Below are 72089 nucleotides of genomic sequence, written 5' to 3'. Positions count from 1 at the left end.
AATTTAAGCAACCACAATTCTTATGCAAGCTTGTATCCATTCAAAATGATAAGTTTAGTACACAAAGATGATTATGTATTTCTCCACTATATGGAATATGGGGCTCACTTGTCTTTTTATAACTTTGGACAATTTTTTAGTGCAAAATATGCCACCAACAATTAAATAAAAGTTAGTCACAATATGCTCTTTTCCCATGCAACACGTGGAAGTGTTTTACAACACTTATCCATTAATTAATTAATACTACACTCCACATATAACCAATGTATACATAATTAATTTCTTGATCTCAATTCACTTAAATAGTAGTCATTTTAACACACTTTATATGATCATTATCATGATCATGTGATATATCACTAGTCCATAGCCTCTTTATGCACAACCCAAAATATTATTTCCAACCATCGTCGTCCCACTTTTGAGTCTTAACATTTTGGGACTTCATAAGGTCCAATATATCTGGGACTGAGCTTTCCTTTCTTGCCAAATCTCATCACACCTTTCATAGATAAAACCTTTAAGAACACTCAATGATCAACTTGAAACTCTAAGTCTCTGCGCTGCATATCTGTATAGGACTTCTGACGACCTTGAGTCGTTCTCAATCACTCTTGAATCAACTTATCTTTCTCCATAGCCTGATAGACCAAATCTGGTCCCAACAACTCTACTTCACTAACCTCAAACCAACCAATAGGTGATCTACACCTTCGCCCATATAGAGCTTCAAACGGTGCCATCTTGATGCTAGCATGATAACTGTTATTATAAGCAAATTCAATGAGAGGCAAGTGATCATCCCAATCACCTTTAAAATCTAAGACACATGCTCTCAACATGTCCTCAAGAGTCTAAATAGTATGCTCTGCCTGGCCATTTGTCTGAGGGTGAAAAGTTGTGCTGAGGTTCACCTTGGTGCCCAATCCCTTCTGAAAGGATTTCCAGAAGTTCGTTGTGAACTGAGCACCACGATCTGAAATAATAGACACTGGGGTCCCATGCAATCTGACAATTTCATGAATATACAACTGGGCATAGTCTTCTGCTGAATTTGTGGTCTTGACTTGCAAAAAGTGTCCTGATTTAGTAAGTAAGTCCACAATTACCCAAATAGAGTCATGTCTTTGCGATGAGCGAGGGAGACCTGTTATAAAGTACATATTTGTCATCTCCCATTTCCAAACAGGAATGTCAATATTCTGAGCCGACCCACCAGGCCTCTGGTGTTCTGCTTTCACTTGCTGGAAATTCGGACACTTAGCCACAAAATTTGCTACATTCTTTTTCATATCAGTCCACCAATAGATTTTTTTAAGGTCATGATACATCTTCATGGAACCTGAATGAATGGAATACCTGGAATTGTGAGCTTCTAACATAGTCCGCTCTCTAAGCTCATTAACATCTGGGACACATAATCTGCCTTAGTACCTCAAGGTACCATCATCTCCCCCTTGTTCAAAAGTCATTGTCTTATGCTTGTGAATCCCCTCTTTCAGCTATAACAAGTAAGGATCACTAAACTGTTTCTCCTTTACTTCAACTACTAAGGAGGAATGAGCTCTGTTCTGAACAACAATTCCATCATCTTCGGAGTCCAAGAGTCGAACTCCTAGATTAGCTAAGGGGTGAACTTCTTTAGTCATAGTCCTCTTATTTGCCTCAATGTGAGCTAAACTTCCCATGGAACGCCGACTGAGTGCATCGGCTACTACATTCGCCTTCCCTGAATGATAGAGAATATCTATATCATAATCCTTAAGCAATTCGAGACATCTTTTCTGCCTAAGATTCAGCTCTCTTTGCTTGAAAATATATTGCAGGCTTTTATGATCGGTGAAAATATTAACATGCACTCCATATAAATAATGACGCCATATCTTAAGTGCAAAAATCATGGCTGCCAGTTCTAGATCATGAGTCAGATAATTCTTTTCGTGAGTCTTAAGCTGATGAGATGCATAAGCTACAACCTTACCATGCTGCATTAAGACACATCCGAGACCAATTTCTAAAGCACCACAATAAACTACGAACCCTTCGGTTCCCTCTGGTAGCGTCAAATCTGGAGCAGACGTAAACCTCTTCAAAACTTTGTTCACATGCATCTGACCACTGAAACTTAACTTTTTCTGAGTCAACTAGTTAACGGAGCGAAAATAGAGGAAAATCCCTCCACAAAATGTCTATAATAGACTGCCAGACCCAAGAAACTTCATATATCAAAAATCGAGGTGGGTCTGGGCCAGTTCTTTACGACATCTATTTTTTTAGAGTCAACCTTCACACCCTCACCTGAAATGACATAGCCTAGAAACGCCATTGACTTAAGCCAAAATTCACACTTCAAAAGTTCGCATAGAGCTCACGGGAATACACCAAAATATCATCAATAAACACATTGATGAAAAGATCGAGCTAAGGCTTGAAGAATCTGTTCATGAGGTCCATGAAAGCGGCTGGTGCATTTGTCAACCCAAAAGACATGACAAGAAATTCGAAGTGACCACAACGGGTTCTGAAAGCGGTCTTCGGAATATCAACTTCCTTAACCTTTAACTGATGGTATCCTGATCTGAGGTCAATCTTGGAATAAAACTGGGCACCCTGAAGTTGGTCAAACAAATCATCCATTCTGGGAAGAGGGTATCTGTTCTTGATGGTGACCTTGCCTAATTGACGGTAATCAATGCACATGCGTAAGGAACCATCTTTCTTTCGGATGAACAAGACTGGCGCACCCCAAGGTGAGACACTTGGCCTAATAAATCCCTTGTCAAGGAGATCTTTCAACCGGGCCTTTACCTCTTTTAACTCTGCTGGAGCCATTCTGTATGGCAGAATAGATATCGGCTCAGTGCCGAGAAGTAGATTAATTTCAAAGTCTATCTCCCTGTCAGGAGGAACTCCAAGAAGATCATCTGGAAACTCATTAACGACTGGTACGGACTGGAGGGTTGGGTATATTTATCCCTGACTCGAACTAAGTTATAGATATATCCCTTGGAAATCATCTTTCTGGCTTTAAGATAGGAAATAAATCTACCCCTGGGTACTACTGAATTACCCTTCCATTCTATGACTGGTTCATTAGGAAATTCAAATCTCACTATTTTGGTTTTAGCCCACTGTGGCATAACATGAAACTAACCAATCCATATCCATGATTACATCAAAGTCTACCATTTCTAATTCTGCCAAATCAGCCATGGTTCTGCTGTGATAGACTAAACCTGGGAAACTCTTATAGATGCGTCTAGCTATAATTGATTTCCCAACTGGTGTGGATAATTCAAAGGGTTCATGTAACTTTTCTGGTTCTATCCTAAATTACTTAGCAATGAATGGGGTTGCATAAGATAAGGTGGATCCTGGGAAAATAAGGGTATAAACTTCGAAAGTGAAGACTGTTAGTGTACTTTTGACAACATCTGCACGTGCCTCTGTATCTTGACGACCTGCTAAAGCATACAAGTGGTTTCGACCTCCACCTGCATTACCAGACTTAGCTGCACCATGCCCTTACTGGGCTTGAGAGTTTCGAGGAGCTGCTGAATTTGTGGACCGAGCCACATTACCTCTATTGCCTTGTCTCGCTGATATACAGTCTCTCTGAAAATGGCCCGCTGGCTACACCCGTAACATGTATCCATACCCATACAATACTTCTCTGGGTGTCTCTTACCACACTTGTTACAAATCGGATAACCATAAATCTACTGACCCACAGTAGCCTGAAAATAGGAGTAAGTTGGCCTGAATTCTGTCTTTTCTGATCATTCTTGAACTTTGGCGCTGGGACATTGGCTGCAGATGGAGCGGGTCCTGATGATCAGTTTTGAAGAATTTCCTGCCACCACCTCCTCCATGACTGAAGTTACCTGCAGACTTAGCTCTTTTATTGAATTCCCAGTCCTTCTCCTTCTGAAGAGCTTCTTCTTCCTTCATTCGGTTCTCAAGACCCTGAACAAAGGCAACCATCTTGGTGATAGTCATCATCCCATTCTGAGCAACAATATTTGTATCACCATACAAGTCAGGTATAAGGCCTAACACAAATCTCCTAACTATGGCCCTCATATCAGGAAGCATATACTGAGCAAAATAAGACAAAGATACAAACTTGAGATAATACTCATTCACACTCAGGTATAAGGCCCAAGACAAATCTCCTAACTATGGCCCTCAAATTCACAGGCCTTCGCCTCTCTGACCTTAATCGGCTGGAAGTGGTCAATGAAAGCATCGAAAAACTCATCCCAAGTTGTTGGAGATGCATCCTCCCCGCGGGACTGCTCCCATGTCTCATACCAAATATGAGAAACATCCTGTAACTGATAAACTGTCACGACCCAACCAGATGGCCATGACGGGTACCCGGAGCTAACCTACTGAACACCTCTTAACATATCCTCATAATCACATCTAGGTGAGCCACATGGCTAACTCATAATTTCCATGCGCCAAATAACACGAATCTTCATAGGAAGTAGGCGCCTTTATATAAACATCACTAACAGTGCCTATATATACACAAGCCGGCAAGGATATCAAAATGATATACAAAATATGAGCCGACAAGGCTGAGGGATATCTCTATACTCATCTATCTACAAACCTCTACGGAGATTATGTAATATCATAAAGATGGGACAGGACCCCGCCATGCCCATATATGTACACAAAACAATAATACCAACTATTGCAGCTCCGAATCAAATGGAGCACTGCTATGCAATCTCTGATAAAGCAGCCTAGGGGTCGAGTCTGTCTCCCTGTCTACTCGCGTGCATGAACGCAGCGTCCATAAATAAAAGAACGTCAGTACAGATAATGTACTGAGTATGTAAAGTATGAGTAGACCATGATAAAAGCATGAAGGATAGCTTAAGATAGGAGGGCCATTTATACCTCTTGAGACGTTCATCATGCTTACTTAACCTTTTTCTAAAGAAAACTTTCCATACATATACGTATACATATAATGATATCATACCCGACCATTTAGGTTCGGTGTTATCCATACTCGGCCATAACAAGGCTCGGTGTTGTCCGTACCCAACTGCAGTAGTATCCGCGCAATAGATATCATACCCGGCCATATAGGCTCGGTGTCACAACAGAGCTTTATATATATATATATATATATTTACACATAGGAATACATAGGTAAAAGCAACGTCTTTATTATCATCATCACTACATCTTTCCTTAGAGGATCAACTATCGTAGGATGGGATCAATGATATCATAAAAGTATCAAGAACTATGAGCTTTAGCATTTTTAGGAATGGAGTCATCATGGAAGACATTATGAATTTCATGTATAGGTTCACAACAATGGAATCATGCCTTAAGAAAGAAAGGTTAGCCTTACATACCTTTACATCTTCTTAACGATTTAACGTTCTCTTCCAAAGTCCGAAAAATCTACATTCAAGAGGATTCGTGCCAAGGTTAGGTCTCAAAGACACTCTTAAGTTCAAACTAGTATAATTTGTGAGCTAGCAAAAATTGGGTAGCATTTCCCCTATTTCATCTACGTCTACCAAATTCCAAAACAACTCCCAATCAACAATAACATCATCCACAATACCATAATTAAGAGACTTCATTCAAGTTATGCTTCATTCAATCCCCAAAACTCCTTTTCATAATCAACCCATAACAATAATTTCAACACAACTCCATATACACTTGTATACAATGCTTCCTCATCATTATTATTACCAGTCATAACAAGAATTACATTCATAACATGCCAAAAACTATAAATTAATTCAATTTATAGCTCAAAATATCCTCAAACTAATATTTGAGCTCCCTTTTCATTTTTCCTTCTTCAACCAAGTTGTATAACAATCAAAAACCTTAACTACATGCAATAGATGTGAAAACGTACCTTAATCACACAAGAAAAAGCCTTGGATCAATTTACTCCACTAGAGTGAAACCTCCAACTTTAACACCAAAGGAATCCTTGAACTCTACAAACCCTAGTAAGCTTTCTAGCACTTGAATCTCTTGATCCTCTTGGGTTTGACCTCGATAGCATATGAACTTGAGGGGAGGGTTTTGGAGAGCCTTAGGGTCTGAAATGGGGAAATAATGAATCCAAATGGGGAAAAACAAAATATAAAGATTCATTTAAAATCCCGCCGACATACTTTGACGGCTACTTTTGACGGACCGCCAAAAATTCTGCGGTCCGTCAAATGGACCGTCAAGTAGCCCAGCCAACCAAACCTCTCTGTGACCGTTTCACGGTGGATGACCCACCATTTGACGGGATGTCAAATATTTTGCGGTTCGTCAAATTGGGTGTCAAAATGCCCTTCCAATAAACTTGCTCTCTTTGATTCGTTTTAACCTCTAGTCCTTCCAATTCTTACTAAGCATAAACTTAACCCTTCACATACATAACATAAACATGATTAGTGTCATGTAACCTCAAAGGTAATCCTATTCCAAGACTAGAACGGCTAACACACGACAAATCTTATCATTCGAAACTACTAGGTGTAACATAAGCTTCCAACTCTGCTACCTCTGTCTCAGTAGCATGCATAACACGAAAGAATTTCTGAATTCGATCGATGAAATTTTGAGGATCGTCTCCCTTAATAAACCCTGTGAACACTGGAGGCTTTATGCTAAAAAATTCCTTGGTCTTAGAACTATTCTGCCCTCCATTAGCACCTGTGCTAGGAGCTGTTTCTTGATGTTGAGCTTGATTAGCAACAATTTGGGTGAGCAGCTGAATAGCTCCCCTAACATCCATGTATGAAGCATTGGGCTATGTAGTAACAGTGGGACGGACCTCCACAGGCCTCTCTGTAGCTGGGGGTGCAGTATCTGATGCAACCCTCTGAGTCTGAGGCTCCACTTCTGCAGTAACATTAGCGGTAGCCCCCTGGCTGGTAGCTGTAGTCCTCTTGGTGTACTTTCTTTTTGCAGGCATTGTATGATTACGTAATACACATAATTTAGAAGAATTCCTAAAAGCATAGCTCTAACTGCACGTTCTAGAGTATGAAAGAAGTGAGACAATCCTAAATGTCTTGGTGGTCAACTGTTTGTATGTGTGGGGGCCACAAATACATAAAAGTGACCCCACTCAACACGGTTTCATAGACTTTCTAAGACACTTGAACCTAGGCTCTGATACTAAGCTTTGCCAATACCCGAACCCCTACTGGGGCGTAATACGACACTCGATTCCTTGCTGCATGTGACCGAACGAACCACATGGCTTGCTGAATCAACTTGGGGCATGAGTTGATGCGGAATATAATATAAAACACAGATGATCTAAGTAAGCATGCAATCTCATAATAGTAATGAAAATACTGGTTAAAAACATGATGCGGAAATAGTCTGAATAAACATGATACATACTGAGCCAACAATGGCTATACGACTCTAAGCATCTGACATAACATAACTGACTAGTCTATGAAACCTCTGACATGAGTCTGACTGCTAAACTGTTACCGGGACAAGGCCCCTGGCATACCTTAACAATATGACTGAAATAAACATAAATAAAGATAGCACCCCGAATAGAATAGGGCTCACCAAAAGCTGATATGAGTAAGTCCTAACGTACTGATCCGTCGTCCTGTAAATATGCATCGTGAAATGCAGGCCCCCGGGCAAATAAAGGGAATGTCAGTACACTTGAATTGTATTGGTATGTAAAGAAACTGAATGAAATAAAGCATGGCACATGAAATAATAGAACTGAAACTGAAAGCTGAGCATGAACGTGAGTATATATATAACATCAGTAAAACATTTTAAGTGGGAGAGCCTTAGTATAACCGACATGTAACCACCACGTGAGTATGTGGCGTCTGATCTCTGGCCAACTAGCTAAACCATCATGTACCTTGCCGGGGTACAAGACCTAAACATGAACATGAATGGATCCAATAACCCACAATGGGTAAACATGAAAGTATCATCCAAACTGGGCGGAGCGATCCTTATCCTACGATAGGAAACGTAGTTTCAGGCTGTCTGAGCCTTCTCGGTAATCTGTACTACTCCCAAAAAATGAACATGGATATAGTTGTCTTAGAAGCCCATGAATTTCATGAACATGACTTGTAACATGGTTTATAATTATAGTTTAACATGAACATAGATTTATCCTACGATGGTAAACGTAGTTTCAGGCTGTCTGAGCCTTTTCGGTAATCTGTACTACTGTCAGACCCCAACCTCGGTGAGGCGTGATTGGCACCCGGCACCTTACAGGAACCGAGAGAACCAAATTGTAACTCGCATCATCTATGTCTCCAATGGCAAATTAAGGCCAAGAAGGCCAACTATGAATATAATAGCATGCATACGTATATGTACAATGGGCCTATGACGTCAACATGTCCACTAATAAAACATAACTAATCTGTACACAGGAATCTGTCTGCAAAGCCTCTATGAGCATGACTGAAGTACATAAGTCGGGACAGGGCCCCCCACATAACCTTAAGACAAAATTCATATACAACCCATACTCGACAATGCTCCAGGAAGAAGTTGAGCCAACCAATCAAAATCGGTACGGAAGATCCTCGTCCCGTCTGTCTACACCTGCGGGCATGAATGCAACGTCCATAAGAAAGGACGTCAGTACGAATAATGTACCGAGTATATAAGGCGTACATGTAATATAATCAACATATGCTGCAAAGAAAGAGGATAAGAATCAACTTGGCACTTCTGATTTACCGATGAGAATCTAGTACGCATGTCTCTTAATACTCTCATATCTTTAACTGCATCTATGCACAATACTATATCTCTAACTTAATTACTGTCCTAGTGCTAACTGCCCAACCGGCCGTAGCACGGTGGTAATAACTTCCTGTCTGATTATCACCCGACGGTATAGCTCAACTGCCTGATTGATCAGTGGTAACTGCTGACCGACCGTAGCTCGGTGGTAATACATATCTGCCCGACTGGTCGTAGTCGTAATTATAATCGACATCATAACCAAGCGTCTACAAGAAATCTCTATGCCTTCCCATGGTCATCACTTAACCCGTGGGGTCTACATAATCACATAAGACTTATAAACACAGCTTAGGCCAGTAGTACTTCTTCCCGCTTGACTAGACAACAACCAAATCCTAAGATACAACATGAATCTCTCCTCGAACATTAAATACCTCATTATAGATCCTCTACTAGCACTCTATTCATGTCTTATAAAACATTCCTTAATAACCTGTTCCTGAACTCGTTGGATTATTATTATGGAACCATCATCATGAATACGTCTCACCTTGAAGGAACAAAATCATAAGGTGAGACCAACATCAAGTAATAACATCAATAGCCATAAAACAAGCTCAATGGATATCACAAGAACATCGGGAACTGTAAGCTTTGGTACTTTTAGAAGCCGGGTTATTGAAGATATCATATATAGGTTCACAACAAAGGAATCATGCCTTATGAAAAAAAGTTTAGCCTTAACATACCTAGAGGCTTACTTTCCGGCTTCTGAACCTACCTCCCGTCTTGTAATCTATTTACGATTGCTCGTAGTCTCGTAATATACATATAAAATCATTCATACTATTGTTAGGCTCACCATCATATACTTATCCCAAGCCTTTAATTTAAATCCATTTAGAATCTGCCGAAACTCGGGCAACATCTCCCCTGTTTATATGCCTAGCCGAAATCACAATCCAGCAACCAATAACAACAACACAATACCAACATCAACAACAATATTATCAATACCAATATATTCCATAAACATCCCACCCGATGTCTTATCCAAGTTCCCAACCCATAAATTCATTATTCGATCATTTAATAACTTTTCCTCCGTAAATAAGGTTAATTCAATACTTACAAGGGAAGATTCACACCTTTCACCCGCTAGACCTGCAATATCTTCAATTACCACCTTGAATCCAAGCCCAGTTACACCGTAGTACGATATAATAATCACAACTATATGTTGTCCGGACCTAAATCCGGAGATTTCACTTAATTCGTGGTAAAATTAAGTGGACAAAAGTTGGGGGAAGGTTCAATAATGTTTGGGGACTTATAAGGGGTGTTTGGTCTAAAAATAAGGGGGTAAGCCCCCTTTTATAATTGTCTAGAGTCGGTTTGCACCAACCTAGAAAGTACTCAGCGCGTTTGCGCTGGGTAGTGGCTCGTTCGTGTCACCTCCTGGCGCGTTCGCGCAGAGTAATTTCCTAGCTTGCCAGCCAGAATTGTAACGTTCATATCTCCTTACTCCGATGCTGTATCGATGAGCGGTTTGTTGTATTGGAAACTATACTTCATAAACTTCAATTTAGGCTTTTGCTTTGCCTCCAAACTTCTCATATACTAAAAGATATTCTTCCTCCAAATTGAATTTTGGCCCTTCATAATTTCTCCAAAGTTCCAACAAACTTAGTTTCCTTAAATCACTTGTCCTCCAATCCTTCCATAGCTTATTATATGAACTCAAACCCTCACAATCATAAGATAAACACATATAATCTCACATACCTCCTGAAAGGTAACTCAAATCTCAACATACGAAACTACGGGGTGTAACAACTACTCCCAGAACATGAACATGGATATAGTTGGCTTAAAAGCCTATGAATTTCATGAACATGACTTGTAACATGGTTTATAATTATAGTTTAACATGAACATAGATACATAATATAATTTGCATGACGACATGGAGACATGTAGGATTTTCATGAAAATAAGCATAATAGTTCATATCTTGCATGTACAAAACTCATGGAATGCAAAGTATGGGTTTTCATAAATTACGGACAGGTTATCAATAACCAAAATAGAATATCAAGAATACAAGAACAAATTATCAATACAAACATGGTATATCATGGTACATGAGCTTAGGGTTATTTTAATCATGTCTAGAACCCTACTTTTGGTAAAATTTCATATAATCATGGAAGAACGTGGCATGGAGAAGAACAATGATATTTCCACATGTAGATAGAAACCCTACATACCTATTAATACTCCAAAACTTGTAGAAAAGGTCTGGACTTGAAGAAGAATTCCAAAAGCTTTAAATCTTGAATCCTTTAGATGGTTTTCTTGACAACCCTAGGTTAGGGATAATAAATTCTTATTTAGGAATCATGGATACATGTTAGAATTCACTAAAAAGGCTTGGAATGGACGTACCTTGACGTAGTAAGGTGAGGAGAGGAGAAACCTTCGCTCTAGGGCTTGGAGAGAATGAAAAATATGGAAAAAGGATTGGAAACACGTTTATATACTGTTCAGTCGTCAGGCCAATATACGGGACCTTTTACGACCCGTAAAAGATTTACGGTCCGTGAAAGGTGACCGTAAATTGGTTATAGAAACTTGGTAATTCTCCTCCATATTTACGGTACAAAAGTATGGTCCGTAAAAATTATACGGATTGTAAAATCCTACCGTAAATTCATTACAGTGAGCTCGATTTTTGGGGTCCATCTAAGGTCCGTTTTACGGTCCGTAAACCCTGATGTAAAAACTGCGATCACTGAACTGAAATGAATTTTAATCCTAACACTCCCCGTATTGGTTTTCTAAGTCCTGAATCATGAATGTAGCTTAGTTTAAAGATACGAGGTGTTCCACCTATGAACGATGTTGCGAGGGTTTTCAACCCGAGGCTTCTCCCTAACATCTACGGTGAGTTTCTACTTAAATCAGTATGTCAATTGCATCAAGTTAACATTATTTTAATACCAAATCATCATTAAAATCGTTAGATTGTGAAAAATCTATTCAAGACCTTTGAGGTTAAGCTTTGAATTTCTTTAAAAAGGTAAGACCTTTACTTTTCTAATGGATTATATGGACTTGTTATTGGGGGTTTAGACATTGAATGGTCTTGAGAACCATGAAATCGAATTGATTGAGATACACACCATCATAGGCATAACCCTAGTTTATTTTCCTGTACATTTCACTCCGACCAGCCCGCTTCAATAGGCGTTTTCAATTTATTTAACCGTTGGATCGAGCTCAAATTGATTGAGTATTCAAAACGTAATTGTCATTAATATGAATGGTGGAATTTGATTTAAAGGTCTGGAGCAGTGCATATCGAGCAATTAACAGTACCAACAAATTTGGTGAATACCTATAGACTATGGATCATACAAACTTCAATTGGGTTTAGAGTGATTGTTTGAAGCATGGAGCTTACATTAGAAATAGCTTAGTAGGATTTAAGGTAAGACCTTTTAAAAATCCTTTTTGACTATAAAGGAGATTTGAACAAGGATTTATACGCGTGCGCGACAAGCTCGAATCGAGCCTTCTTATTTTGGACTTTGCGAACCCTAGTTTTGACCCACCACGCCTAATTCTGGGAAAACCTTCTTGTGGTGTCCAGGATCGCCACAATAAAAACATCCTCTACAACCCTGCTCTAGTGGGAAGGACCAGAATAGTTCGAGTTCCCTCCACAACTTGAGAGTCTATAAGATGAACCATGGGGAGCTTGTCCCAAACTGTACGTAGCTACTACAGAATGGCCACCCTCAGATGTCTGCAATACTAATTGAACAAGCTTGTTGGACTAGTGGAGATAACCCTCCAGAGTATACCCTACCCTAGATAGAGTACCACTATAACTGCCAGAACTACGTGTTCTCTTGCCCACACTCTCCTTATAGTCCTAGCATTGAATCAACTCAATATCCTTAGCGGTATCTACTACACACTGCAAAGAAAATCTAGTAACAGCCACCTGAGTCGCACCCAAACTAATAGGATAAATAAACACATTGAAGAACATCCTCATGCTCATAGCCTCAGTATAAAGTATCATCTAGTCATGGAGAACTGAGGCATATAACCTCATCTCATAATCAAAAACAATCATGCCATCAATGTCGCAATCACTGGAACTATTTTCTCATATCCTCCCACTTACTACGAGGAACAAACTTATCTAGAAACACTTACGAAAACTGAGTCTAAGTAAGAGGAGGTGACTTAGTTGGTTTGCTTTCAATATAGGCCCTCCACTACTGCTTGGTTGGCCCAATCATCATCTGAAAAGCGGTATAATTGACTCTGTTGGATTCTACTAATCTCAAGTTGTGCAACTACTCATGATAACTGATCAGAAACTCATAAGAATCATCACTCTGATCCCTATTAGACTACGGAGGATTCATCCCTCCTGGATCTACCAAATATCTTATGCTCCTCCACTGACATAGTAGGTCTAGCCAATGGATACCAGGTAATGGTACACCCTTGAACTGGGAGCAACAGTAGCAGTTAGTTGAGCCTCTCGAGTCTGGGATCCTGGAGCCATCATTAAGTCGGGAGTCTAACCTCCAACCCTAGTCCAAGAGCCAATGGGAGTTCCAAGCAAGATGTTGTCCCGATCCATACCCTCAAGAAATCCTAACATACTAACCAAAGTGTCCTGAAGCACAGGAGCAGCAATGAAACCAGGTGGTGCCTCTGCTGGACCAAACTCATATGTCGGATTCGGCTTATCCTCATGAACAACCTTTAGCTCAGGTGAAATGGCTCTAGCACGATCCTGAATTGCTGCTGTACTCGGCCTCTAGCAAGTGCTGTGACATGAGCTCTACCATACTTCACCCCTTGCCTTTACCGCATGCAACGACCCTAGTAGCATACTAATTGTACCAACAATCCCACAACATGCTACAGCTATAACAACAATATTGTCAACCAATCGAGAGCGATGAGCTCTTGAGGCTATAGTTCAATGGTGTACTCCACACCCGACCTCCTTTTAACAACACACAAGCTCATCACGAGCTACCAGACCCCTCCAATCTCCATACCATCAAAACAACCCAAAAATAAATAAAAACAACAAATAAAATCTGAACTCACGGCCTCCGATCACTGTCCTGTCAGTTCCAACTAAAAACACGTCTAGAACGCTCAAACGAGCTTATAAAGAGAAATAAGGGCAGCGTCTTACCTTGTTGTCCCAACCTTGCAACTCCTCTAATTGTTATCTTTTAAAGATCCTTCCAACCAACTAAGATCAAGGAACATTAATACAACACCATATGACAATGGAGAAGGGGAATTCAAGTTCAATTATGAAGTTACTTACCTTAACATGGACTGTATATAGAGAGAAACCCCTTGGAAACCCTAAGGAGAAGAGTTCACTTCAAATACTTGAGTTATAGAGGGATTTTCCTTTGCTACCTTAGTTAGTGAAGAAAATACTTAGAACCCTAAATATAACAAAGTGATGGCTGCCTTGTATTTGTTTGTGTGTGTGTGTGTGTGTGTGTGAGAGAGAGAGAGAGAGAGAGAGAAAGAGAGAGAGAGAATTACCCCAAGCTATGGAGGAGAAAGGAGGGTGTATAGCAGCTGTGAAAACTTGGAGAAAAATGAAGAAGAGGCGAGCAGGGAAAATGTCTATGGCTGGTCTTGCTACTGGAGAGAGCATAGAGAGAGAGAGAGAGAGGATAAGAATGAGAAAATAAAATCATATCTTGACCTTATAAGGCCCTAAGACGTCCCCTCTCCCTTCCTTTTAATTTTGTCCACACTCTTTAAGTAGGTGCATCACCTACTTGTCACCTACTTAAACAAGAAGGTTATTAATTCCCTCTAAACATATGTGTCAACCTCGTTTAACAAGTAGGACGTGAAACAAATATGAGGAAGTAGGTAGGTCTAACAAGTAGGACGTGCAAATAAGTAGGACGTATAAGCAAGTGGGACGTTTAAGCAAGTAGGATGTGTAAGAAAGTAGGCGAGGCTCGTAAGTGAAAACATAGGTGATACACATAGGTGAAGCTATACCTTTGTCTGATGTCTCATTCGTTTATAGATCCCATATACCTTAATTATACTTAACATTTACATACACTTGGACCCTTAGACAACAACTATAACCTTATTCTTCCATATTCAAGTAAATTTGTCGACTTCAACTTAGTCGTACACATGTTGAGAAGTACGGGGTGATACATCCTGTTGCCTAAGCTTCATTTCAGCATCTCTATTTGTCGAGCAGGGATGCTTGTTCTTTTCCTCAGACACTGTTAGCCCTGCAGGGTTTATATGTATGCGTATAGTTATTTCATTTCTTTAACTCTATAAGTTATATCTCTCGAAATTCAAACGTAATAGTTGTTTACTATTTCTAATTGCAAAAGGCATACAATGAGCATCAGATGGGATATGCCGCAAAATTAAAATGGTCTGTATAAAATTTGCATTTCCCAGGCTGTATGACATTCAACATTTTACTTAGGGCTCATTTGTTTTCATTAATATTAAGACATCTGAATTTGAATGCACATTTGAATTATTGTCATGACCCAACTCGTGGCTCGCGAGGTCACCCACACTAACCCCCTTTGTGGGCGAACCCTTCCCTTAAACTATCTCATTTTAGTTAACATTCATCAAGCGGAAATAAGAAAAAAATATACTAACAATCTCAAAATATATAAATATCAATAGTGCAGAAGTACTAATACATATATAACCCCAAATCTAGTCTCAAACTAGTACAAGAGCCACTATTAAATGCATAGTCTGAATAGGAAACATAAATCTCAAGTCTAATAATACTGTCTCAGAATTAAAAAAAGACATGTATATAAAGAAGAGTCTCCGGGCTGCGGATCTGGAAAATGTCTCACACTAGAATCTCTATCAGAAAACCTCGAGATCACTCGTGAGGACGGGAACTGGAACCAACAGCAAACTCTACACTTAAGAAAAAGTGCAACAAGTGTAGTATGAGTACAAACGTACGTACTCGTAGGTATCATAGGCCGACAACGATTAGTTCACATATATAAATAAAAAGAAATACACAAGTAGAGCAGACAAGCAGTCAAGAACAGGTCATAAACATATCAAGGGTAAGATCAGATGATGAGCATAAATCGCCAAGTCAACAGTCAAGAACAAATGAATGTATGTGAATGTAATGCGATGCAATGCAATGCAATTGCTGTGAGCCGCCACACAGGCTCTTCTCCACCGTACACACATGCTAAGGGAAATGCTTCAATAGCCATGACCCATGGGGGACCCGCGAAGTTCATGTACACACTCTCCCTCACTCTGGTATATGACCTCGGATCACGAGCACAATTTTTTCCTCCGGTAAAGACCTCAGATCACACCTCTCATCTCTATTTTTACTCTCTCCGGCAAAGACCTTAGAGGCTACACTCTCTCACTTATTATCATTTCATAACCACAATCATATCATATCTAGGATGAAATGGAATGCAATGTCATGCGTGGAATCAGCCTCAATAACTTCACAAACAGTAAATCAACAGATATTTGCCATAGAACGCATATCAATCCATCCATCAATATTACCCTTTCTTTCTAAATGAAAAGTGAGATATCAAGAAACAGAGATGATTACAAACAATCAAAAGTCTATCAAACATGGAGACAAGCCCACATAACAGCTGATGATACCAACCTAATTGAAATCACCTCCACACCATGTCCGAAGGCCTATCATGTTTTTCTCGTCAATATCTAACATCTACATATGATTAGCTAATCAGAGTCTAACCAAGGGTAAGATGTAACCTACCTCGAAGGCTGAACGGGTGCCATGGACCTCAAGCCACAACCTTTCCTTTCCGAATAGCCTCGGATCAATCAAAGTCTACCAACTAATTATTCTACGTTGGATTACGAGGCTAATGATACCCATAATGCCATAATACCATTAAAAATTATACAAGGCTAATGATACCCATAATGCCATAATACCATTCAAAATAAATAAAAACTTCCTTTAAAAGGTGATCCGGGCCCAAAAGGGCAAAATAGGAAATTTATAGGAAAATTAGGCCACCTAAGGTCTAGGGAGTCCAAATACCCATTATCATCACCAACTAGTCTCAAATTAGCATCAATTTCATTATTCCCTCAAAACACCCAATTTATAAGAAACCCTTATTTTCCATAATCAAATTCTTAAGGAAAAGAGCATTCAAGCTTAGGAACTAGTTACCCAATGATTAGAAGATTAGAGTCTAGGAAATTTCCCAACAAAACATCGATTTAGATGAAAGAAGGTTCAATAATGAATCTAGGGTTCATTACCCAAAACCCCAACTTAAAACATGGTTCTCTAACATGATTATTCCCAAATTAATGGTAACATAAACAAAATAAGAAGATAGGAAACTTACCCAATGGAAGAATCCTCAAAAAGCTTCCCAAAATTGCCTATCAAAACCTTCTAAGTCTCCAATTTAGTGAATGAAAAGAAATGATTTGAATTTGGGGATTTAAGGTATCTGATTCCAGCGATCTCGCATCTGCGGACCCATTTCCCGCAGAAGCGGCCTCGCATCTGCGGAGAAATGTCTGCAAATGCGGCCTCACTTGACAATTCACAATCTCGCATCTGCAGACCAAGTCCTACATAGGCGGGCCTGTAGATGCTACCCCAAGTCCGGGTATGCGGCACAGCAGAAACTAGAAAATTCTGGTTTTTCACCAAGTTCAACCCGAAAACCGACATTCATTCGAGACATCCCGAATACAAACCAAACATGCAACCCACTATAAAAACACGCTACGAACACACCCGTGCCCTCGGAATTCCCAAAAGAGGTCATTGTAACCCGGTCAAACCCCAAAACTAAGTTTCTAACCCAAAGATCAAAACGCCCCCGAGTGCCTCGGGAATTGAGCCGAACATCATACCAAGTTATAATAGACCCTCCGGAACTAATGGAACCGATGAAAATCCCAAAAAGACTTGTTTACCTGAAAGTCAACTATTGGTCAACTCTTTTTCACTTATTTAACTTAAAGGCTTCTAAATTCCTCAAATCCCGTCAAGACTCACCTGACTACCTTGGGAACCATGCCACCCATCCTCGAGGGTAAAAATCACTCTAATAGATCTAGGGGAAGGATCAATGGGGGTAAAAGGGTCAAAAGAGCCTAAACGACCTAACGGGTCGTTACAATTATTAAGATGTTGTTTCTATATCTGAACATTGAATGATTAAGATTGTTTGTTTTTCAACATCTAAATGTGGATAATGTATTTATTCAAACATAATAATTATACAATTCAAATAAAAAAGTAACTAAATATTATAAAATAAATATAGATCTAAAATAAAATAAAACTACTATTTGATAATAAAAATGAAGCATTTGTGTTTGCTAGTGATGATGGAGATGCTCTGTGGTGGTGGTAGTCGTGATACTTGTAATGGTGGAGGTGGTTGGCAATGGTGGTAGTGGTTGATAGAGGTGGTGGTTGTGATGGCAAAGGTGGTTAATGATAGTGGGGGTATGGTAGGATGGGGGGAGGGGTAGTGGGATATAGGTGGTGGGTAGTGTAACACTTCGCAAATTCGAGTAAGGCATAAATGAGTATTAATAAGACATTTTATCAATATGAATTCCCATCGGGATGAATTTGGGTGGAAATAGTTATTTTGAAATCAAGTCGGATAGTGAGGTGCATAAGATTCGATAGATCGACTAAGTTTTCGATAAGTCTGTCTTCCAGCCTCTTCCAGTTGGGAGCACGCTGAGCGAGGCGCAAAGCAAGGGGTGAGCTCGCCCTGGAGCTCGCTCAGCGAGGCCATGAGCGAGGGGTGAGCTTGCCCTAGAACATGTACACGAACCAGTTTCATCCATCTGGTTCGTCTGCCTCTGAATCTCTGCACTGTCTGAGATGGAACGTGTTCTCAAACCTGTTTCATCATCCTCTTCACGCTCATACTTTTGGCTTCTTCTTGAGTCCGCTTTTGGTATGGATTATGGAACATGTTGACAGACCTGTTTCATTGATCATGTGCTGCTCTGTGTCTATCTGCTTCACATGCGTTTATTCATTGCTAGAATAAATCATGCTTTCAATCTTGACTCACTCTTTGACTTCTGATTTTGTTCTGGCTCTGTGATGGAACATGTTTGCAGAATTGGTTCTTCTGTTAACATGATTCACATGCTTAGTCTGCAAACTCTTTAACTGAACAATTTCTTCCTTCTGAACATTGTCTTCTGAGTCTGAGTCACTTCAACCTCTCCTCACTGCTGGGTATTCATCCACTGCACCTGATTCCTCTACTGTACTTGATGACTCCTTTGATATAGACCATGTTTTGCATACTCGTTCTATTTCTTCACTAAACTGCTCCTAGAACTGAGTCTGGGTTCATCTCCTTCTTTGCTCGTCATATGTCGAGCCTCTATGTTGACTGTTCTCTCTGATCTGATTTCTACACTGCACTTGTCTTTGCACACATATTCCATTGTTCATGTGTCTTCATTTTCCTTTGCTGCTTTATTGCAATGGAACATGTCCTTGGGCCTGTTCTTACCATCCTGTGTTGACTGCTTCTTTAGAAATTTTATATTGTTTGTCCGAAACTTCTAATTCACTAGCTTCCCTCAAATGCTTGCCCACACCTTATATCAACACAGTATGTTATCACTGTGCTTTCTTTCTTGGAGCTTTCACCCTGCCTTTAAGCCGGTTTACTTGTTCAGGTCCGTGCTTTGCCAATCATTGCCACATGTGGCTAGACCTAGTTTATTCACTGTTCTTTCTTACTTGTTTTAGGTCTTTACTTTGTCAATTATCAAAATTTCACATATAGCCTTATGCCAACACCATCAATAAAATCCATACTTATTTGTGATCATATAACATCTGGTATTGGAAAAGGTTGTAATAACCCAGGGTAAGCTGCCAGGTCAGATTTGTTCTTTCGACAAATGTCACATTTCAACACAATGTCCTTGACATCAGATCTGATGCCTTTCCAGTAGACCAAGGTCAATAATCTCTTCAGTGTTGCTTCAGTGCAAGAATGACCACCTTAAGGAGACGAAGGCTAGAGAGAAATAATTTCCTTCCTCAAGGATAAACTTCTTCCCACAACCAATTTGCCTTTCCTCCTCAGTTTTTGTTGATGCCAAGTATACTGTTTGTGAGAACTAGCCTGTGTTTGCAACTGTTGAATCAGAGATTTCAACTCAACATCTGAATCCCAACTATTACATCAATATTATTGTTAAAAAGAACCAATGACATCAATTCAGCACCAGTCACTCTTGAAAGTGCTCAGCAACTTTATTCTCTACCCTTGCTTGTACTCAATTGTATAGTCAAATGGCATCAATTTTGTAAGCCAAGACAATTGAGAATTTGTGTGTAACTTTTTCTCCATCAAAAACTTCAAAGCCTTTTGGCCAATTCTGATAATGAACTTTTGACCAAGCAAATACTGAGACCACTTAGTTACAGCTTGGACAATAGCCAAATAACTCTCTGTCATAGACAGACACTGCAACATGTCTTGGTGACAAGTCTTTGCTGATAAATGCAATAGGATGTCCCTCTTGCATCAAAACAGCTCATATCCCATAGCCACTTGCATCAGTTTCTACAATGAAAATCTTGTTTGCATCTGGTAATGCTAGAATAGGAACTTGAGTAAGAATCACCTTCAATTTTTCAAATGCAACAGTTGCAGCATCTGACCGTTTCAATTTATCCTTCTTTAACAAATCAGTTAATGGCTTGCTAATGACTCCAAATCCTTGTTTGAATCTTCTGTAATAACCAGCTAACCCCAAAAAACTTTTTAACTGCTTAATAGCAGTGGGAATTGGTCATTTCCTAACTGCTTCAATCTTTTGAGGGTCAGTGGATACCCCTTCTTGAGTAATGAAGTGACCCAAATACTCTACCCTTTGGACCCTAGAGAAACACTTACTTTCCTTTGCAAAAAGCTGATGTTTTTGCATTTCTCTAAATACAGATTTAAGATGGACAGAATGATCATCCATTGAATGACTATATATCAATATATTATCAAAGAACGCTACTACCAATTTCCTGAAAAAATTGTGAAAAATAGTATTCATGAAACCGTGGAATGTAGCAGGAGCATTTGAAAGGCCAAAGGGCATGACCAAATATTCAAAATATCCTGAATGAGTTCTGAAAGTTATTTTTGGTACATCTTCTACTGTCATTCTTAGTTGATGATAACCTGATCTAAGATCAATCTTAGAAAAGATTTTTGAACCTCCCAACTCATCAAGTAAGTCTTCTACAATAGGGATTGGAAATTTATTCTTCACTTTAAATTTATGCAGGTCTCTATAATCTACACACATCTTCCAAGACCCATCTTTTTTCCGTACTAACACAACAAGGGAAGCAAAGGAACTGCAACTAGGCTGAATAATTCCTCAATCCAACATCTGCTGAACCATTTCTTCAATAATGTCCTTCTTAACAGAAGGATATTTGTATGGTCTCTTATTGACAGGTTCAGTATCACTTTTCAACACAATTCTGAGGTCAAAAACACCTCTAAATTGGGGCAGTTGTTTTGGTTCCTCAAACAATTGTTTAAACTCAAGTAATAAGTCTAACAATCTAGCATCAGTAGTGGAACCAGTTTAGACTCTAGATCATACCATTGCAATTCAGTAATCATAGATGACAACTTGTATCATGCATAATTCATACTGATTACCTAACACTTTGGCTAGTTTCCTAGCTCCTTGTGAGGTGATTTGATTCCCAGATCCTGTAAGACAGTGCTTCCTCCCCTTATACCAAAAATCCATGGTGAGTATCCTGAAGTTCATCTTGATGTCCCCTAATGTCAACAACTGCTGCACTCCCAACACTATACTACAAAATTGTCACGACCCAAACCGATGAGTCGTGACGAGTGTCTGACCTCTAGCGACCAAACATCCCTAAACTCGTATCTGAAGCATACTGAACATCAAAGGCCTATAAATGGCATAAACTGATCTCATAAAAGGGAAACATCAGAATTCTATACAATCTGCATATATATCCACAACATGCGAAAGAACAGTGCAAGCCAGCTAGGCTGCTACATATACTGTACACAAAAAAATAGAAGCCGACAAGGCTACATCGTCTGACTACTACATACAATTGTCTACAGACCTCTACTGGAATAAAAGCTATAGAAAGGACGGGACAGGGCCCCGTCATACCCATATGCATACACATCTAAAAAGGGCGGCATACCAAAACTAACTATAGCTCTGGATCAAATGGAGCGTACTGACCACTGCTAGATCTAGAGATCCTACTGAGCTGGACCACCTGTCTGTCTCCCTGTACCTACGGGCATGAACACAACCCCCCGAGCAACGGAGAGTCAGTACTAATATTGTACTGAGTATGTAAGGCATAAGAACAACATAGATACATAAGAATCATGGATAAGATCTGAACTCATAAACTGAAATGACTGACTGCATGTACTTGTATGAACTGGTATCTGCCTAAATCTGCATAAATCTGTATAACTGACAATGCCTCTGTGGGCACATAATATGCATGCTCATGCCTATCAATGATGGTCATGCATCTATATATGTGTGCGTATATAACGCCTGATATATGTTCGTATATAACGCCTGTAAAGCCTCTATGGCATCTCATCATATCATATCGGCTCCTCTGCGGCCATAATCAATATCATCATCATAGTGGTAATGCGTGTATAACGCCTATATCTCTTCTCATACTTTACATATATCTAATATTCGCGTATATAATGCTTTCTTGTCACGGGTCAATGTACATAAATATATAATGAATGTAATGCATGAATAAACTGTATGCACAGAGCTGGCTACATAAGACTGGACCCATGAACAGAAGGATCACTCATAAACGGGGTACACGAACATCTAAGACTGAAGTACTTCTAATGCTTCTAAGAGCAGAGTAATATGGAAGCTCGCATACTCGCTTGTTGGATCATATCATAGGATCATGCCAAAAGAAGGAAAAATGGCCTTAACATACCTTGAAGTATACTCAATCGTCCAACTTCTACCTCTCGAACTTGCAAGTCTACAATTAAGATAACATAGACCTTCGTTAGACTATTTACGTCACTTACTAACCTCTTTTAGATGTATATAGAGCTTAACGATTTGTAGACAATATTTTCCTCATAAGCTTTGTTATATCCCGTATTTTTGAACGTCAGATTATTTGCTGAGGTGGGACCCACACATCAATTTTTTTTGGGACATCTAAAAAAATTCATATGAATCACATATGAGAAGTTAAACACGACTCAAGAAGGACCCTTGGGCCAAATCAAAGTGGAAGTCCTCCAAACGAATATTTTTAAGAAAACGTTTTCGGGTGATCTGACTTCAAGGGGCAAAAACGGTATTATAAGTTTGGAATTTGGAAGAGTACCAAGATATAGAAGTTGTAGATAATTGAATTATCTTTCCAACCATATGTCGTGGGTCCCCAGGTGACGTCGGTACAAGGAGATATGGACGTTCTAAGGTCGAAAGGTCAGTGGGCTAGGCCCAACCGGGTTGGCCCAAAAAAATCAAAAAATAATAATAAGGCCCAAATTTGTGAGGGATGGCCGGCCAACATGGCCCAAGCCCATGATTTTATTAATTATCCATGTGAATAATTAATATAAAGGATCAATTAATGAGTCATATCTCATTAGAAACTTCAAGAACACTTGAGAAAAAAGGAAAGAAGGAGAAATCTCCAAGGCCATTTCGGCCAAAAGAAAAAATTGACAAGAAAATTGACAAAAATTTCTTCAAAAATTATTTTCTACCAATTAAAGGATTCCTAGCAAGGTGGAGTGGTCTTTGGAGCAAGAAAAATTCATATTCTAGCAAGTTGCAAGACTTAGCTAAGTGAAAGATCAAGGAAGAAGGTAAGAACTTATTCTTTACATGTTATGGATATTTTTGCATGTTGTAGTGTGCAAAAGTGAGTGAAATTCATGAATAGCAAGAATATAGTTGTGTGGCGGTGAGTTGTATATCACATGTATAGCCGTGTATATTTGGTGAATCATGAATGCATGGTGAGCAAGTTTTATTTAGTATGTTGGTTGTTGTGTTGTGGATTTTATATTGCAAACAAAAGCCTAATGAGCTTAGTGAAGTATTAGTAGTTGGAGGCTTGTCTTGGAAGATTATGTAAATTGAATATTATGTTCTTACATGTATGAAAGATAATGATATTAGTATGGTGTTGTTGGAATATATATTATAAGGTTGTTATTGTTTTCATTGGAGTTGGAAGGTTTTGAAAGAAGTAGTAAGTTGATTAAGTTGTTATAATGTATCTTGGATTGAATATGGAAATTGTTAGTGTGGTTGAGTTATGTTAATAGTTTGGCCGGGTTTGAATTCCCGGGTTGTTGTTGATTGAAAACTTGCTAGGTAAATGTTGAGGATGGTGTATTTACAGAGGAAATGCTGCCGAAATTTCGGTAGCCAAGTGTTTCCTTAAGATTCTAACTCTAAGTACCCTAATGAAAGTTTGGGTAAATGTGACCAAATCGCAGATTTTGGCGGATTTGCAGCTTGAATTCGGAATAGCAAAAGAAGCGGAAAGAGGTATGTAAGGCTTCACCCTTCTTTCTATGGCATGTCTTAGTTGAAATAAGTTGGGTACGAGCCTCGGGGACAACTCGGTTCCCCGGAATCCGCACCTAAAGTTTTCCACTTTTTGTTCAATAGAATTGAACTAGAAAGTGTGCCAATTGTTGGAAAAACCTCCTACACCCTTAGAACTTGTATAAATGGGACCCGATTACCCTAAGACCCTCACAAGTAACGCTATGACACGTAACATACGTAAATCGTATACGCTACCTCATCCGGCTCGAGGTGGCCCGCTACTCTCGGATTTTTCCTTACAGTCTTGCTTGACTTACTTGAAGTGAATCCAAAGGGAACCTTTGATCCCGATTTCGTTACTAAATGATAAATACTATGACTCCTCTAACGAGGGCACTTCCATGACGATAATGATAATAATGATGTTAGATAAGAGAATATGCCTATGATACGTACTACCGGAACGACTCTATGACTAAGATGACTAAGCTAAGTATCTTATGTAAACATGAAAATGATAAACTAATTTTTGAATATTATTTATATTTCCTAGCTATGACTTTATTTTCTAAAAGATTTCAAATTCTATGAACTGTCATCTATGATGCCCCGATTTCATTCTACGTTTACTTTAATATTATTCCCCGTTGATAGTCTCACCTTAAAATACTCGTTCCTTCAAGGTGAGACAAAGCGATCACGAGTGTTCTATAATATAATTGGAGGTCACCGACCTTACGTCACTCCGATGACTACATGATTCTTGTCACGACCCAGCCCCGTGGGCCGCGACTGGCACCCTACCTGGGTACCCAGACCAAATCGCATATTCGTTTCCAAATCCAAACTGATTTCATAGCTTTACAAAAGTTATGACAAGTATAATTTATATCGAAAATATGTCTTAAGCGGTCATATCAAATCAAACTCAAACAAAGCGGCGGAATAGGCATCGCCGGTCAAAATACAAATATATACAGATGGGCCATTTGGGGCCATCATATCAAACAGACCGCTTCAAGACCCGAAAGCAAAATCATACAATATACACATAGGACCCTCGCCCCACAAAGATGACTACAGGCCTCTACGAATTCAAAACATAACATATGGCGAGACAGGGCCCCGCCGTACCCAAACTGTCAAATATCCAAAATATATACAGAGTAGGGAAGTCTGTACCAAGAGTGGACTCCGAATCGAATAAGAGTACTCCGAGAAAGCAAAGAGTGGAGCCTACTGCGGAGGATCACCAAGATCTGCACCTGCGGGCATAAAACGCAGCCCCCGGAGAGAGGGGGTCAGTACGGAATATGTACTGAGTATGTAAAGCACGGAGTACAGAAATATGAATCAAAATCGTAAGCAAATCAGATGTCAAAGTCTGTATCGAAATCATATACATATATATTATGCAAGTAAAAATCATGCAAACGCTTAAGAACGTGGTCGCCACTCCGACGCTGACGCCACACACAGCATAACACCAGAAGGTTTCAAATCTCCGTACATCCCCGAACATAATCATAATCATCGGTGAGCGTATCGCATCCCGAGCCATATCACAGCATAACTCCAAACGGAACCCGGCCCTATGGCGAAGCCTTGGGAACCGTAACACAGCATACGGCCGAATTATCATATGGCGCACGAATCAAAACCGGCCCGGGAACCGGCGAACGAAGTCATAATAAGGCACGAACGGAGTCGTGAGCAAACAAATGCAAATCGTCTTTCAAAATAATGTTACAAAACAAAGTAAATTCATAAATCATTTCATATTACAAAATAGTCGAATACTTAGTCGACATAAAGTTTCATTTCGCAAAACGTATCCAAAATGGTTCATATAATTCAAAACACAGATTAGCGTATCGAATTGTCCAAACCTACCCCGTAGGAGGATGTTCCAAAGATCCGAAGTAGTATGTACAGATTTATTATCGAAGGTGGCCCGAAGGGCAAATCGGGCATTTTGGGGTAGCGGGCCCACCTCGAGTCGAAGTGAGGTGGCGAACGTATTTCTACGAGCATTTATATGCCAAAGGTCATACATTATCGTTCCTAGGTTACCCGACCACATTTCGATAGGTTTCGGACGAATAGTGGCATTCTAGCCAAATTGGAGCCTTTAGGCTTCAATAGAATTGAATGAATAGTAACTTTTCTGTGGATCGGGTTTCGAGGAGCAGAAATACTCCGGAAGGTCTCATATTCGACTGACACACTAAGATATGCCAAATGAAAGAGTGGGAGGCTTTACATACCTCACAGACGTCGTAAGCTCCTCCAAACGCCTCGTCCCGTTTCGTCAAAAATCTGCAATTGGTCAAAGTTACCAAATGAGATCCTTAGGCTCAGAAATGCCTTTAACTTCATAATTTCCTACCGAAATTTCGGCAGCACTTCCCCTATAAATCTAACACCCCCGAGGCGTAGCTCGGCTCCAATTTAACCAATTACAACAGCCCACACATCAACAACCAAAACAAACAACAATAACACCATTCTAGTTTCAAAGTTTGATATGATTTCTTAAGTTGGCAACTTTCCATTCACGTTCAAAATCCCGATTCTATATTCACATAACTGTATTCATTTAACCATCCAACACTAGTCAATCACATTCCACATTCAATTTAAGTCATACACGAAATTGCACCAAAATCAATTTATTTCCATAATTCTTCAAAACGTCTAAAATGCACTACGAACATCCTAACTCATGTAGTTTCATTCCGAATTCATCAACATCGATATAGATTCACATCTAAAGCCCATAACACCCAAGATATACATTGATATACATAAGGATACCGAAGGTATACGCTTTCCGATAATATTCAAAATCATTTTTAAATGCCAATTTCATTCACCAATTAATCATTTACGATATAAGGGCCACAACAACACATTCTACCAACTTAACCAAGATCAATTCACACCAATTTCCCTATCTATGGGTCACGGCCAAACACACTACAAACACACACCCACGACTTTCTATTTACGTCTAAATTACGGGATTCTCGTCTACTTCCAATCCTTAACACATCCATAGCCATTCTATAACACTAAAGGGTAAGAATTCATACCTTTCTTGAAACCCCGACTTGTCGAAAATGTCGTCCCCGTGCCAAACAAATTATACCCCGTTGAAGAGGGTCTTGAGCACTTCACAACTATGTAAAGAACAAGATTTTTAAGCCACAACACAAGCTAGGAAATTTTTCTTTTCTTTCTTTCTCACTCTCGGCCGAACTCTCTCTCTCTCTTGGTGTTCTTGATTTTTGCTTTGTAATGATAATTCCAAGTCTTCTAATGGATATATATCCTTGTAAGGGTCATGTGCTATGCACATGACCACAACTTAATGGATTTGGGCTTGCCAAGGCCGGCCACCCCTCTCTTTGATTGGGCTTCAATTAATTTTTTTTGGTTTCTTGGCCCAATGCTTAAAAAGTCCCGTTTTGTAATTCCCGAAACTAATTTCCGAAGTTCCAAGTTTATCCTCGGACTTTCCCGGGGTCTTGACATTAATAATTCCATAACCAACATAGTCATATTCTCAAAAATTAATTTATGTCCTTCTAACACCCGAGTCATAGTTATTTCTCGATTTCCAATTGTACGAACACACGGGGCCTAACATTCTCCCCCCCTTAGGAACATTCGTCCCCGAATGTTAAACAAATCTTATGAAGACTCACAAGCATAACGGGAAAACCATTTTATATACAAATAGCACACATGGTCCATCCGTTCATTGGTACAACAAATACAAAAGTCTAAGTTACAGGAGGCGTAGGGAATAAATGGGGGAATCTCTTCTTCATCTCATCCTCCGCCTCCCAAGTCATCTCTTCACGGTTATGATTGCGCCATAGAACCTTGACCGAAGGCACCTCCTTAGTGCGCAATCTCCTCACCTGACGATCCAGAATAGATACCGGCTGCTCGTCATAAGATAGCTGCTCCGTCACCTGAAGATCATCTACTGGGAATATCCTGGAAGGGTCACCAATACACTTCCGCAGCATGGACACATGAAACACCGGGTGCACGGACTCCAAATCGGATGGCAAGTCTAGCTCGTAGGCGACTGCGCCAATCCTCCGAACAATCTCGTATGGCCCGATGTATCGCGGACTCAGCTTGCCCTTCCTGCCAAATCTCATAACGCCCTTCATAGGCGAAACCTTCAGGAATACCCAGTCACCAATCTGAAACTCCAACGGTCGACGCCGTCTATCAGCATAAGCTTTCTGTCGACTCTGAGCAGCTAACAATCGCTCCCGAATAAGCTTCACCTTATCTACAGCCTCCTGGATCACATCTGGCCCAATCAGCTTAGTCTCGCCCACGTCAAACCAGCCAATAGGAGATCTGCACCTCCTGCCATAAAGGGCCTCATACGGGGCCATCTGAATGCTGGAGTGATAACTGTTATTGTAGGCAAACTCTATAAGCGGCAAATGATCATCCCAGCTGCCCCTGAAGTCAATAACACAGGCCCGTAACATATCCTCGAGCGTCTGAATAGTGCGCTCAGCCTGCCCGTCGGTCTGAGGGTGGAAAGCTGTACTGAGGGTCACCTGGGTCCCTAATCCCTCCTGAAACGACCTCCAAAAATTAGCTGTAAACTGGGCACCTCGGTCAGTGATAATAGATACAGGGACCCCGTGAAGTCTGACTATCTCTCTGATATATAACCTGGCATAGTCCTCAGCCGAAAATGTGGTCCGGACCGGAAGGAAATGGGCTGATTTCGTCAGCCTGTCCACAATAACCCAAATGGAGTCATACCTGCGTAGAGTACGCGGCAACCCAACAATGAAGTCCATATTAATCATCTCCCATTTCCAGGCTGGAATCTCCATCTCCTGTAACAACCCACCGGGCTTCTGGTGTTCAACCTTGACTTGCTGACAGTTCGGGCACTGACTAACAAATTCAGCAATATCCTTCTTCATGCCGTCCCACCAATATAAACACCTGAGGTCCCGATACATCTTGGTGGAGCCAGGATGAACAGAATACCGGGCATAGTGTGCTTCGCCCATAATCTGCCGCCGTAAGCCCGCAACGTCCGGTACACAGAACCTGCCGTCGTACAATAATACCCCTTCAGGCGAGATCTCAAACTGGGTCTTTGTCTTATTAAGGGCCGCATCTCGGTACTGAATCAAAATAGGATCCTCAAACTGGCGCTGTTTTACCTCCTGAATAATAGATGACTCCGCAACCGGGCGAACAGAAATCCCAGAATCTCCAGAATCTGTCAAACGAACTCCGAGGCTGGCCAGCTGATGAATATCACGAACCAGATCTCTCTTATCAGATGGGACACCCGCTAGGCTGCCTACGGACTTGCGGCTAAGCGCATCAGCTACCACGTTGGCTTTCCCTGGATGGTACAGAATATCAACGTCATAATCCTTTAGTAGCTCAAGCCATCTCCGCTGCCGCAAATTTAGCTCCTTCTGCTTAAAAATATACTGAAGGCTCTTATGGTCCGTATAGATATCCGCGTGGACCCCATATAAATAATGCCGCCAAATCTTCAACGCATGAATCACCGCGGCCAACTCAAGATCATGAGTGGGATAGTTCTTCTCGTGCGGTCTGAGCTGCCGGGAAGCATAGGCTATAACTCGACCGTGCTGCATCAATACACACCCTATCCCAATACCAGAGGCGTCACAATATACAACGTACCCATCAGACCCCTCTGGAAGGGCCAAAACTGGCGCTGAAATCAATCTCTCCTTCAGCATCTGAAAGCTGCGCTCGCAGGCATCTGACCACTGGAATTTTGCTGCTTTCTGGGTAAGCCTCGTCAGTGGTGCTGCAATAGAAGAGAAGTCCTCCACAAACCTGCGATAATACCCAGCCAATCCCAGAAAACTGCGCACCTCAGTCGGTGTAGTAGGCCTGGGCCAATTCTGCACAGCCTCAATCTTCTGCGTATCAACCCGAATACCGTCTGCGCCGACAATATGACCCAAGAATGCCACAGAAGTCAACCAGAACTCGCATTTAGAGAATTTAGCATATAACTTTTGCTGACGGAGAATGCCAAGTACCGTCCGCAAATGATCTGAATGCTCCTCGGCTGATCGCGAGTAAATCAGGATATCATCAATAAATACAATAACAAACATATCCAGAAAAGGCCGAAATACCCTGTTCATCAGATCCATAAATACTGCTGGAGCATTAGTCAGCCCGAAAGACATAACTCTGAACTCATAGTGCCCGTACCGGGTCCTGAAAGCAGTCTTCGGGATATCAGACTCCCGTACTCGCACCTGATGATAGCCCGAGCGCAGATCTATCTTGGAAAAGTGTCTAGCACCCTGCAGCTGGTCAAACAAGTCATCAATCCGGGGAAGGGGATATTTATTCTTAATAGTCACCTTATTCAGCTGCCGGTAGTCAATACACATCCGCAACGACCCATCCTTCTTTCTAACAAACAATACCGGCGCTCCCCAGGGTGATGTGCTGGGCCTGATAAAACCCTTATCCAGCAAATCTTTCAGCTGCTCCTTCAACTCCTTCAACTCTGCTGGTGCCATCCTATACGGAGGAATAGATATAGGCTGCGTGTCCGGCAGCAACTCAATAGAAAAATCAATCTCCCGCTCAGGCGGAAGGCCAGGAAGCTCGTCAGGAAAAACATCTGGAAACTCACTGACGACCGGGACAGACTGAAGGGTAGGTACCTCCGCTGCGGTATCATGCACATGGACCAAATGATAGATATAACCCTTCTGGATCATCTTCTTAGCCTTGAGGTATGAAATAAACTTACCCCTCGGCGATGCAGTAGATCCGAACCACTCTATAACTGGTTCCCCTGGAAACTGGAAACGGACTACCTTTTTCTGGCAGTCGACATTAGCATAACAGGAAGACAACCAGTCCATACCCATAATGACATCAAACTCAAACATGTCCAGCTCTACCAAATCAGCCTTAGTGGTGCGATCATAAATGGTCACAGAACAATCCCTATAGATCTGTCTCGCTACAATAAAATCCCCAACTGGCGTAGCTACCTCGAATGGCTCTATAGGCTCAGACACTATCCCAATCTTACTAGCAACGAGCGGGGAAATGTATGATAAAGTAGAGCCAGGGTCAATCAATGCATATACAGATCTGGAGAAAACCAGTAATGTACCTGTGACGACGTTTGGCGAAGCCTCCTGATCCTGGCGGCTGGCCAAAGCATATATGCGGTTTGAGGGACCGCTAGAACCTGAAGCGCCTCCGCGGCCTCGACCGCGTCCTGCCGGTGCTGGAATACCCCGCCCTCCAGGGCGTGCAACAGATGGAACAGAGGAAGAACCGGCGGCTGACCCTGTCTGCTGAGCCGCATTACCCGAACCACTGGCCAATGGGCAGTCCCTCATAAAGTGGCCCTGACCGCCACAAGTAAAACAAGCTCCCATCGCTCGGTAACACTCTCCGGGATGAGACTTCCCGCAATGTGGACAACGGGGTCTAGGTGGTCTGGCCTGACTGGGACCCCTGGATATCTGTGATCCTGCCACTCTGGAGCCCTGACCGGCCCCAGACGGTCCTGTACTGTCGAATCTCCGGCTACCTGACTGAGTACCCCGGCCGGAAGGAGGAAAATATCTATCAGACTGCTGCTGCTGCTGAGGCTGTCCGCCTCGAGAATCCCCTGAATAACCCGCGGATCTAGCCCTCTTGGGCGGCCTCCTGTCTCTATCTCTGCCAGCAGGATCAGATCTGCGACGGTCCTCCATACCCATCGCATAGGCCTGAAGCCGGGAAATATCCATGTCTGTCTGCAGTGACACGGCCATGCAGCTGTCTACCAAATACCGGTCCAATCCCATAACATAGCGGTGCATCCGATCGGACATATCTGCTACCACGGCCGGTGCATATCGGGCCAGAGAATCAAACTCAAGGCTATACTCGCGAACACTCCGACCCCTCTGCTGCAGACGCAAAAATCGATCAGCTCGTGCCCGCCGTAACTCTGGTGGCAAGAAGTGGCGGGTGAATGCCGTCACAAACTGATCCCAAGTGGCTGGAGGGGCACCCTCTCCCCTAGACAGCTCCCAAGTCTCGTACCAATGAGTAGCCACATCTCGGAGCCTGTGTGAAGCCAGCTCAACTGACTCGGTCTCAGAAGCCCTGACCAAGTCCAGCGAGCGTCGCATCCCCCGAATAAAGTCATGGGGGTCCTCATCAGGCTTAGACCCGAAGAACTCTGGAGGGCCACATAGCAAAAACTCCCGAACTCGCAGGCTGTCCCGCCTGTCATCATCATCATCATCCCTACGCCCGCGCCTGCGAGCCTGTCCTGCTACCAGCGTAGTCAGCAACTGTACAGCCTCCCTCAAGGTCCGATCCTCCGCCCCTGGCTGAGGAGCTGGAGTCTCAGGTGCGGGTACACGAACCTCTGGAGCTACTGAAGGTCCTACTCCAGGCTGTACCGGTGGGGGTGTAGCAGACCCCTCAGACTGTGGCACGTCCTCAGGCAAATCATAAACACGAGCCCGGGTAGCTCGCTGTGCCTGGCTAGTCTCTCCAACCCTCGCCTTGCCCTTCTGGGCCGCCGTTGCCTTCTTCGGAGGCATCACTGCAATCAAAAAGGCGAGTCAGATCAAAATCATCCTAATAGCACAGCTCTATCGCACGATCTAAGATTACAAAGAAAGTAACGTCCTAAATGCCCTGTAGCTTCCCGTTTATAGATGTGGTGCACAACACATCGATAAACAAGACTCTACGAGACACAGCCTGTAGACATTCCGAGGACAAACCGCTCTGATACCACTTTTGTCACGACCCAGCCCCGTGGGCCGCGACTGGCACCCTACCTGGGTACCCAGACCAAATCGCATATTCGTTTCCAAATCCAAACTGATTTCATAGCTTTACAAAAGTTATGACAAGTATAATTTATATCGAAAATATGTCTTAAGCGGTCATATCAAATCAAACTCAAACAAAGCGGCGGAATAGGCATCGCCGGTCAAAATACAAATATATACAGATGGGCCATTTGGGGCCATCATATCAAACAGACCGCTTCAAGACCCGAAAGCAAAATCATACAATATACACATAGGACCCTCGCCCCACAAAGATGACTACAGGCCTCTACGAATTCAAAACATAACATATGGCGAGACAGGGCCCCGCCGTACCCAAACTGTCAAATATCCAAAATATATACAGAGTAGGGAAGTCTGTACCAAGAGTGGACTCCGAATCGAATAAGAGTACTCCGAGAAAGCAAAGAGTGGAGCCTACTGCGGAGGATCACCAAGATCTGCACCTGCGGGCATAAAACGCAGCCCCCGGAGAGAGGGGGTCAGTACGGAATATGTACTGAGTATGTAAAGCACGGAGTACAGAAATATGAATCAAAATCGTAAGCAAATCAGATGTCAAAGTCTGTATCGAAATCATATACATATATATTATGCAAGTAAAAATCATGCAAACGCTTAAGAACGTGGTCGCCACTCCGACGCTGACGCCACACACAGCATAACACCAGAAGGTTTCAAATCTCCGTACATCCCCGAACATAATCATAATCATCGGTGAGCGTATCGCATCCCGAGCCATATCACAGCATAACTCCAAACGGAACCCGGCCCTATGGCGAAGCCTTGGGAACCGTAACACAGCATACGGCCGAATTATCATATGGCGCACGAATCAAAACCGGCCCGGGAACCGGCGAACGAAGTCATAATAAGGCACGAACGGAGTCGTGAGCAAACAAATGCAAATCGTCTTTCAAAATAATGTTACAAAACAAAGTAAATTCATAAATCATTTCATATTACAAAATAGTCGAATACTTAGTCGACATAAAGTTTCATTTCGCAAAACGTATCCAAAATGGTTCATATAATTCAAAACACAGATTAGCGTATCGAATTGTCCAAACCTACCCCGTAGGAGGATGTTCCAAAGATCCGAAGTAGTATGTACAGATTTATTATCGAAGGTGGCCCGAAGGGCAAATCGGGCATTTTGGGGTAGCGGGCCCACCTCGAGTCGAAGTGAGGTGGCGAACGTATTTCTACGAGCATTTATATGCCAAAGGTCATACATTATCGTTCCTAGGTTACCCGACCACATTTCGATAGGTTTCGGACGAATAGTGGCATTCTAGCCAAATTGGAGCCTTTAGGCTTCAATAGAATTGAATGAATAGTAACTTTTCTGTGGATCGGGTTTCGAGGAGCAGAAATACTCCGGAAGGTCTCATATTCGACTGACACACTAAGATATGCCAAATGAAAGAGTGGGAGGCTTTACATACCTCACAGACGTCGTAAGCTCCTCCAAACGCCTCGTCCCGTTTCGTCAAAAATCTGCAATTGGTCAAAGTTACCAAATGAGATCCTTAGGCTCAGAAATGCCTTTAACTTCATAATTTCCTACCGAAATTTCGGCAGCACTTCCCCTATAAATCTAACACCCCCGAGGCGTAGCTCGGCTCCAATTTAACCAATTACAACAGCCCACACATCAACAACCAAAACAAACAACAATAACACCATTCTAGTTTCAAAGTTTGATATGATTTCTTAAGTTGGCAACTTTCCATTCACGTTCAAAATCCCGATTCTATATTCACATAACTGTATTCATTTAACCATCCAACACTAGTCAATCACATTCCACATTCAATTTAAGTCATACACGAAATTGCACCAAAATCAATTTATTTCCATAATTCTTCAAAACGTCTAAAATGCACTACGAACATCCTAACTCATGTAGTTTCATTCCGAATTCATCAACATCGATATAGATTCACATCTAAAGCCCATAACACCCAAGATATACATTGATATACATAAGGATACCGAAGGTATACGCTTTCCGATAATATTCAAAATCATTTTTAAATGCCAATTTCATTCACCAATTAATCATTTACGATATAAGGGCCACAACAACACATTCTACCAACTTAACCAAGATCAATTCACACCAATTTCCCTATCTATGGGTCACGGCCAAACACACTACAAACACACACCCACGACTTTCTATTTACGTCTAAATTACGGGATTCTCGTCTACTTCCAATCCTTAACACATCCATAGCCATTCTATAACACTAAAGGGTAAGAATTCATACCTTTCTTGAAACCCCGACTTGTCGAAAATGTCGTCCCCGTGCCAAACAAATTATACCCCGTTGAAGAGGGTCTTGAGCACTTCACAACTATGTAAAGAACAAGATTTTTAAGCCACAACACAAGCTAGGAAATTTTTCTTTTCTTTCTTTCTCACTCTCGGCCGAACTCTCTCTCTCTCTTGGTGTTCTTGATTTTTGCTTTGTAATGATAATTCCAAGTCTTCTAATGGATATATATCCTTGTAAGGGTCATGTGCTATGCACATGACCACAACTTAATGGATTTGGGCTTGCCAAGGCCGGCCACCCCTCTCTTTGATTGGGCTTCAATTAATTTTTTTTGGTTTCTTGGCCCAATGCTTAAAAAGTCCCGTTTTGTAATTCCCGAAACTAATTTCCGAAGTTCCAAGTTTATCCTCGGACTTTCCCGGGGTCTTGACATTAATAATTCCATAACCAACATAGTCATATTCTCAAAAATTAATTTATGTCCTTCTAACACCCGAGTCATAGTTATTTCTCGATTTCCAATTGTACGAACACACGGGGCCTAACAATTCTTCTTTGGGCTTTCCTGCGTGCCTATGAGACATATGTATATAGGATACGTAAATGCATATAAGACATGTAAATGTATGTAAGATATGTGTATATATTTTTAAAATATGCACATGACGAAAGAGATAGAGCGCTATAGACGCTGATACATGCACATGACACACGTATATGTATATGATAAAAGAGCTAGAGCGCTATAGACGTTGATATATGTACATGATATATGCATATGTATACGGGGGAAATGGAGGTAAGGGCAGAGCGTTATGAACGCATATCCACCTGATCAGTTGGCATTACATGATATGATATCGTCCCGGACGCGGGATGCCCAGACGCGGGATGTGTATATTTATGGTTAAATGGATCGGCTGCCGACGCCTCGGCAATATGAGATGTCCTATTTTATATGTATATGTATATGAACAAGGAAAGATTCTTAAAGGAAAGCTAAGTACGCATAGCACCTGCCAAGGGTATATATATATACAGGTTATGTTTTTACCTCAGGACATGTGCTATTATCCTCTTATGTCGTTATTTCCGTTTTATACTTTCCGTATGCTACTATTCATGCCTTACATACTCGGTACACTATTCGTACTGACGTCCCTTCTTGTGGACGCTGCGTTTCATGCCGCGCAGGTCAGCAGACAGGCGGATTTGATCCTTAGAAGCCTTACCAGCAGTGTTGACAGCGCTCCAGTTGTTCCGGAGCCCCACTTTCGTGGTACTATTTTGTGTAGGTATTTTCGGGCACGACAGTACTCGACCCTTTCTATGTATAAGTGTACTATGTCTAGAGGCTCGTAGACAGATATGTACAGTCAGTCAGGTACAGTTAGATATATGGTGTTCTAGCATGTTAATGTTGTTGTAGAAAGTGATAATGAAGTTGACTAGTCTATGCTCATAATGATGCTGCTAATGTTCAAAAACAAAAATATGGCACAGTTCATACGGCCTGCTAAGAGGAAAAAGTAAAAGGATAAGCAAGGGGTGCTCGGTACAAGTATCGGGTACTCGTCATGGCCCCTAGTCGGGTCGTGACAAGCTTACAACTTTCCAACTTCCCATTTAATCCAACATTAACCACAACAACAATAACAACACTTATATATATAATTATATACTCAATTTTATCCCCAATCATCTCTTAAAATAACCCCATGTCACCATCTTGTCCTTCATCAACTTACCACTCCCACAAATACCTCCTCTTTACTTAGATCACTAAAACTCTTTATAATAAACTCAAATACAAGGGTAGAAATTATTTACATACCTTGAGGGGTCAAAAATCCCAAGAATCGCTTCAACTTCAACTCCCTAAGCTTCACAACCTTGAAGAAACCCTAGAAGCAACCTTCTTCTTCACAAACTCGGGTCTACGGGGTCCGGGTCTTGTCAAATCTTCACTAATAGGATGGAAAATATTGGGAGAGAATATATTAGGGTTTTCCTGATTTGGAAAGGAGGAAAAATATGAAATAGGGTCGTGAACCACCTATTTATACTTGGAAGCCCAAAAGGCTACAGTGGTTCGGTTCGACGAGCGGGTCAATGGCCCGTCGACGTATCGACGGTCCGTAGATCTGCGCCTACAGATGCAAGGTTGCGGGACCCCGTCGACGATAACTAGTGTTCTGCAAATTTCTCTGATTCAGTTCAGATCGCATCGATTCGATTCGTTCAACTTCTAACTCTATAAATTGCCAGGAATTTCTGCTAGTACCCTCGTACACGGTGTAAGGCAGTTTCTACCTCCAAACTCGGCTCGGGTCTCTATTCCAAGGGCATACCCAACTAGGAAACAATAGGTTCTACCACTACGAACACGAGGGGTGTAACAAAGATCCCAAGGTAATAGTAAGAAATCAACTAAGAATTCCAGTTCTTGCAGCAATCAAGAATAGACATCTGATCCACCCTCATTGCATTACCATTAGCTACAGACACCACATCTGGTAGAGTATGTCTGATTTTACACCCTAGCTTCATAACTACATTAGGGTCAATGAAATTGTGAGAACTTCCACTATAATCAAAATGTGAAGTGGCTTCTTTGAATGATAACCAGTTACCCTCATGGTTCTATATCCCAATGTTCCATTCAAAACATGCACTGAAATCTCTATTTTCTCTAAGGTGTGTGGTAATTGTACTCTTGTTCCTCCAACTCCATTACCTCATCTCACTTGGTTCCTCCACTACTGGTACAACTTTTTCCACCTCTAGTAGTTACAACTGCTTCAATTTCTTACATTTATGACTGGGAATATACTTTTCATTACAGAAATAACACAGTCCCTTAGGCCTTTTTTCATTCATTTCTTCCATACTCAAGGTTCTCCTATTAACTCCCTTATATGGTACTGAACTATAACTTGAAGTTGGTAATAATGGTGATTTGGGTTGGAACTTTTGATCTCCAAACCTTTTATACTAGTCTGAACTTGCACACCAGTGCCGACTTGCTTGAGAGCAGCAAGTTAAGCCTCCTGCATTCTAGTTGTCTTATAGACCTGGGACAAGGTCTGTGGATTTGTCAATTCTACAGCCACGTTAAGTTCATGCTTAAATCCTCCAAGAAAACAGCTGATTGCATTTTCTTGGGATAAATTGACCCTTGTCAAATTCTTCTCAAAAACAGACTTGTATTCCTTCACATTACCAGTTTGTTTTATTTTCTTAACCTCCTCCATTGGGTCATCATAATCCATTCCAAACTTTTCTACCAAGGCCATTACATATTCAGTCCATGATTTATTGTTGCAAGTATTGCCTATACTTCATGTAAGAAATATGCCACTGCACTGCTTCTCCTTCAAATTGCATTGATGCAATTTCCACCCTCTCTTCCATAGGAATATTATCCATGTGGAAGAATTGTTTAATTCTGAAGGACCATGACCTAAGATCCTCCCCAGAAAATATCAGAAATTCCAGTTTTGACCATCTAGAAAACTGAGAATTGTGGTTTGTGTAGCTACTAGCACTCCTTTCCCTTTGAAACCTTTCCTCAAACTGTCTAACACCTTCAACTTGTCTAGAAGGTCCTTCAAAATGTCTCCCACCTTCAGCTTGCCTCAAGGGTCCTCAAACTACCTTGCAACTTTTGGATTTCCACTCTTATAATAGGATATTTATCCCTCAAATTGACCACTGGATTTGTTAATTTCCCCTTCATCTCTAACACTACCTGATCAAGTTTCTTTAATGTTGAAACTTCACCAGCTAAAGTGCTCATTTCTGCTAACATTTTCTGCATCATGTCACGAAGTTCACCCACTTCACTGTTAGAACTCTCAGTTGCGCGAGTTGATTTCGTCATTTTGATCCAAGGATTCGAATGTTCTGATACCAATGTTACTCAAATACAGGAATTCAATAAAGAATTCGAGGCTTGAATGCTGGTTCAAGAGTTCAAGAGTTATTAACTCGAGAATGACCGCTCAATGTTTGGTTCAAAAGCAGGTCCTTCGATGTTTTGTGGAGATCCAGATCTGAATCTGAAGATTAGGTAAGATTCAAGTCAGCTTTATCAGATTTAAGTGGGCAGATGGCCAATCCGGCCGGTGGGCAGCCCCCTCCTGGGGTTGCTCCACTCGCATCATCACCACAAATTTCAACAACCCCCCTTTTCAATCACTTTAATACCACTCTACCTTCATCTTCTACAAAATCTGGTACCAATCCTATTTTGCATACAACCACAACAACTACCTTTGAGACGTTGCCAAAGCCTATTTTACCTACAAACACAAACTATGTTGCTTTATTAAAGCCACCAGAACACACTTTTAAACAAGTAGTACCACCAAAACCTGTTATATATATCAATGGGGAGCCACATGTTTCGTGGAAATCATCAGAGGTAAAACAATTGATACTTCAAGAAGAGTTACAATATGCAGTTATAGGTAAGTTCTCTTATGACATTATTGACATCAAGGAGTTGAGAACTGCTATCCCAGAGCAATGTTCAATTAAGGGTAAAAATACAATTGGCTTACTTGAGGATAGACATATACTGATTAGGCTATCCTTATTTGAGGACTATGTTAAAATACTATTTACTCCTGCATACTACATCAAAGTACAATCAAGATACTGTCAGATGAGGCCTCTCATTTGGAATCCTTGGTTCAAGCCTGATGAAGAAACATCCATTGCCGTAGCCTGGATCAGTTTCCCAGAATTACCTCCCAATTTCTTTGCTAAGGAAGCGATTTTCTCTTTAGCATCAGCAGTTGGCAAACCCTTGACACTGGATATGGCAACTGCTAACAGAACTAGGCCTAGCTGCGCAAAAGTAAAAGTGGAGATAGATTTAGTAGTTGAACATCCAAAGAGGATTCACATATCAGAAGAGGATGAAGTCACTGGGCAAGTACAATCTAAATGGATTACTATTCAATATGATTACTTACCAAAGTATTGCAAACATTGCAAGTTGCAAGGCCATACTGAAGTAGAATGTAGAGCTTTACACCCTGAATTGGAGAAGCAATACAGAGAGGAACTTAGAAAGATCAATGAAGAAGAAAGGAATGCAAATCAAAGAGCAGATGCCAATCAGAGAAATCAGTTTAACAATGGCAGAAGTGGAAAAAATATCCAAAAGAGACAAGAATGGATGCAAAGAAGAAGAAATAAGTACATAAAAGATAAAAGTGGAATTATTCTGAGAGAGTTTGGAGAAAATAATCAGCAAAAAGATAATGAAGTGAAAACCCAAAATGCTTTTGCAATACTGGAGAGTGATGAAAATACTAGAATGCAGACTGAGGTAAATGAACCACATGATGCAAACAAAAAAGAAAGTCATGCAAATGTTGTTCAAAGCATTAATGATAAGCAGATAACACAAGTAAGGGAGGCAGCAAGTAGTAATGTGAACAAGGATGAAAAAACAGAGGCAAATACAGCAAAGAGCCAAAATATGATCAATGAGAATGGCAGCAGCAAACCAGCAGATGAAAACATAAGCATCAAAGTTAAAAATAACAATCTGGTAGTGTTTCAAGAAGCATCACCATACAGTCCAATAAAAGAAAGGGAGAACAGCCCAAGTGGGGGACAACCAAGTGAGAACAGTTCAAGCAAAAGCAATAGTCCAAGCACACAAGTAGAGGGTAGTGATTCAAGTAATATTGCGAAAACAGCAAAGCAGGTAATTCTGAACACATCATCAGATCCACCAGGTGAAGATAAAATGACTGTAGCAGAAAATTTTCAACAAGCTGACAATCTAGAAGAAGCTGATGGAGCAGTAAGGCAACAAGAAGAAATCATATCAAATGAAGGAAGCTCAACAAACAATGTGAAGGAAGTATTAGTTTATCAATCTCAAGAATGAGCAGTCAACAGGAGAACCAGGACATGACTGAGGCTATTAGCAAAGACAAGGGACAGGTAACTTTTGCTGGGGAATACAAAACCAACATCAATCTGAAGAGTGGAGCTAAAGACCTGGATGTGCATTCAATTGATCAAAACATAAAAGCAGTTAGTAGAGCTGGTGATCTCTCACCTAAGATGATTGAAAAAGGTGGGGGAAAAGCAAAGAAGAAAACAGTCAGAGACACAAGTGCACCACCTAGTAGTGGTGTTCATACTAGAAGGCAGGTTAGCAAGATTAGTAATCCATGATGAACGCAATCATATGGAATATCAGATCAGTTAATACAATGGAGTCGTTTACAAGAGTAATCAAAATGCATCAGAAGTATCAGTTTGGTTTCATAGGCCTAATGGAACCTTTTCAAACATCTGACAAACTAGAGGAATACAGGAGGAGAATTGGACTGCAGCATGCTGTAGTAAACAATTCAGGGAAAATTTGGGCTTTTGTGGATGAAATGTTTGATTGTCAAGTGTTAGTGGATCACTCACAACATTTGGCAATTAAATTATCCTTCAGAGGAAATCAGGAAGAGATGGTGATTTCTTTAGTATATGCAAAATGTTCACAGGCTGAAAGAATGGAACTTTGGGATTCTTTAGAGAATGTATCTGAAAACATGGATGTGCCATGGTTGATAGGAGGAGATTTCAATACTATCACTGATGAGGAGGAAAAATATGGTGGATTACCTGTCACCATCAATGAAATTCAAGATTTTAAAGGTTGTATTTAGAATTGTGGAGTTACAGATTTGGGCTTTAATGGCGGTAAATACACTTGGTGGAATGGTCAAAGTGGAGCAGACTGTATTTTCAAAAGGCTGGATAGATGCTTGGGTAATCAGGTTTTACAGACTAAATTCAATGGCATAAAAATTACTCATCTGATCAGGAATGGGTCTGATCATGCTCCATTATTAATTTCATATACTGGTGAAGTTATCCCTATCAAGAAGCCTTTTAAATTCCTAAATTTTTGGGCTAAACATGAGAGTTTTATGGAGACAGTTAAGGAGCATTGGTCAGCTGACTTCATGGAAAATCCTTTCATACTTTTTCATCATAAATTGAAAAAGGTGAAGGCTGCTTTGGTTCAGTGGATAAAAGCACTTTTGGCAATATTTTTCAAGAAATAGAAGCCTTGGAGGAAGTGGTTAAGGTTCATGAAACACAACCTTCACCTTCAAATAGGGAAAGGTTACATAAGGTGCAAGCTGATTTGAACAGGTACCTACATTTGGAAGAGGAATTTTGGAAGCAAAAAGCAGGAATGCAATGGTTTAAGGATGGGGATAGAAATACTAGGTTTTTTCATGCCTATGTACAAGGGAGAAGAAAGAGGTTGAAACTATACAGAATTCAGGGGCCTGATGGGAACTGGATAGAAGATTCTGATGGAATTGCTAATGAAGCCATTAGATTCTATATGGATCAATTCAATAAAGATGAGGACCCCACTGATTTTGATATACTAACACACCTGCAAAGACTGATTTCTGAGGAAGATAACAGGTGGATTGAAGCAATGCCAACTAGTGAGGAAGTTAAAGAAGTGGTGTTTAAACTAAATGGAGAGAGTGCAGGGGGACCTGATGGTTTTACTGGGTTATTTTATCAAACATGCTGAGAAATTATTGGTGATGATGTTACTAATATGCTAAAATCTTTCTTTTGTGGAGCTGATTTGCCTAAATTTGTTACTCACACTAATTTGGTCTTATTACCAAAGAAGGATGTCATAAATACCTTCTCTGATATGAGACCTATTAGTTTGAGCAATTTTGTGAATAAAATTTTTTCAAGATTGATTCATGAGAGATTGGTGGATAAGCTAAAGGATATAATTTCTTTGAATCAGGCTGGTTTTGTCAAGGGCAGGAGTATTGTAGAAAATGTTCTCTTAACCCAAGAGATTATTTCAGACATCAGATTGAGATCTAAGGAGGCAAATGTGGTAATGAAGTTGGATATGGCTAAGGCATATGATAGGGTTTCTTGGTTGTTTTTAACCAAAGTCCTCAGAAAGTTGGGTTTTTCAGAGTTATTAGTAGATATGGTCTTTAGGATCATAAGCAATAACTGGTATTCTATTTTGGTCAATGGTCAACGACATGGTTTCTTCCAATCATCCAGGGGAGTAAAACAAGGGGATCCTCTATCCCCTACTCTTTTTATCCTAACGGCAGAGGTTCTTTCTAGGAACCTAAATGTTTTGCATCAGAAACCTCAGTTTAAAGGTTTTGGAATGCCCAAGTGGAGTCCTAAGGTGAATCATCTTGCATATGTTGATGATATGATCATTTTTACATCAGCAGATGTCATTTCTCTACAGCTGATAATGGAGATTTTGAAGAAATATGAAAAAACTTCTGGTCAAAAGATAAATATGGAGAAAAGCTCAGTTTATATGCATAAAAATGTTCCAAGGGACATTAGCATTACTGTGGAGATAGTAACTGGTATCAATAGGAAAGAATTTCCTTTTGTATATCTGGGATGTCCTATTTATCATTGCAGAAGAAAGAAAGAATTCTTCAATGTTTTGCTAATCAAGATTATGAACAGGCTGCAGGGATGGAAGGGTAAAATGTTGTCCTTTGGTGGAAGGGCAATTCTTATAAAACATGTTCTTCAGAGTATGCCAGTGCATCTGCTTTCTGCAGTTAATCCACCAATTGGGGTGATTAAACAAATGCATAAGATGTTTGCACAATTTTTCTGGAGTAATACTATTGGTGGTAGAAGCAGACATTGGGTTTCATGGAATCAATTGTGTATACCTACTTCAGAAGGGGGTCTGGGATTTAGATCACTTCATGATGTGTCACTTGCTCTTTTCTGTAAATTATGGTGGAATTTAAGAACTAAACCTTCTCTTTGGAGTGCTTTCATAACTAATAAGTACTGCAGAAAAGAAAATGTTGTGATTGTGCAATGGAAGTATGGAACCCAAACTTGGAAAAAGATGTTGGAGGCCAGGGAACTAATAGAGCATCAGATTTAGTGGCAGGTTCAGATGGGGGACTCTCAGTTTTGGTTTGATAATTGGACTGGTTTAGGGGCTCTCTATTATGTGATCTCGGAAGACAGATATGATAATAGAATTCAGAATGTTCATGAATTTGTAACTCAGGGTAATTGGAATATTGCAAGGCTGAATGAAGTTTTGACTGAGGAGGTGGTAGAACATATAACAACTAAAATCAGACCACCTAGGGAGCCAAGGGGAACTGATAAACCATGGTGGTTGTTGGATTCAAATGGAGGTTTTTCTGTAAAAACAGCCTGGGAGTTTATCAGATTAAGGGGACAAGAATTGGACACATATAAATGCATGTGGGTGAGAGGTCTACCTTTCAAAATATCTTTCTTTTTGTGGAGATGTTGGAAGTACAAATTACCTTTGGATGATGTATTGAAGAAAATGAATTTTAATATGGTATCTAGATGTTGGTGTTGTTCAAACCCTAAAGAAGAAACAATACACCATCTTTTTCTTTCATCTGTTACTGCTAAAGAGACATGGTCTTATTTTTGTCTCAGGGCTGGCATTAATATGGAAGGTTTACATCTACAACAATTAATACTGAAGTGGTGGCAAGCACCAGTAACTGATAGGCTGAAGCAGATATATCAAGCAGTTCCATCAATTATTCTATGGGAATTATGGAAGAGAAGGAATGGAATCAAACATAGGCAAAGAAGTATTGGATGCAAAGTCATATATCAGGTGTATTCAACCATTCAAAGGTTAGTTCAAATGAGAAATCCCCCATTTAGGGATTTACCTACCAAATGGAGTGACCTGATTCATATGATGGAATCTGGAAGAGCTAAGCTAAAGATTACTAAAGTGATTTGGCAACTACCACCACTAGGGTGGTGTGTTTGTAATACTGATGGGGCATCTAGGGGTAACCCTGGAAGAAGTGCATATGGTTTCTGTCTAAGGGATTCTGAAGGAAACCTAATACATGCACAAGCTGAGGACATTGGTTTTGCTACTAATACAGAAGCTGAGATTGTTGCAATTCAAGAAGCCTTGAAATATACCAAAAGCAAAGATTTTCATAATATAATCATTCAAACTGATTCAGAGATGGTGCAGAAAATCTTGGCTAATGGTTGGAAACCACCATGGAACATTGCTGGATGGGTGGAAGAGGTCACAGAACTGAGCAGGGATATGAATGTACTGTTTACTCACACTTTGAGGGAGGCAAACAAATTGGCTAATGCACTAGCAAATTTTGCTTTAGATCATGGGTCTTTTCAATGTCAGAATTTTCAGGATTTAGAAATACACATGAGAAGAATTTTGAATAGCGACAAGAGTCAGATACCGTACTTGAGAATCAGGAGGTGCTAATGATGGGAGGGTCACAGGAGGAGCATATCGGAGGAGTTCTCTACATCCAAACACTCTGGGAAGAGGATATGAAGGTGTTTATTCTAACTGTTTGTTCTTTTTTGCAGGTACAATTTTACGTATCAGGAATCATAAGTAAAAGCAACAAAAGTGCAGTAAAAAAAAAATCAAAGGCAGCAATCGAATTTGCAACCAGCAAAGAACAAAGGGAAACATCACACAGACCATATATGTACTTTCTTAAGGTTAACTTTGATCAAGTAAGGCGGGTTGAAAGTCTATTTGTGGTATTAACATCGTATGATGCTCATTCAAATAGACAATGATCAACTTTATTTGTTTTAAAGTTAACAAAGAGGGTAACGTATACATACAACCAAACCACCAGTAGAAAAGAACAATTCACAACAGCAAGGCAACGGAGGAGCTACAGGAACAACAGAAAAAATCTGGGAGTTCAAGAACATATCTTCAATGCATCATCCACAAACATCAATTCAGGTTACACAATTTTAAAAAAAAAAAAGGATTTCAGTTGAATATTCAGGAAAATGAAAAAACACCAAAAGAGGAAAGCAGAGACACTCATCGAAAATCCGAGCTGCGCATCTTCAAGTCGTAGCTGAGCATCTTCATCGTCGGAGGTACTTCAGTCATCAGAGCTGCGCATCTGAACTTTATGCGAAACCAGCTCAACAAACACAATTTAGGACATCGGAGCTGCGCATCTTCACCATCGGACAGGTCGGCGGCTAGGAGAGGGAGAACACCTCCAAGGAAGAGAGAGCCGAAAATATAGGGCACAAATTTCAGTACATACAAACGGGACTATGCATAAGGGAGAACACAAAGAGAGGACATACATAAGCATGAAGAAAAACAAGTTTATCAAAAAGAAAATGCTTTCTTGAATCACAAATTCAGTGCACATCAAGGCTATCATTGCAGGCAAACAAGTAAAATTGTTCTTCAGTATACGTTGAATCAATTGAGGGTTGGACTTTGTGTGGTATTAGTGTCAATAGATGCTCAATCTACTGTCCAATTCTCAATTGAAGTCAAAGTAAGCTCAAAACAAGGAAAGGACAAGTTGTTGAATGAACATGAAGAGGAAAATCTAACAAATACAAGTAGCAAATCAAGCGAGAGAACTTTCAACACATCCGGAGGAACAAGTTTATGCAGAAGCAAGAAGGAAGAGAGCAAAAATTACCAGATTGAAAATCAGATGTGGGGAATCTGGAAGCAGCTCGGGCAATGGAGGAATAGAAAGGTGAAATAATCAACACTCAGTTCAGCAACGAGAAGGGGAATAGACAGCAACAAAGTTGGCACAAAACGAGAAATTTGGATCAGTACCAGCAAAATGGGGAACAAAAATTACTAAAGAAAGCTGAAATATACAATCAAGAGTTGGATACTTACTGATCTCAGTCGTTTCAGCTACAAGCAGCAACCAATTTGGACCTTGGACATGGATGAACAAGAAGATGAAGAAGTTTCTAGGGTTTCTAAATTGGGAGTGTTGTTTCCATTTTCATGTTCTTTGCATTTTGTTTTGTTGATTTTCCTGGGTTGGGCTTAGCCCCATACTGGGCTGTTAACTTTTAATGAAATAAAATGCCCAATGGGCGACCTTAATTAAAAACAAAAAAAAAACAAAAAAAAAAAAAAGAAAGAAGACAGCTCAATGCAACAAGAAGAATTATAATAGAAGAGGAGAGAAAAGCAGTTGAAAGAATTATGAATTTGTATATTGATGATTGAAATCCATACAATACAATGCTTTATAGTTGTTGAATACAATGGAAAATATCTACTTACTAACTCGAGCAGTTACAGCTAATGAACTAACTTGAAACTGCCTAACCAACTCCTCTCACTTACAAGTAACAGCTGATGTTGCTAACTAACTTTTGAATTTCCTGACTTCACCTCTAATTGCATTTCTGCTATCAGGAACAGGCTTCTCGACATGCTTTCTACTGCATGCCCAAAAGGTCGATCATTTTTCTTAGAGCTAATATCTGTTGTACTAGAAAAACCGGAATGGATTTGGTTAGATTGTCCTCCAAGTTGAGAATTTCCATCCTTGTTTTAGCAAATACCTCATCAGAGGTCTAATCTTTGATGCTGGTTGACACAACTCACTCTCCCACAACTTAACCATCAGAAGACACCAGACTCTGCACAGGAGAAACACAAACCATTTGAATAATACATTTCCATCAAAAACCACCAATTGAAGTTGTGCAAGAAGTAGCCAGTGTGATACAAGATGCTGCAAAACACATAAAAGGAAGACCTATTCTAGCAGAAACATATTTTGTTGTTTTAACACACAACTGAACTGGCCCTAAACTCCAGCAAGCTAGGAAAGGGGAAGGGCCCAACACAAAATCAAATTAGTGAATTTAGTTATAATGCGTGAGAGAAAGGGTAACGTACCTTGAGCCAATACTGATGGAGACTTAGTTCTGCTATCATACTGTGCCTTCCACAATTTCCAAGCAACCCTTACTTCTTCCACTTGGGATTCTGGAATGCTTGTGTTTGCGTCCAGTATTTCTACCCAGTCACTCCAAGGGAATTTTGAAGGGTCCAAAAATTTAGACAGCTGAGGTAACATTGTAGAGTAATAGAAGTCATCAACTGCCTTGATAATATCTTCCGATTCCAACAATGTCAACATTTCAGGTCTTATTATGTTGCCAGGTTGGTTTCTCAAAGCAAAATTGTTCCCCTTCAAAACCAAAACTTCTGATGGGGCTAGGGGTAAGATAATCCTTGAAAACTTGCATAACGACATTTTCAAAATATCAGGTGGTAGAAGATTGCGTTTTATTGCAACTGCTGTCCCTACCATTTTGCGTATCTGAAAAAGAGCAACAATTTAGGCTTAGACGTATACAACATATCTTATCAAGAAGAAACACAGATCACAACAAAGAACATGTAACTGAATAGTAAAGATAAGGAACAGCTGCATATAGTGAAACTCAAAAAAGTAAGCAACAGTTTATTCTGCTTGGTCATTAAGCTGCGATATCGAAAAATCATTGGCCATCCTTTTGGCTCATGCATGGACTCAAGAACGAGTCTCCCATATAGTTATGTATACGACTTACGTATGTTCAAGTTCTAACAAATTCTGGTGTATCAAATAAGAAAAGATCTGGTGTATTTTGCAGGATGCGTTAGAAGGATTCACATTCATGTCCAACCCAATTGACATGAGTACATCAAGGAAAATGAGAATCTTGGTAATGCAACTACAATACATTTCTTCCAGTGCACAGACCTCCTTGCTTACCTTGTGCAATGGACACTTTTCCAGGCATTATTAATATGTTTAGCAAGAAGAAGAGTGATCCCTTTTAAAACTTTGGAAAGAATGAACACGACAATGATAGTCAAAGAGAATTACTTGATGTAACATGAATGACTCTCCACAGATGGAAACTTCAACGTAATTCATGCTGAGCAACTTCTCCAACTTTCCACAATGACAATGAAAAATCCTTCGGAAATGGGCAGAGCTAAGTTTATCCCTTGCATCGGATTCATGGAGCCATCTTGCTTGAATTGGTAAAACAGAACTGAGATCCTTTGTATGACTGACTTTCCCATTACAGTTGCCTGCTGGATTTTGATTTTCAGCCTCAACAATTGTCACAACCCCTTTCACTCTACAGTTTTCTTCTCCATCGCTTTCCTCACACCCAGATGTTTCTTCCTCAGTAGAGGGCCTCCCTTTTTTTAAGAGACTCTCATTTTTTAATGATTTTCTGGCAGGAGATTGTTTCCTATACTTGGATCGTATTGTGTAATTGTGGAAAGGATGTTCTCCCTGCAACCCAGTTCAGAAACATCAAGTGAAGAGAGCAGAATAATTGTTTTTTATCAACGAAAAGCGATTAGATATCAGAAAAATTAAATCACTCATCTACTGAACTAGCAAGTAACATTTGGTGAAGTTTCATGAACTCTTTCCCCCAGTGAATGAGTGAAACCTAAAGTCAGTCCTCCAAGGACTAACATGGAGAATATTTCATTATGGTCTGACTTAGGAACTGTTGAAGGTACAGACAGGAGCAAAATTGAAGTTTTGTAAGGAATGCCAGATGAGCATGATACAAAACCACTTATCAAAAGGAGGAATATGAAAAGAACTGAAGAACATGAAGCACAACCATTAAAAGAAGAGAAGCAATCTGATAGACTTGAAAATACCTCGAAAGATTTCAATATGCCATCAAAATTGGCTAAATGGTAATCGATTTCAGAAGAAGTTGAATCATTCTTTATCCCGATGATTTCAGCAGGAATGAGATAACAATACTTGCGTGCATTACACTCCCTTCTAGCATCAAACCTCCTGAAGCTCGTTAAAAATGAAGTAACCATAACTGAACTGACTCAGAGAGAAAACAATAACTGCTATATCATTTTCAAACTGAATAAAGACATATCAAAGACAGCATACAGACTCTGTTAAGTGGCTCAAATGGCAATATCATCAAACAATGTAATGAAGGAAGCTGTTCCACCTACTAATAACTGAACTGACTCAAAAAGAACACAGAGATGAGCAATTCCTTTCCTTACTAGCATCAAGGGCCCAGATTTACCCATATATCACAATAAACTTCAGCACTAACCAAAACATAAGGCACTGAACAACTGATCAGCAGAAAGGATAAAAAACATAATGCACATAACAGTCTACACTAGGATGCTTTTGATGATATGTCGTAGCCTTCCAACCAATGAAGCACATTAGGGAGTATTTTCTTACTTTAAGAGTTTTGCTTGTTTAACTTTTCAGGTTAGCCGAATAAACATACATGCTATACCAAGGAGGGAAGGAAGGAGATTTTTTTTTTTTTCCACTTCAAAGCTTGAAATCTGCACATTTACAAGTTTTTCTTACATGCAAACTTACATGTGTTTCCTTCACAGTTAATGATAATGAAAATTCAATTCTTAACTAAGAACAGGATGAACAAAAGTTTCTAGGTAAATGTGCTTCTTTTTATGGTTATCAATTTGACATGAACAAAAGTGAAAGTCACAAGCCAATTCAGAAATAAAGACAGAATCTAACTTTTTGGACGGTAGAATACTGAAAACTCTGACATTCTCTGGAAGATATGAGTTCACACAATTAGCAAGAGTGATCCCATTTGGATCATCCTCCCATGCATCTTCAGGAATCTCCATTTTAAGAGATATCATGGTCGCCAAGGAATGAACCTAATATGTATTTTTTAAATAAAATCAGCATGATGGCAAAAGCAGATATAACTTTAGGGGGCAAACAAAATAAATGTGATGAGCAAGTTATTGTAGATCTCTTGCTTACTCCTTTATCGGTTCGACTACTTCTCGCCCAGCCGATTTTATATAAATTTCCAAAATTACTGTCTCGAATACCACCAGCTTTGAATATAGCTTTTTCCAGTTCACCTTCAATGGCTGCATTACAGAACTGTAATGGTTTAGTGAAACCCCAGACATGACACCTAGGCTGACGGAACATGTATACAAGTCAAGTTCTATGCAGCAGGTAAAAGAATAGAAGAATAGAGGATTACCACAGGTGTAATTCTCCTGAATAAAATTTCAAGAAAAGTTTCAAGAAAAATTCTCCTCCAACCCAGCACATCCATGAAACCAATGACCCAATTTACAGCTATAATTATACATTAAACCCTTCAAGTTTCAATTCACTCGGTAATATGTTTACTTTAACACCACAAATGCTAATCTCCCAAGTAAAACAATCCAGCAACCCAGATTAAAGTTACAATTCGTGAATATGTTAATCATAAATAACACTAAATAGCCCCTTATTAGTATAAGCCATTTCCAGTTGTACTTCTATGCAGAATATCATGTGTAACATTAAGTGAAAACCCAATTAATAAGACCACCAAAAATCAAGAAAAAGGGAATTTTGCCAATGCTTATCATAAGTCGAGCAAAATCATAAATGCCAGAAAGAAAAATTCTAGGAGAAAAGGAAAAAAGACAAAGCACTTCCATTCCATTTCTTTTTCTCCTCTCTCCTCATATAGAAGGTGGGAAGTAATTGAGAAATGCAGAAAAACTAACTTTTGATAAAGTGTTATATTTTCTATGTTAGATCTTTTAAGAACTGAATCCTAGTATATATGAGAGAAATTTCATTTATTTAAAAAGTAGAAAGCTTATATAGCTGATCTTGAGCCCATTTTATTGTTTTCTAGTTACATGTCAGAGCTCTTTGGCCTTCCTTGTGGAACCATTCCACCATTAAGGTGAGTAATGGTCACAAAACCTCTTTTTGGGAGGACAAATGGTTGGGAAACACTAGTCTAAAGGAATTATTTCCTGTCATTCATGGGCTGGCAGTAAACCAACACAACAAAGTAGCTGAGATATGGGACAATCATGGATGGAACCTTCAGTTCACGAGAAACTTCAATGACTGGGAAATCAACACATTGACAGAGTTTTTTAGGCTACTAGAAGAGTTTAAAGGCACACAAGAAGGTGCAGATAAATTGTGGTGGAAAGAAGACAGCAAAGGCATTTACAAAGTGAGCACAGCATACAAATTTTTGAACCAGAGTAACCAGCAGGTGCAACTTTGGCCTTGGAAGCACATTTGGAAAGTGAAGGTACCATTCAAAGTTGCATGTCTCACATGGTTGTTGGCAAGGGAAGCAGTACTGACTCAAGAAAACCTAAAAAAGAGAAAATTCTCTCTTTGTTCCAGATGTTACTTGTGTGGTGAAGAGGGTGAGACAGTCAGCCATCTATTTTTACATTGTTGGATCACAATACAGCTTTGGAGGATCTTTGTGAATCTCAGGGGCATTGTCTGGGTAATGCCAAATAGGATTACTAATCTACTCCATATTTGGTAGGAGGCAGGAATAGGAGCCTCAGACAGAGATAGATGGAGGATTGTCCCAGCTTGCATTTGGTGGACAATATGGAAAGAGAGAAATTCACGGTGCTTTGAAGACAGTAGTAGTGATGTACAAAAGATCAAGCTAAATTGCGTCAAACTTTTTTGTTTTTGGTGCAAACAGATTTACCTTGAGGAGACTGAATCCATAATTGAAATCCTAAGCTCTTGTTAGATTTTCAGAGTTTTGGATCAGCTTTCTCACTTTTGCTGTAAATATGGTTCCAGTGCAAACTATGCACTGATCAAGTCAATACATACCAATGTTACATTTTCAAAAAAAAAGATTGTGATGGATATTTACATTCGGGTTCATCTATATCTAGATTTTGATAGATATTCACATTCGGAGTTAATCTATTCTCAGTCTTGTGATATTCAATTCTTTGATCCTCCGGCTTAATTTATAATTGGTATATGAACAAGAATTCGCGCTTCTAATCTGAACTCTGGCAACAAGTGGCATAGCGGGGAGTGGGCACCATACCAAAGTACCTTTTAACAACTAATGTGGGCAATTTATATTGCCTAACCGGGTCTAGGGTTTACACGTGAATCTAAATCCTCTTTTTTCTTTTCTGTTTTTCCCTTTCATAGGCTTAATCTTTTAGAAGAACAAAATGATCCAACAGGCTGAAGAGTAGCATTCAGCAGATTGTGCAGGCTCAGCAGGCTGAATAGTGGACCTGATGCAAGGAGAAAAGTAGCTCAAGAGCCTAAGGAATATGCTTGCTGTAGAGTTAGTGTCTCGATGGGCCAAGCTGAGAAAGAGAAATTAAGAGCAACCAATAGACTATGTTGAGAGCGAGAGAGAGAGAGAGCAAAAGGCAATAAACAGATACAGATAATATATGTCGTTGACTATGATACCATGTGAAAAAATCTGAGCATTCAACAATTGCCCAAAAAAATTGAGTATCCAACCCCAGACCAGAACCATTATAAATTACTTTGAAAACACTTAAAACATGTTTATTCTGTATTAGTATTGCAGCAACAATGTTTTTATAAGCCCACACTCTCTCTCATCGCATCTGAAAGCTTCGTCCAGCATTGCATTCCACAATTGATGGTTGTGATGACCATTGGAGTGTGTTGATACAAAGCTTTCCAAAATCAAAAGAAAAGTGGAAATCGCTTTAGGAGTTAACCACAAGTGATCACGTGAACAGGAGCACAAAAGGCCTCTGTAGACTAGTCGAAATTAACAAATCCGAAGGCTATAGGCAATAGATCATTTGATCTTGGAGATAATTCTTTGCACAGACACCTCCAAGCACATATGGGACTCTATGAAAAAAGTACCAAGGTTCTTCCAGTACTTAAAGGTAGCAACTTCAGGCACTCTGAATTGGCTCTCTACACCAAGTTTAAAGCTTTGAGGAAGTCAAAGAATCAATCACAAATACTTGTCTTTAATAATGACCTTGCCAAACAAGATAAGGCAGCAAGGTGATAAGTCAAAAAGCTGTGGTAGGTTTCTCAAGCCCATCAAGTCTCCACTCAAGTAAGCAAGCAGAATAACAGCAAACAAAAAATTTACACTGGTTTAAAAGTGAAATCCCCTAGTACAGGAAAAGAGTGAATATGTGATTTAGCTACTATGTAAATAGAAGCCTTTGCATCCTAGCAAAGGTAGTACATCACGAGATGTGTGCTAGGCGCACGTCAAAGGTTTAAATCACGTTGTGGACTAAGTTGCTCATACTCGGTTGTGGGTATCTGATACAGGTGCGGATCTAAAGGTCGGATTAATTTTAGGATTCGGGGGTATGGATTGCTGGGATACGGCCAATAAATGTATATTACTACATATAATGTATCTCTATTAATTAAAGCTATTGAACTAAAACTAATAAAATTTAATTCCTTATAAACACCTAATATTTTTTTCCATAAGATATTTCGTGTAATAGCAAAACATTCTCAAACTTTATACAACTATATATGACACAAACCCGAAAATCATAGCAAACACTCAATCAATCTATACTTATCAGTCATAGATGTGTCAAAACACCCAAGGTAAGTTGACCACGTGTTGACACAGGTGCGGCAAGGATTTTAAAAAGTCTGAGCAACATAGGCTATGGAACCAAGTGTTATTTAAGAGAAGGGTAGGTGGTGAGCCCATTACCACTAACTTTTGAAGTTGTAAACATCAAATTTCTCGATTATAAAATCAACAACTACACCTTAATCCAAACAAGTTGGATTGGCCATATGAATCCTCACCAACCACATCATGGCGTGAAAGGTGGTGCTCAAGTTTCGAGACCCTTCACTTGTAGCAAAGCATTGGGACTACTTATGTTGAAGAGGGAGGCATCAAAGGACCACTTGGAGAAGTCCACTTCATACTACATCTTGCTTCAATAGAAGGAAGATTAAGGTATAGAACTTGGCTTCAAGAGGCAGAAGAAATCCAAGCTGGGAAAAAACATGGAGCAAAAACGTCTCCACATTTTCCAATCGTGGAGCCGTTTCTGAATATGTGGAGCAAAACGTCTCCATGTTTGTAAATCATGGAGACAACCAGAAGAGATAACACGGGTTTGAAAAAGAAACGCCTAGACGTTTTCTAAACGTCTAGCCGTTTTGGCTCCGGAGTGTCTTTTCATTTTTGGTCTAAGTGTATTCTTAAGGCGTAGTTAGGTTATCTTGACATTTTTAGCTATCTTTTACTCTTGGCATAAAAATCTCGCTTTCCCTTTTGGAAAGGTTGGTATTATGTTTTGGGACTTGTTGATATTATTTTGGTTGGTCCCAAGGGGCTAGGTAGGTTTCAGCATCACGGAACAAGTTGGAAAATTGCAAAAATATTCAAAGGCATTCTTTGGTGCGTGCCCTGCGCAGGGTCTATTACAGGCGATGGGCGAGCACAAGTTACCTGTGTTGGGCTTATGGTGTGCATCGCACAGGCTATGGCGCAAGGCAAAACTCTGACAAGTATAAAAAGTCTCATTCCGTGATTTTTATTTCATTCTTCAACATTTTAAGACTTGAGGAGGTCGGTTTTGAGCAAGGATTTCCTCTAAAAGTTAAAATTGAGTTTATATCATGGATTCGCCTTAAGATTCATCATTCATACATGGAATTTGAAAGATGAAATTGAAATATTTGACATAAATCCTAGAAACACTAATTTGATGATTTGAATACTAAAATGAACTTCATATGGAATCTACGTATAGATTTGGATTCATCGGGTTATAGGTAACTTGGATTTGACTTTGATTTCGGGGTTTTACTTTGACTTTGACCAAGAGTTGAACTATGGAAATTAAGTCCAATAGCATTATTTGACTTCGTTAAGTAATCTTTTTTTTTTTTGAGTTCTGCCCATGAAATCCATCTATTCCCCCAAATTTGACTGATTAGTGAAGAATTCCATTCCTCAATTTTTGTTTCCTGTAAGCATATAATATCTACACCCCATTTGTGAATAAGAGATTTCAAAGTGCTTCTCTTTTTCTTTTCATTAAGCCCCTGTACATTCTAGCTGAGTAATTTGATTCTAATCTAGAGAGAACCTTTTGAGACCTGCCCCTTTCTTTTTTCCTACTGCTTTCTTGGAGTCCCCAGTCCAATTTTTTGAGTTCACTTGTTGTTTTATTTTTCCCCTTCTTGTTGGATTCCCCTGTTTTCTTGTTCTATACTAGTAGCTGTGCTTTTTTCCTTTCCTCCATTCTCAAAATAATGTCGAATAATTCATGCTTAAAACTTGCAACATTCACTCCCAACACTTTGCATGCGTTCATCATAGTTAATTTAGTCCATTTAGAAGTTTTCACCACCTCCGGAATGTCAATTTTTTGATTGTGAAGCTCGCCATGCCAATCTAGAGGAAGAAACTTATTGAAGGAGATTGAAGAAAAATCAGAATCCGACTCTTCCTGAGGAGAATAGTCTGAGAATTGGAGAGATTTTGGACTGCATACACCTAACGAAGAGTCTGCCCCATCAGCTTCATTGTCTGCTTCCAATTGAGAAATTCCCCCCTCTATATTTTCCAAATCCCTGAGCTTCGAAGCTTGAACTTCCAACGCAAGGGTGTCTAAGGATTCTGTGATTTGAGAAGTTGACAGTTTAAAGCTGCATGGGTCGAGTTTGGACACAGATGCTCTCCAGTGTTGGGACTTGATGGGCCACTTGTGGTGTATCCCTTTTGTTGGGCCTTTTGAATAGTAGCTGCTATTCAAGGCCATTGAGGTGCTCCCTTTATAAAAGTTCCTTTTGCTTAGGTTATTTGATTTGATTTGGGCCGGCCCATTAGCCGCTAAATCCTTTGAATTGATTTGAATCTTTGCAGGACCCCTCACGTGCTGCGCATCTGGCTTATTAGCGTAGATGCCACGTGGTTCTGCACAAGACGCTGGCCCCATCTGCTTTTCAGCCTAAGCAAACCCTTCGATTGTCCAGCAATTAAAGGAAAAGACCGCTTCTCTGAAATAACTGTAAGATCATAGACCCGTCCATCTAATTCAAAATTTAAACTCGCCGGAAACTTCTTGCCTGAGCTTGCAACGCAAATACGAGCCCAAAAGAAATGGGATCTGTTTTTAGTGTCTTCGTCAACTCCTACGAAACCGCCACACTGATTCTCAATTCGCTCGAAGGTATATGATGACATTCAGCGGAATATCAAAAACTTTCAGCCACATGTTATCTGCAACGGATTGCGATGAATTGGACTTCGGCGACCACCAAAAGAAGGATAGGTGTTTGCCACTCCAAAATCAGTCCCCCGCCTTTACTCGCACAGCCTCTTGTCTAGAAGGAAGTTCAAAGAGAAAACAATTATGATCAATTGGAGTGACCTTGATCCCAGCAGTGATTTTCCATCTAGAGATAAACCATTTCCTGATTATCTCCGAGTTTGGGCTGTGATGGAATGGATCGTTAAAGATACCCACTAAGCTTCTGTATAGAGGGTGTTTCTCAAACTCAGCATCCCTATTTGCCGACTGGCTGAGCTCCGGCCAACTATCAATGGAAGCAGCTGCATGATAAGTTTTTGTTAAAGGAGGTCGTGGCCCTGAAGTGATGTTCTTCCCCAGAAATCGTAAGATTTTCTCCGCAATATCTGTCCACCCACTGTTGAAGTTAATCTCCGGGACACTGCCGCTTTGGATGGACCATGCCAAACTTCTATGCGAACAAATCTGCCATATGCATTGAAATTTTGATAAATTCTGTAAAGATTGTGTTGTTGTTTTCTTCCCCACCTTCTGTAAAGACAACCAGAACCTTTTGATGCTTGTATAAGTGCCTCACACACCCATCTTAAGTTATGTGCATCCATATTGATCTTGCTTGTAAATCTCCTGCCCCTTTCTATCAAAGAATACCATTTGAACTTATTGTCCCCAATGTTTTTTAGCTCAAAAGATTTATCCCCACTGATGAAAAAAATATTTTCCCCCATAATGAAGGAAGAAAGGTTTGACAGGGTCGGTTATGAGGGCAGCAGAGGTCGCAGGTGGTGAGTAATGAGTTCGGTTAGATTTAAAGAAGGGTTTGAAGAGAGAAGATTCAGAGAAGGGCTGGAGAAGAAGGGGTTAGGGTTTTGAGGAGAGAGTAAGTTTAGAAGGAAAATTCAGAAAAGGGCTAGAGAAGAAGGGGTTGGGGTTTTGAGGAGAGAGAAAGTTTAGAAGAAAGATGGAGAAGAAAGGGTTAGGGTTTTGAGGAGAGACAAAGTTTAGAAGAAAGATGGAGAAGATCAGAGAGGGTTTAGAAGAGAGAGAAACTCAGAAATTCAGGTTGGAAAAGAGATTCCGATGACCTGCGTTGAGTTTGGAGGAGAGAGAGTGTTGGAGGATGGGGATTTGAAACTTACCTCGAGATCCGTGGCAGAGAGCATTTTCCTTTTTTGTTCTGCCACTTTACAGTGTAAGAACAGATGATTAATCGTCTCTGCTTCAGTTTCACAAAAAAAAAAAAAAACATCTAGAACATAGTTGACGACCCCTCTTCATCACATTATCTTGAGTTAAAACAGCCTGTTTAGCCACTAACCAAGTAAAACATGCCACCTTGTAAGGAATCTAAACTTTCCAAATCAACTTCCAAGGCCAGAATCCCAGTTGAGTATATCTGTTATGAATGCATTTGTAGGCTGATTTGACGGAGAATATCCCCTTCTTTTCCTTCAACCAAACTAGACTGTCCACATTAGTGGAAAAATCTTTGAACTGCTCAATAGTGTTGTAAAATTCTGTCAACCTTTCCACCTCTCAGTCATTGAGCAATCTCCTATAACTGAGATTCCAACCAAAATTATCCCTAACTTCCAAAATAGTTGCCATCTTCTGTTGGTTCAAATTGTAAATCTCAGGGAACAAATGCTTCAAAGAGTTTTGACCAACTCAAATATCATGCCAGAAATGTGTTTTCCCTCCATTTCCTACTCTAATGTTGGAGTTATGCCATCTTTTGGGCCACAAATTCTTGATGGATCTCCACAAGCCAACACCATAAGGACTCTTTACTTCCTTGGTAATCCATTGATCTTCCATCCCATATCTAGATAGAATAGTTTATTTCACAAAGACTGTTCCTCTGATGCAAATCTCCAAAGCCATTTCAGTAAAAGGCTCTGGTTGTGAATTTTCAGGTTCTTAACTCCCATTCCACCTCTTTGCTTGTTGGAGATGACAATTTCCCAGTCTACTAAATGAATTTTCTTTGTCTCACAATTGCCTTGCTACAGAAAATTTCTTCTGATGGTATCCAGCTTTTTAATAATCTCCCCTGGCATTGGAAATAAATACATCATATATGTTGGCAATGCATCCAATACGCTGTTGATTAGAGTCAATCTACCTCCCAGTGATAGATATTGACTCTTCCAATTAACAAGCTTCTTCTCACACTTCTCCAAAATAGCATTCCAAATGTTCATAGATTTACTCTTAGCGCCCAGGGGCATTCCAAGATAAGTAGTAGGTAACTCTCCAATTTTACCACCCAAAATATTTGCTAAATTGTTGATATCAGCAACTTCATTAAAAGGATAGACAAAACTCTTCCCCCAATTGATATGGAGTCCAGAAATAGCTTCAAATAGAATAAAGATAATTCTCAGGTACTTCAATTGCTCACTCTCTGCATCACAAAAGACAAGGGTATCATCAGCATATTGGAGGTGGGAAATTGATAATCCTTAATTGGCTCCAGCATTAACCTTGAAACCCCTGATTCGGTTTTTCGGGTGTTTGGTGGATTTCGGAAGTGGAAAGGCTATGGTGGAGGGTTAGAGCATTGCTTGGACGGAGGTAAGTTAAGACTTTGACTTTAATATGAGAATTTTCCCAAATTAGAATAGTTTTTCATATACTACCTATATGAGGGTGTGTTTGTGTATATATATCTGAGTCGTCGCACTGCTTGCACGCATGCCCGTTAGGTGCCATGCGCCTGTCCTCTAAGTTGTGCGGACTCTCCGTTTTTGGTGTCGATCCCGTCTCGACATGGGTCGGGAGCGAGAGCTGGAGCGGGATACATCCGAGACACGATCAACCAAGTCCGGATACTTTGACCGGAGTCCATCAACAAATTTTGGGGAAAATTGAGATTTTGATTTCTCAAAATTAAAGATAAAATAGATTTAAGATAAGGGAAATGACATACCTTCAATATTACAGTACTTGTCTCATTGTTGTTGCTTCGTGTTTCAGAGAAACCGAGAATTCAACATTTATAGCTCTACTTATTATAATTTTGAATTTTCTTAGTTGAATCCCCACACCCGGATCCGCACTCCCGAATCTTAAAATTTAGATTTTGGCAAATCCCACACTCGGATCCGCACCCGTATCGGATACCCACACCCAAGTCCGAGCAACTTAGCCTGTCCTTGCCACTGACATTCGTCAAGGTTGTCTTGCCAACACCCAAGCACCTTGACTTAGCTGCTTGTAACTGCCCGTGGCAGGTTTCCTTTTAGTAGGCAAAATTTGGCTAAGGCGCTATTCAGTTTTGTAAGCCTCCAATTTCGAGTGAGCCCTTTATATATCTAAGAGATAATAAAAGGTTGGGCGTTGGCCTGTAAATGCTTGTGTCCCTTTCATTGTTTACTGTCCCGAAATTAAACTAGGTGTCAAACGAGTGTGTGCGCGTGAAGGCTGAAGTTGGTTGTGTTGCTGAACTGCCGGGCAGTGGTGACGAGGAAAAAAAATCACCTCTATAACAACTGGTATATATATTACTACTATATATGAGGGACAACCCAAGGGCTTTTGTAGTCCTCAAAAAAGTTTCCAAATTAATATCAAACTTTTCAATTAAGTACTTTTAGGTCCTAATCTTATTTTTTGAATTAAATTTACTTTTTGTTCTTATGGTCTACTTTTTAAAACCAGTCGAACCTCCTATATTATTTCTCCTGTTACTTTCTTCTATTGATCTTATCTATCAGCCTAAAAAATAACTAGATATTCTTGCTTCTTGTTTCTCTCTCATTTTTTCCTTTTTCATTTGTTGCTTATTATTCTCCAATTTTTTTATTTTATTCTTGATGGTTCGTTTGTTATAGATTATTATATGTAGACATTTCTTTTGCTTTATATTCGGATCATGAAATTTGAGACTGAAAATTCTTTTACTTACATGTAGGCATTTCTTTTACTTTATATTTATATTTTATTATGTGTTTAAAAAGATTTGTACTAAAATGATTTTCAGGTATAGTTTTAAAAATTACTTAGTCTTTCTGGTCTATTTTATCTAAATATTTGTTATTTTAGAAAATCAAGAAATAATTGATTATTTTTTTACCTTTATCCTTACTCTGATAAAGTATAGAGAGAGATAAATGTGGTGAAAGAATGATTACTATTATTCGATTTATGATCGCTGCAAGTTAGAATTATCATAATTTATCATCTTAGTATAGCATATCGAATCACTTGTGTCCATTTGAGATTTGCTCATTTTTTCTACTTAACTTTCTTCCTTATAAATATTTTTTTCTTAAAATCATCTAATTGTGTGACGAAGAAAGTTTAATAATTATTAAACTTATCAATAAGATATCATTAACCTGCAAATACATTAAATTAGTTATGCAGTAGAAAAATGTGACATGTTATATTTATTTAATAAAAAAATTATTTTTATATTGTGAGTTTGGGCCCAGGCTTAGCACGGGTCTGCTGTAACTAGTATATATATATATACTAGCAATCATTAGACCTAAAGTAAGCGTACAAACATGAATAAAATTTAATCGAACCAAGATCGCCAATGTAGACCTTTTCCTTCCATTCTGTCCTTCTTCTTTTTTTGGCTAGATCCACACAAACTCCAAAAGATTATAACTCTTTCAAGATAATTTTCTTCTATATGATTTTAGGTCCACTTATTTTTTGAAATCATCATTCACCCTGGTTTCACACTTACAAATCAGTGCATCTGGGGTTCGACGTAGGACATTATCAAACCATCTCAAACAAACTTCTCTCATTTTATCATCAATATTGATACTTGCACCTTCTACCGGATATGATCAGTTTTAATCTTGTCTAATCTTGTATGATTGCACATCCGTCTTAGCATCCACAATTCTGCAACACTTATCTAGTGTATATTTTCGACTTTACAGTCCCAACTTCCCTCACACACAATATTGTTGGTCTTACCGTTACATAAGATTTGCCTTTTACTCTGGTAAATATCCTTTTATCACTTATTACTCCGACAACACTTTTCCATTCAACCATCTTTTTTGATTCTAAGTGTAACTTCTTCATTTATATCGTACCATTCTACTTTAACATTAAACCTAAATATCTTAGTTGTCTACATTTAGGCAATGTAGTCCCATCCAATTTCAACTTAACTTCACTCTGTCCTGCATCTCAAGTATAAGAGGTTCGAAAAGAAAAACAGTGAAAGAGGTAACTGCCAAAGACAAGTGGCAGTTGGGTTGCAGTAACCATATGCGTGCTAACAAGAAAACTTCCTCAGCTTAAGAGAATCGTCAAAGACAATGTGAAATTTGGAGATAACTCAAAACTTCCCATAATAGGAAATGTCATACCAGAATTGACCAAAATGATACAATTGAAGTCAGTCTCTTATATACTCTTTTGACCATGCAGTGAGGACCTACTTCTAAGCATCAACTAATAGAAGCCTATCAAGTTATTCAAGGATGTTATGTGCAATCATGTTTTACTTGTAAGCAATCATGTTGAACAGCCAGGTTTTACTTTTACTGATCATAAAGAAGACAGCTTGGTTGGGGCATTTCAGATATGGAGACTTGAATTTTCGAGGAGTAAAAAAAATTTCAGTAGAAGAACATAGTTACTGGTATTCCTATTTACTAGAATCTGGTATTTGAGAAGACAGTGTCATGGGAAGCAACAGGAGTCTTTTCTGAGAAGGAGGGACTCAAAAATCAGGAGAAGTGCTAGAACTTGTCCACAAAATATATTGGTTTATAACTCGAACTCAAATGGTGTAAAAAGGTATTTTGCAACATTTATGATTGAATAAAGAAGAAAATTGGTTGTCCCTGCAAGTATCTGGTGGACAGTGTGGAAGGAGAGAAATCAGAGATGTTTTGAAGACGAGCAGAGCAGCATTCAGAAACTTAAGATGAATTGTATAGCTCTTTATTACTTTTGTGTAAACAGGAGGTGTTAGGTCAAACAGAAGGTAGTTTTAGAGCTTTAGATTGGTTGTAATCTAGTGGATATAGGAGGACAATATGCAAGATGTAACACGTTTGAAGGGGGACTACATATTTTGATGTAGTATACCTGTGGATATATAGACTAACTGTTACCTTTTTCAAAAAAAAAAAAAAAAAAAAAAAAAAAAGAAGAAGAAGAAGAAGAAAACCTCAAAGTAATTTTTGCACAAACATCCGAAGTATTTGAAGCCTTCAAGATGTTTAAAGCAACTTCAAAAAATAACGAAGCTGGAAGGACCATTCAGCAACACACAGACATATGAAAGTATGACTAAAAGTATTTTTCAAAATTTTATGAGTTTAACGGAATTAAGAGATAGATATCGCCGACCTACACTCCACAGCAAAATGAAGTGAGTGAAAGGGAGAATTGAATCAAGAACATGGTGAGAAGTCTACCGGGATTAAGAGCCAAAGAAACTATAGCCTGACACAGCAAATTGAAGTGCGCACATTCTCAGCAGGAGTCCAACATTTACTTTGTAGAACATTGACACCTAAAGAAAATTGAAATGGAAAAAGACTTAACTCGTCTCATTTAAAAATTTATTTTCCATTGCTTATGCACATGTATCAAATGAAAAAGCGAAGATATAAATGACAAAGGAGAGAAGTGTGTGATTCTTGGCTAGAAAATTGTAAAAAGCTTACAAAAACTGTACAGCCCCAGTACATCGACGAGCATAGTTAGCATGGAATCTTTTATGACGAAGAGCTTTGGCAGTGGGACGAGACGAAGCAAAGCATCATATACAAAAAAAATACTGATGACAAATAGCAAACCTATTGTGGAGAAAGCAGCATGATCTAGAATAGCCTAAGGAGGTTTAACTTGTCATGCAAAGCTACTCCGAGACCTCACCAAAGAGTTATCTGCTTGGATGGTAAATTATGAGGTAACCGAAGAAGACAGACTCTCTTTCTTTAAACTTAAAGAATGTCAGAGAGCATCAAATTAAGCAATAAAATGAGGAGATGTCAACCACTAAAAGCCCGCACGCAAACAATGCCAAAGGCCAAAAAAAGTTTAGGAGAATGGGTGTTCAAGACAAAAATGAAGATATTAGACAAAGATCAAGTAAGACTTGTAGCAAAGGATAGAAATAGGAGAGTGAAAAAAAGTGTCTGATTTTTCAATTGACAGCTGAAAACCAATGTCCAATATGAGTAAGAAGTGCTAGTTAATCATAGTGTGATCCAATTTGCACACCATCCAGTCCTACCATGAAATTAGACAAGGTTTCCATAACACAAAAAAATTGATCGAACTACAAACAGATAGTAGGAAGTCTGCTGCATAGCACACTCACCTGACATATGTACGCAAACAGCCTTATCAAGCATGTATATGGACAAACCTAAACAAATTTTATCTCCTTGCACCTAAGTACATTCTAAGCTATTTGTGAGGCATAACCAGCCATGGTTTGCTGTACACCGAAGGAGGAAAACCAATGTTGATGGATGATTACATAGCGGACCAAGACGAAAGGAAGAGTGCCACTGAATTTGCTTTCATATTGGGATCAAGTGCTATTTCGTGGTCATCCAAGAACACCTGATAATAACACTACCACTCTAGAAACAGTCTTTATTGCACCAACAGCCTATGCATGTCAATCTAAGCTATTGCTTGAGTAAATTTAGAGCAAGCAAATAAAAGCTACAAAGGAGTCCTATTACCCCCGAACAGCCAAAGCAACAGCCTTATAAATGACAGCATATTCGAATAGCTTAGTGCAAAAATCAAGGCCAAGCAACATATATCCTCATCAAACCTTTGACAAAGGAGGGCTTTCTCAAGTTCAGAGACACGCGGTGTCTGCTTACTATAAGAATTTGACACCAGGTAAAACTATGTTACAAACCATCAGTTTAAGGTAGGGATATGTTGGTGGTCTTTTAGGAACTAAACTCCTAGTAGGAGTTGACATATTCCATTATATTAGGAAGAAGAATCAGGTTACTAGTTGATTTATGCCCATTTTATTGCACCCAAAGGTGTAACCTAGCTGGAATGGACTATGGGAGACTAGAGTACAAAATCTCAGCAGGCAAAATAGGTTACCCATTTCATTGGTTTCTTGATACTATAAGTTAGTTTGTAGCATTTGATGAATAAGATACATTCAGAATTCATCTTACTGGATAGTTGATGTTCATCTCTTTGCATTTGCAAACCTACATTAAACAGCAGCTTTGTCATATATTAGGTATTCAGTCCTAATTACAGCTTGTGTGTGGAGGAAAAGAGAGAGAGAGGGACCTCGATAATCAGAGCCCACATATCCGACGCGCATCACAACTTTCTTTTTTAAGAAAGGCTTCCATTTGTTGCTTTCGGAAGATAAGTCATCTTCAAGGGTCTCGGTTAATGTGGAAAAGCAGCAGCGCAGTATGTTTAAAGGCTTTCTTGTGCGTGAGAATCCTAGATTTGTTAGAGGAAGCCGTACACAAAGGGCTGCCATGGATGACAAAGGAGGACACTCAGATATTGTGACCGAGTATAAATTTTTAAGGACGACTCCCAACCAAAAGAAAAAGGCATAGGGTCAAAATATACCCTCTTACTTTCTTTTACTCTCTTCCAATTTAGTTGCTCATAGCTCTCCTTTTTGGTCCGTTGCAAAACTAATATTGTAATACATTTTATATTTAGAAATAATTTAACTTAAAAAAAATTCTTTTATTATTAATGAAATAATTTATATCCACACAAATATATATGACTTGTTTACACCAAAAGTTTCAAAAATATTATTTTCTTTCTTAAACTTAGTGTCTAGTCAAACTATATCACATAAATTGGACTGAGAGAATATTAGTAGGTGTTTCAAATGAGCGTTTGTTTATGCAACTTGCACAAAATTTCAACTTCAACATCATGATTTCAAATCCCAAATTCTCCAAAAAGATATGATTTGGAATTCCAGGTATGATTTGGGATTCCACGTCATGATTTTAAATTTTTGTAAATGTAAAACTTGACCCATAAGTTTATATTTTGTAAGAAAATATCCATGAGTTGATAGATATATTTAGCAACCATGTTTACAAATCATTTATATTAAATATTAAAAGTAACAATATTGATTTGTCTTCTCGGTCATCTTATTACACCTCGTACCTTTAAACTAAGCTAGGTTCATGATTCGGGACTTAGAAAATCAAACGGGAAGTGCTAGGATTAAAATTCGTTTCATTTCAGTGAAGTCCAGGATTTACGCCCAGTTATAGGACCGTATATTACTACTATATAGAAGCACCACTTTGGGCACTGTTTCGTCGTCCGTTTGTGGGCCCAAGGTGGGTTTGGTCGTCCATCAAGGGCAATTTCGTCATTTTACTTAATCCAAGTCTTTATTAAGTTCAGGCTATGAGTTTTCAGATTGACATGTGTCAGTGTGTGTATCATCACATTGGGAGCAAATGATATCCATGCACATTTCTGAAAATGTGGGTCCCGACTGTGGGCCCTATTTAGTAGCATTCAAAAATCTAAGACCATTCAAATTCTTTTTTCTTTCTTTCTAAAAAATTAGCATGATATCTTTTCTAATTAATTGAATTGTTCTATACTTCTATTTTGCTACTTTCAATTAAAGTAAACCAATGGATTAATTATAAATTTAAATAGAAAATATATTTGAACGTTGTGTCATTTAGGCATTCGAATTTAATTTATATATTATGAAATAATAAAAATTTGATTTATGTTCCAACCTTACCAAATTAAAATTTGATAAACTAATAAGTGTGCGTTGGGTCCAATTTATAACAATGAAAAAAAAAATACATTTTAAAATTGATCAAATCGAAATTTAATCTCTTATAATAGACTGCTTGCATTATTTTTCAAATTAGTTCATAATTCTTACTACTAACAATATTTTATCTCAAATAAGAAAGGGAAAAGAATTTCTTTTTATGCAAATTATCCCTTTTAAAATATTAATGAACTCTATGTAATATTATATTGGAAAACTTTGAGTTGTCACAAGCTTGATGTTCAGAGCCAAACATAACAATTTTCCATTTTACTATTTGGGACAGGAAATTATTTATTTAAATTGATTTGATATATATCTATAAATCGTAAACAAAGAAACTTCAGTAAAAGAATTTAAAACTAAATCCTCGTAGGATAGTCTAAAATACGCTTCTGATTTAAAATTATATATAATATTTTTCATTACAGTGACATAAATGATACAAATACTTTATTATGCATCATTTTATTAAGAACGTAAGTATTGAAATAAATATTGTATCATGCTAACATTCTTTTTTAATATCGGTTAAGATAAATTACACACTTAGTTTTGTTCAATAATGATTTACACTATTTATTTATAAATCCAACTAATGAGCAAGATATTGGAAAGTAAGTTCTTCAGGATAATAACGCATAATAATTCATCCTCATAAAATTATAGATTCAACTTATGAGCAAGAAATTGGAAGGAATGACCTTTAGGACAATAATGCATAAAAATCAACCTCATTAATTTATATTATTATTTTATACAATGGTAAAAAGAAATTTGAATGCTAGATTCATAGTACTTTATATTTTAAAAAAAATATATCATAATTAATACTATGCTTAACACATCAAGCATGTTCCAATTGAGGTTGATCAGTAAATGAGGAGACTTTTTTTTTTAAATGGTTAACTTATTTACATAATAAACATTTGAGAATACGTACAGAAAGTTTTTCAAAATTTAAGTTTGAAGTATCTAAGAGTAACAGTTTATCATGTGTTCAAGTGCTTAATTAGAAAAGACATATGTTTAAGTGTCTAAATAAAATTTGTTGGCAAGTTTAAAAAAATAACAATGTATTAAGCCCTAATACTAACAATACTTGACAAAATTGTAGGATTATTTACTTTATTACTTTAATTATTCTAAAATTTTGCTTAGGACCAACAAAATGTTGGTTAAAATATCCACACAAATTTGTGAAATTATATATACATTTTTTCTTTCGATTTTAATTAAATAGGCAAAATAGATAAAAAGCAATAAAAAAAAGGAAGAAAAAAAAGTGGAACTCACCCTCTCCAAACTCATGGGAAAAAAAAAGTGGACCCTATATTATCAAAATCAAGCAATATAAAAAAAAAAAAAGTGAACCCCATATTAAAAAAAAATATAATGTTAAAAAAAAGTACTTGCTTTGTATTCGTAGCAAACACTAATATAATAAAGTTTTAGTTTACGTAGCACAAACTACAATGTTATATTAATTGTATTTTGAACATAATGTATGTATATATATTATATGCATAAAAATAGTACAAACTAATAATGTCCAAAAAACAAAAGTGCACCTCATAAAGGGTGGATCTCATACTAAACAACATCAAGCAAAAAAAAAAAAATGTGAACTTCATATTAAAAAAAAAATAATGTCAAAAAAAAAGTGCAGACTTTATATTCGTAGTAAACACTAATATACTAAAGTTTTAGATACAGACTACAAACTACAATGTTATGTTAATCGTGTTTTGAACATAGTATGTATATATATATATACATATATATATATATATAGTGCAAATTAATAATGTCCAAAAAAAAAAATGCACTCCATATTAAAAAATCAAACAATATTCATGTAATTTCCAAAGTATCTCATTAAGTCAATAATGATGGATTCATTGCCACGTGCGTATCGATCCATTAGTGGGAACAAATGAAATTGCTTTTCTTCAAAAAGTTAAGTAGTCAAACCATACAGTTTTTTTTTTTTTTTTATATTAGCCTGAGATCTAATCTAGATATTAAACTGTTGTATTTGATATTCCGCCATGTCATTTATTTGTTATGTTCACTAAATAAATATACTTAAAATATTTATATTTTAAAACAAGATAGAATTTAATTACTTTTTTATTTTTATTCTTACTCTTATAAATGTGAAAAGAGATTAATGTCGTAAAAAATATATATCAAATGGATATCAAATAATGAATAAGGTAAATCAGTCAAATTCTAATTCTAATCGACGTTTCTTAAAAAATCATGCAAAAGACAACATGACAAGTAAAATGAGCTAAACCCATAATATTTACCAAAAATTAAAAAATAGTATTTCTCGTTTAAATAGAAAATCAATTTCTACTTTATTTCGTTTTAGACATGTAAAATTAATTTAATAATTTGAATTAGAATTATCCAAATTAAAATTTGATAAAAAATAATAAGTATTTTACACCTTTAAATTAATCGAATTAAAATTGAAAATATCAACTGATGCTTAAATATTGCTATTGTTTTGTCTCAAAGAGAGGAAAATAGTTTCCTTTTAAACAAGTTTTCTCTTTTAAAAAATATTAATAAATTTGCTGATTTTGTATTCGTAGCAAACATTAATATGATAAAATTATAGATACGGAGCACAAACTACAATGTTATATTAATCGTGTTTTGAACATAATATATGCTCTATATATATAATCACTATTTAAAGATAACTACATACACATAGATGCACTATAATTCAAAGTGTAGCACGGGCATAGACCGTCTAGTTACTATATAGAAATGACACTTAGTAGGACGAACACAGTAAAATATGAAAATACGATGTCAGGCAGGGGTAAATAAGTAATGTCAATTTGTACTTTCTGAATATGTATGTGCACCCTCGACCTTAAATATCAAATACCTGTGATCTACGTGTCATTAGCAGCTCTCTTCATCAGTTTATCTACAGATTTCCAAGAGACCTGAGGGTCGGATCTTATTTGTACTCTCCATTTGATTGATGTTTTCAATGGAAAATTGTTCATATAAAGCACAAATACATTTACATTTACAGACTTAATTCTCTCATCCATTCCCTGTATTTTGCTTTTCCCCGATGCGTTTGGCCTTGGCCTCCCGAATATCTAAGTGGTGCTTCGTTTCTACTCTACTTCTTTTTGGATAAGCAAGTAAGCATTTGATTCGATGAGATTATTGATATAGAATCTAGATTTTCAATGATTTACCATCTTCATTTTGCCTCTAAAATTATATTCACATTTACGCTTTTATGTTTCTTTGGTAATAGTGTGTTTGAATATTTGGTTTTCCTCTTTCTGCATCTTCTTTTTTTTTGTCGCCGAAACAGAAAGAGTAATAACAAGAGAAGAACATTGATGCAACCAGTGTGTTTGAAAGGAACATAGCACGTTCCAGCAAATTTATTAACCTCTTCTCTGTAATCAATCTTGCTCTTCGTATAGCATTGAACATTGATCCTCCGTAATTCTTTTGTCATACTACTCTCAATATACAGATTTAGCATATATCTTGGACTATAACTGATGCCTATTTAGCTAGATTGGGTTTTCTTTGAATTTATCACCTTGCTTTATTAAGAAGTTAGAAATGTCATCACAATATTCACTAGCTTTTTACCCTGTGATTAATGAAAAAATATACTGAATAGGAAAAGGACCATCTTCTGCTCTCGAGTGTTGTGTTATTTGAATTCTCGGCAAAAATTAGTTTACTAAGAAAGAATGTCATGTGGCATAAAGCAGAGAAGTTTTTTGAAGTTTGGCCTCTTATGCGTATAAAACGTAGTTTCTCGTACGAACAACTAAAAAAAGCTTCTTAACTTAACAACTGGGATTATTTATCTTTGTATAGTTTATAAATTTTCATTACAAGAGTGTTAGTTGTTCTTATTTCTCAGTTTTGATTTCCAACTTCTATTTTCAAAAAAGCATATTTAATAGCATTCCTAATAAATAAACAATTTTTAAATTCTTTATAGGTACCTTACGGACTCGGGCAGCCTTGAATGACTAAAAATCAAAAGGCAAGTATGAGATAAATCGCATGGCAATAAATATTTGTAAGTGAGCATTTTATTTGAATGGAAATTCTTTATCTACTCTTTAATAAGAAAACTCAACATACTCGATATCAAAAGTATATATATGTAATATAATTATCATAGAAGGGAAGCACTACTTTGCAAAATAGAAAAGAGGTGCGTATTAATACCCAAGAATCAAAAACTAATTTTCCTGACGAAGTTCTCTCGAGTTATGTTGATGTCTTCATGTAGACATTTCCTCATGGATAAATAATATACCAATATGATATCTCAACTCCTTGCTCGCCTCTCTATTTCGATGGTGTAAAGGAAATACGTTTTTTTTTCCTGTGGTTTTTCTTGATGATACTAGATGGCTTATGCCCGTGCGCCCAACACTCTGGATTATAGTGTATCTATGTATATGTAGTTGTGTTTGGATACTGATAATATATATATATATATATATATATATATATTGATAATAAAATACTATGTTCAAAACATGATGAATATAACATTGTAGTTTGTGCTCCATATCTTAAACTTTATTATATTCGTGTTTGCTACAAAAAATTATTAATACTTTTTAAAAGAAAACTATTTTCTTCTATTTGAGATAAAACAATAGCAATATTTAAGCATCAGTTGATACTTTTAATTT

The 72089-nt window shown here is 38.8% G+C and overlaps 1 protein-coding gene across 5 annotated transcripts; it reads right to left on the bottom strand.

Moving 5' to 3' along the window:
• Positions 1–47676: 47676 nt before the first annotated feature.
• On the bottom strand, positions 47677–66159 carry LOC132631626 (putative tRNA pseudouridine synthase). 5 transcript variants are annotated; one of them, XM_060347268.1, is made up of 8 exons: positions 65871–66159; positions 65673–65785; positions 51310–51435; positions 51052–51200; positions 50178–50322; positions 49372–49794; positions 48393–48819; positions 47677–48130 (listed from the first exon to the last, which is right to left on the bottom strand). In XM_060347268.1, exons 1-8 carry the CDS (start codon positions 66070–66072, stop codon positions 48114–48116), a joined length of 1602 nt encoding a protein of 533 aa, XP_060203251.1. In that variant the 5' UTR covers positions 66073–66159; the 3' UTR covers positions 47677–48113. The 5 variants fall into 5 exon arrangements, with proteins under 5 accessions (XP_060203251.1, XP_060203252.1, XP_060203254.1 ...); XM_060347269.1 differs by having other exon boundaries at positions 51310–51422; positions 65750–65785; positions 65871–66157; XM_060347271.1 differs by having other exon boundaries at positions 65750–65785; positions 65871–66033.
• Positions 66160–72089: the final 5930 nt, after the last annotated feature.

Source organism: Lycium barbarum, chromosome 3 (genome assembly GCF_019175385.1).
Source record: "Lycium barbarum isolate Lr01 chromosome 3, ASM1917538v2, whole genome shotgun sequence".
Taxonomy (NCBI): domain Eukaryota; kingdom Viridiplantae; phylum Streptophyta; class Magnoliopsida; order Solanales; family Solanaceae; genus Lycium; species Lycium barbarum.
Note: the sequence above shows the minus strand (reverse complement) of the source record. Positions and strands in the feature narration are given on the sequence as shown.

Bases quoted from the DNA above. Each gene is read 5' to 3' on its own strand.
- LOC132631626 (XM_060347268.1), bottom strand. From the start codon at position 66,072: ATGGCAGCCCTTTGTGTACGGCTTCCTCTAACAAATCTAGGATTCTCA. The intron at 65,786-65,870 runs GTCCCTCTCTCT...TGTTTAATGTAG, and splicing joins TGTGGGCTCTGATTATCGAG to GTTTGCAAATGCAAAGAGAT. The intron at 49,795-50,177 runs GTATTTTCAAGT...ACTGGGTTGCAG, and splicing joins GCATATTGAAATCTTTCGAG to GGAGAACATCCTTTCCACAA.